General features: G+C 49.6%; 1 protein-coding gene and 1 long non-coding RNA gene across 5 annotated transcripts; both read right to left on the bottom strand.

Moving 5' to 3' along the window:
* Nucleotides 1-29,783: 29,783 nt before the first annotated feature.
* Nucleotides 29,784-59,043, bottom strand: LOC123593515 (arachidonate 5-lipoxygenase activating protein). Of its 4 annotated transcripts, XR_006710364.1 has the most exons (7): nt 58,886-59,040; nt 52,259-52,358; nt 43,106-43,280; nt 42,375-42,445; nt 38,029-38,110; nt 36,109-36,250; nt 31,061-31,162 (listed from the first exon to the last, which is right to left on the bottom strand). XR_006710364.1 is itself a non-coding variant. In XM_045469723.1 (6 exons), exons 1-6 carry the CDS (start codon nt 58,953-58,955, stop codon nt 30,376-30,378), a joined length of 588 nt encoding a protein of 195 aa, XP_045325679.1. In that variant the 5' UTR covers nt 58,956-59,043; the 3' UTR covers nt 29,784-30,375. The 4 variants fall into 4 exon arrangements, 3 of the variants coding, with proteins under 3 accessions (XP_045325679.1, XP_045325596.1, XP_045325517.1); XM_045469723.1 differs by lacking the exons at nt 31,061-31,162; nt 36,109-36,250 and adding an exon at nt 29,784-30,465 and having other exon boundaries at nt 58,886-59,043; XM_045469561.1 differs by lacking the exons at nt 31,061-31,162; nt 36,109-36,250 and adding an exon at nt 37,137-37,349 and having other exon boundaries at nt 58,886-59,039.
* Nucleotides 47,727-49,007, bottom strand: LOC123593631. Its single transcript, XR_006710423.1, has 2 exons — nt 48,467-49,007; nt 47,727-48,355 (listed from the first exon to the last, which is right to left on the bottom strand). It is a non-coding gene; the product is annotated as an uncharacterized LOC123593631 (long non-coding RNA).
* Nucleotides 59,044-61,575: the final 2,532 nt, after the last annotated feature.

The following is a 61,575-nucleotide window of genomic DNA, read 5'->3' as shown; positions in this document are numbered from 1 at the left end:
CGAATGAGTTAGCACAACCTAACCAACATGCAGGGGAGGAATGAATGAGTCCCCTGGGTCGGGCCTGGGGAGTTCCATTACCCGGGTCCTCGAGTGGGACTGACTGACTTTCAATGATGTGAGCGTTTGCGGAACTGGTGTTGCTGCGGTTTTCTTGAGGAGGAAGGGACTGGGCCAGAAAAGGCTGGTCTCTGGAAAAGGCAGCTTTGAAGGAGAAAGCCTTGGTGGACAAGGAAAGCTTTTTCCCTTCTCTCCCCCATCACCTCCCCTCCCTCAAGTGTTAGCAACTTGCCATGTGAATGCCAGCAATGAAACCCCACCGTCCTGATCCCACAGTCCCTTCTTTCCCTGGCTTACTTCTGAATGTCTGTCCTGAGAGGCTTTTTATTTTTTTCTTTCTTTTTTTTTTTTCTGAGAGGTTTTTCATTTCTGAAGGTGTTATGTCATTGGCCAGGCCTAAACATTTAAGAGAACAGAGAGGGTAATTAGTCTGTGGGTTTGGGCTGGGTAAACAACCGATTTCTCTAATTCGGGTCAAAAGGTGGATGTACCGAGGACGCACATTTTTACCGAAAAAATTCATTTACATGAGAAAATTCCACCGGTTGGTCTTTTTTCGACTCCGCAGACGCGTCTCATTCTCTCTGGCTCCTGCTTCTTTTGGTTTTACTTTGACTCCTTTTTTTTAGGACTCTGAAACATCCCAGTGTTGTGGGGCCGGGCTTTACAAGAAGCAGACAGTGCTTGGTGAAGGGGGGGCCTCTCAGCAAGCTGGAAACATTTACTTCCCTAACCAGCTTCCCTCCCTGCCAAGGAATCCGCGAGCCTGGGGAAATGCTTTCCCTACTATGTTTACAAAGCACTAAATTTTCGAAGTCATTAATTCCCTTCATAAAGAAAGGGCCTAATGGAGTTTTCTATTAGTCATTGAGAGAGCGGTTATAACCCTGAAAGATCCAGAAAGCAATAAGGAGCCTAAAGTGAAGCGGGTGTGAGGTGGGGGAGGGGGGGCAGCAAAATCAGTTCTCTTTTTTCGCCGTCAGATTTCTCCGGCTCTAGAGGGAAATATTTTGAATGTCTTCATCGCTACCTCACACGTTTGTTTATTTTGTTTTCCTTTTCAGAACATTGGGAAGTGTTGTTGTGTAGACACAGACCTCGTCCCCCTCCAAGCGTGTGTTTCTCAAAGGAAGCTTCTTTGTCCCGAGGGTTCTGGCTAACTGTGTCCGGAACGGAGCACCCCGCATGGGGGAAGGGAGAAGGGGGGAGGCTCAGGGTCTCAGCCCCGAGGGGCAGGCACCAGAACAGAGGTGCTGGCTGGTGTGCCCAGGGGGCCAGCAGAAAGGCCCAGTGCTCCGACTCTCCTTGGAATCCAGGCTTCTGGGGAGACCGTTAACCCTTTCAGGGCCTTAACCCTGCAGGGACGCCCTCCTGTTCCAAGCCCCTGCTTGGCCATCTCTGGGTGGGTTCTGGGGGAAGGAGAGGGGATGTTATTCTTGGTCAGGGCACTGCTCCCTGCACAGCCCAGCCCCCAGGGCCTTAGCAGGGCCCCCCATAACTCCCCGATGATGAGTCCGGTAAAGATTCCTACGGACTTCGGCATAGATTTGTTTTCTAGAGAATGTCCTGAGACTCCAAATGGCTCTCAGAAGTGTCACTGTGGCCAGAGAATCCACCGGAAGCTGTGTCGGCGGGGAAAGCGGGAGTTTTCAAAACAGGGCCCACAGACTTCCCACATCAAAATCACCGGCAAAGCTTGTTAAAAATACAGACTCTCCACCACCGCGACCACCACCAGCACTGCCCGCTACAAACTCAGAATTTCTCCGGAGGGTAGGGGAATGGCAGGAAAGACCAGGAAGGGTTCCTGCACCTGCCTCTGAGCCCCTGAGGCATGCAGGCCTCTTGGCCTCCTGTGATGGTCCCCGAAGGCTTTCTCTCCAGATATAGAAATACTGGGCTCCCATGGGAGAGGGCATGCCCAAAGGCCACAGGGGACCCCCAAGGCACGCTGTCCCCATGGAGCAGTCAGCAGGCTGTGCCTGCCAGCCTTCTGGACTCTGAATCTTCTTGCGCACATTGGTGTCTTCACCTCAATGCTCCTGGGTAGAATCCAAGAGAGTATTAGAGTCTCTCCAGAAAGTGCTTACGAGTGTGGATTTCAGTTACCCTGGAGATGGCCTTTGTCCCCCCGGGGCTGCCTGTTTGGCATATGGGCCTGGCCCTATCCTATTTACATTCCTAGAGAGACACTGCGGGAGCCATATTGGGTGGAAGAAATTTACAGACAGGCACGGGGATCAGGGATCCTGTAGCAAAAAGAATTCCCAACCTCTGACTATCGGACGCACCCGGGGCATGTTGGCCGCTGTAGCACCCACGTGGGACCCACCTCCTCGGGAGGCTTTCAAAGATGCTGGGATTTTCTTCTTGTATTCGTCTTTCCTCTGTGCCAAGCCTTTAGAGGCAAGGAGCCAGGAGCCAGATCCTGGCCCTGCCTTTTATAGATATGCGATCTTGGGTACATTAGTCTCCTCCTCTGAGCCACAGATGGCCTTACCTGCAAAACAGAAAAAATAATAATAGTCATGATGTTCCTGCGGCATCAATGAGATGAAATCTCATACCAAGTGCTTGGCTGGTGCTTCAGCGGATCTATTCCTCCCCTGCCTGCCGGCAGGATCCTTGCTGGGTGTCCACACCAGGAACTTGGGCGTGTACCTGCACACTCAGAGAAAGGGGGTCAGGGAACCATTCGAACTGCCTAAGTTCCACCAGTGATCTGTCGTGCCCTGATAGTTAGTTGCTCCTGATGTTGAGCGGAGATAATTATCGCTCGATTCTCAAAGCAACAAGTTGCCCGGTCTGTCGATGAGACCTCCCATCGAGACATATGATCCCCCAAGCTGGGGGTGGAGGTTGCCCCACCCCTTTCTTCTGAGCCCCCCCATGCTGGGGGTGGCTCTGGGCGCGGTAAATATTTATGCACATGTCTTGTGTAACTATCATGGATCTGGGTGCATCAGGAGCCATGGAGAAACACGCTGGCACCTAAGGGTCCCAGCTTCGAGAGACAGCGTTGAGGCCAAAGATGGGGAGTCTGTTGGCTACCGATGGCTGTCAGGTAGCAGAATCCTGCGGTCTGTTCATTGTCTTGGAAACAAAGTCTTGAATTGGGAGGAAGAGAAAGCAATGGTAATTAAAGCTTTCCTTGGGCAGAGCTTCCCAGTGAAGGGAATTGGCACATTTCTTGCGTGCCCATTAAGCTCCAGGCGCTAGGCTAAGAACTTCGCATACATTGAATGTTTTAATCCTTACAACAGCCAGAGAAGGGACTGTGGTTGTCACCAAGAAACAGAGGTCAGAGAGGTTAAATAGCGTCCTCAGAGTTTTACAGCTACTCAGCACCGGAACCAGGAGACGAAGCCAGGGTTGGGCCCTGTACCAAGGGAGAAAGGGAACCAGTCCTGCTCTTTTTAACCCTGAAGCCTTGCCGGTGACATGCTCTCAGAGACTGGCTATCCTTGAGACCAGGGAGAAGGCTCCTGTCTCCAGGGAATGCCTCCGAGCTTCCCGACTGGGTCGATGCTAAACCCCTTCCTGATGCCTCGTGGATGCCCACTGGGAAAATATGTTCCGTGCTATCTCAAAAGATGTATATATTAAGACTCAAGGGAATGGAAAGACATCAGAGACAAAAGAAAAGAGAGAGAGGAAGCCCAGTCTACCTTCATCTTCAAGCCCCGCCCATTTGCAGGCACTGTCCCTCCGCTTCTCACACAGACCTCGGGATCCACCGGCCACCGCAGGCCCTTCCGCCTTCTGTTCCCTGGATCGCTGGCAGCCACATTTACTTCTGGAAGTTCCTCCTTACATGGGTCGGCGCCTCGGCTCTTCAGATGCAGCCAGACTGGCACAGCCTGCTTCTTCTCACCCGGTCCTACGCCTTCTGGACGACCTCATAATTGCACGTGTAGACACTCGTCCCTTCTGCGAACGGTGAGCTCCGCCGAGGCGCTCCAAGGGTTGTTGTCCAAGCGTTGGCCCACGGAAGGCACGCAACAAATGCTAAATGGCAGACTGAAGGAAGGGATGGCGGCCTGGGAATAGAAACTTCGTGCCTCCGATCACATTCCCAGACAGAAGGATCTGTCCGGTCATTGTTTTCGTTGCAGCCGGAATGCAATACTTTCTTATTCAGAGATAGTCAGGACGACCTTGTTCCCTGAGATGGTAAACAAGGTTACACCGCCTCGTGGAGAGCTCCTAGGGAATAACCAGTAACTAAGCAGTGGTCGAATGTTCACAGGATCATTGAAAAATGAGAAGAAGAGGGCCTCTAGAATTCAAAGACAATAAACAACGCTGGAAAACTATTTTTTAGATTTCCAAGCAAGTATTTCAGTAGCTCCTGGGACAATTCACTTCACTTTGTAAGAGTCACTTCGGTAACTCAAAAGCATTCACTGAGCACCTCCCGAGTGCTTGAAGCTACAGGGGAAATTAAGATCTTCTACATAGAAAGTGCTTTATGGCCCTCAGCACATGTCGCGGAACGCTTCTGTGTTTCTCGGCGTCTTCACGAGGTGGGCAGAACGGCGGCTGCAGAAGGTGGCCTTGTCCTAACACCTGCAGTGAATGTGTGACCTCACATGGTCAAAGGGACCTTGCAGATGTGATTACACGGAGGGTCCTGAGGTGGGGAGAACACCCTGCCTTATCTGGGTGGACTCAGTGTCATCACCAGGGTCCTTATAAGGGGGAGAGAGGAGGGTCAGGGTCAGTCGTAGGGGATGAGACAAGAGAAGCCCATGGTTGGGAGGTTGGAGCCATGTGGCCAGGAACCGAGGACAATGGGCAGCTTCCAGAAACTGAAAAGGGCGAGGAAAGGATTCTCTCCCAGAACATCCGGAAGGAGTATAGTCTTGCTGATACGTCCATTTTAGACTTTTAGGTTTGTGTCATTTATTACACGCATCTTTACAACAGAGATAAGGATAGTCCTTACCTCGTGGGCTCTGCCGTTAGATGATACGTGACAGAGGTCCAGAACAGCGCCAGGCACGTGGCCATTTAGTCAGCTGTCATTATGATAGAATTCTTATTTTATTGCTCTTTATTTGGGAGATCTTCTGCTGCGGGGTAGGCAGACCCCCTTCGTATTCATAAAACGAACCAGTATTAAGTCCTCGCCAGACCCCAGGTCCTCAGTAACCCTGGGGACCGGAGAGAAATTGAATGGTCTTTCTGACCTCAGGGGCTCCTGGCAGGCAGGGAAGGCAGGCAGCTTAACATGAAGGCCAGCACGGGGTGACAAGACTCAGTTAGGGGCATGCCCAGGATTGGGAGTCCAGAGGGAGGATCTCTGGTGGGAAGCAGGGTGACTGGGGAAGTCCCTCTAATGAAGGAAGCCTTGAGCCAAGAACTGTAGACAGCAGAGGCTGCCGGGCCGGCAGGCGGAGGGACCAGAGGGAACCGTGCGCGGAGTCAGCCCTCCAGAGAAGAAGGGTTGGACAGCTGCCCAAGATCCCGCAACCGAGACTCAAACCCAGACCTTCTGCCTTAGCCCTGTCTGCTGCCCTGGGGATACTCTGCATGCACGTGACCTAGCTGCTGGCAGGCCTCAAGGACAGCATGGTTTACCCAGAGACGACTGGGTACAGGATAAGGACACAAGGTAAAACAACCATATTTGAGAAAGCTTAAGAATAAATGGTGGCCAAATTCCACCAGGAAGGTGTAAAAGGACCAGATTTGGGAAGATTTAAAGAGGGAAGAACATGAGTCGGACCCTACGGGTGGGTAGGATATGGACAGTCGGGGGCGGTGGGTGAGGGAAGTACCTTCTCAGCATCATGGAGGCCAGTCCTCCCCGAGGCAGGCCACTGGGCGAGCGTGGGGACTAGCCACAGGAGCCCAGAAGGCAAGGATGACGGGCTAGCTGTAGAAAGTCATGTGGGGCCTTGAAAGCTCGTCCCAGACAACACTTTATTCGGAGCGTATTTGGGGAGTCTGCTGAAGGGTCCTTTGAGTAGTAGGAAGCGATCAGTGTATCAGACACACTAACGGGTCTGCCTCCAAGACGGGACTTACCTTTCTGTCTCCAGCATGGTACGTGCTCCTCCCTTATTTGTTGACCTGAATGGAGATTTGTAGGATGGATAGGAAGGCAGGGGGGAAATCTGGTTTCTGATCTAAATGCTACTTATAACTGAGTATAACTGACTATTGACTCAGTTGTTGAAACAGGAGCTGAAAACGGGATTTCGGCACCGGATTCTGATGGTAAGACGCAACGCCTTCTCTGTCTTCTGAGCCTTAGCACAGTATGATTCCTGCCCACGCCAACCCCGCACGCGGGGAGTTGCCGAGCAAAATGGGTGCTTGGCTGCCAAAAGGTGCCCAAAACTGTGCACCAGAAATAATGGTAACAATAGGACATGTAGAATGCTAAGAAACTGCTGGCAAGTAGAATGAATAGCAGGGACCACAACTTGAACTTGGGTGAAACGAGGCGCGCTTCGATTCAGACAACCGAATGACGGCGAGGCACCCTAGCCTCGGGAACGGCTGGAGCAGGGACCCAAATTCAGACAGAACCTTCCAGCCACTTCTGCCACATGCTTCTCTCTGCATGTTAGCTTCACTGTCACCAAAAGGTAGTGGATCTTTTCCTCCAGGACGTGGGGGACACGAGCACCAGCGACGTCCAGGCTCTTCTCTCCCTCCCAGTGAGGACCCCTCTCCTCCACCAGCTGCAGTTCCGATAAATGTCAGGGAGGGACCGTCTCCAACGTTCCTCCCCTCAAGGGGACTGAGGCCAGGGAGGCAGAGTCACAGAAAGGGATGACAGCCCCATTTCGGTCCAAGTGGCTGGCGTCGGGGGACACAACAGGTAGTTTCATCAAAGAAGGGCTTGGGTAGCGAAAACACTAAGGCACTATTCCGGGCCGGCAAGCCAGCTTCAGGATTCGCACAACAGCTTGTGGCAAAGCTAGGCCTGGAAGGGTTCTGTTCTCTTTCGGGCATCACAGCCTGTGTTCCCAGGTCATCCCGTCTGGCCTCTGATTCCTGGCGAATCCAGGAGAACTCACTTATCCCTTCACTGGAGTCAGTCTCGGCTCTCTCCCCAACTTCCCTCTGCATGGGGTCCTCTGAAGTTCCCGGTGCCTGCAGTTCAAAATTCAACTTTGGGGGCGCCTGGGTGGCTCAGCCGGTTAAGCGGCCGGCTTTGGCTCAGGTCATGACCTCACGGTTCAGGAGTTCGAGCCCCGCGTCAGGCTCTGTGCTGACAGCTCAGAGCCTGGAGCCTGCTTCGGATTCTGTGTCTCCCCCTCTCTCTGCCCCTCCCCGACTTGTGTGCATGCTCTCTCTCTCTCTCTCTCTCTCTCTCTTTCTGTCAAAAATAAATAAATAAACAGTTTTTAAAAATTCAGCTTTACCATCAGGTTAACATTATGTCAGGTAGGCACAGCAGTGAGAGAGACATATCACAGCCTAACATTCTTGTCAAAGACTCACGAGATCCTACAGCTTAAAGATATAAGGTGTGTGTGGGTGAAATCAGATTAGGTTGCCCTCAACTGTTCATCAGAAGTTGACAGACACCGGCCCTAATGACTACGAATTTTACATCCACGGTGACCGATCGGGTCATCGGTCATTGCCCTGACAGGTGGTGAAACCTTAGCCGTGGGCGAGCTCACTTGTTGAGAAAAAGGCCTTGCGATGGGTGAAATGTTGACTTAATTTAGGGATAGTGCAATTGTATCTGCACATCCTGCCTTCAGCTGTTGTTAAGACCAGAGGCCGCCCGACTGGTTACATTTTTGTTTCAAATCCTCCCCCACCACTGATCCTGAGTTGACCCCAGCCAGATTCTGGAGCATCAGAATCTAGCCCCCACTTGTTTGTCACTGGCCCCCACGGCCAGCGCTGGCTTTTCTGCGCTGTGTCATCTGCTGTGATACCCTGAGCTCAGCCTCGAAGGCCACCCTCTAACTGTGGGTCAGCCAAGCCCACAGCCTCCTTGGGGGACTCAGCAACGACAGAACCTGCCTGTGGCTAAAGTGTGCTATGTTTTTCTTAAGGGAGGCTATTTAAAACAGAAGCCTTAATTTTCTGGTTAGCTGGCCAATAGAAGTTCCATCCGTCCTTGATTGTCAGATAGCTGGCTGCTATTGCCCGGGCAGGTTATCACTTAGAGAAACGGAGAAGGTGGGTTCATTGCACCCGGAGACAAACTCTGTCCCTTGGCCCCCGCGGTACATCCTGGGCCTTAGCCAGCCGGCTTGGAAAGTCTCAGGTGGGTTCATTGCACCCGGAGACAAACTCTGTCCCTTGGCCCCCGGGGTACATCCTGGGCCTCCGCCCGGCGGAGAGCAGAGCTCATCCACTTCCCCTGCCCCCGAGTGTCATCCTGATGTGCAGAGGAGAGTGAGTTCATGCATTGAGAACCCACCCCTGCGTGTAAGAGCAAACCAGTCGGCTCTGGTGGAGCAGGCTGGGGGTCCGGGAAGCTGCACTGGTGTGGGGCTTCAAGCGGCAATCTGGCCAAAGGTCCCCTGGTGGCCTGAAGGAGACTGCATGTAAGTAAGCCCTGCACTGAAAACAACAGAGCCTTGAGGCCGGTGGTTTATTGGGTGTTTCCAGTAAAGATGCAGAGCCCGAGGCCTCCCAGCGGAATCCCTGGCACAGTAACCCGGCACACATTTATCTGGCCACATTTGCACTTTCAAGCACTTGGGGATATCCAGAAAAGGGGCCGGTGTGCCTTTCCAAGCACCATGGCCGCCTGCCTCGGAAATCAAAGCTCATGGTCAGATTCAGATGGGAGGAGCCACAGTACTCAGCCAGAAGCATTAAGGCTCGGAACGGAACGGCTCCTCAGCTGCAGGCAAAAGTGTGCTTTTTCTTAAACCACGAACCTGGAATGTGCCCTCTGATGATGATTGCAGGCCAAATCAACACCCAAGTGATGGAAACCAGGCCCACGCTCTGCTCGCGGTGTCCAGACCGGGACAGCTGCGTCCTAATGGGATCCAGAAGCCCTACCCTGCTCGCTAGCAGGCCCTCGGGGGAGGGGGCACCCAGGCGCTGTTCTGAAGGGCTGCTTGCCAGCGCGGGGGCTCAGCAGGTGTGCACCAGAGTCAGCCCCATCCCGCACAGGGACGCCTTGCAGGGTGACAGGAAGGGGCTGTGGTGCTGGGGTCAGCCCACCTGGACAGAGCTCTTCCCCCCGCAGCTCAAACCGTGACCTATCTGCCTGCAAATCTCTCATAGCCACAAAACTACACCTGGAAAGGCAGGGAAAGCTTGCTCTCTTTGCACTTGGTGGAAAGGATGTTTCTATATGATACGTAAGGAGGCCCCATGATAAGGCACTCACGACAACAGAAGATCGAATGAACAGACAGAGAAGGTGATGGACTCCTGCCCTCTATGCCCACCTCCCCTGGCCATTCCGCCTAACTCATTACAGCACGCGCCCACCTTTTATGGGACTGAGCTCCGGGGGCCCCACTTGGGAATTTACTCTATTTAGTAACGCAAATCATGCATAGAAAAATGCCAAGCATACAGAAGTCCCTCCACTTGCTGCCAGGGCCACTTTGGTGAAATAAAGCCCTGGTGAGATGCTGCTGCACAGACATTTATACCTTAAGGAGCTTACATTAAAAAAAATTTTTTTTTTAATGTTTATTTTTGACAGAGAGAGAAAGACAGAGCATGAGTAGGGGAGGGGCAGAGAGATTGGGAGACACAGAATGGGAAGCAGGCTCCAGGCTCTGAGCTGACAGCACAGAGCCTGACGCGGGGCTCGAACTCACGGACCGTGAGATCATGACCTGAGCCGAAGTCGGACGCTCAACCGACTGAGCCACCCAGGCGCCCCAGGAGCTTACATTTTAAATGCCCAGGGGTCACTGTCACCTATCAGTGGTCCCCCAAGTAGAGGCTCAACAGTTAAAGGTGTGCATGGGGTCCTGGTAATGATGTTTGGTCCCTCACAGAGCTGAAGGGTACAGAGATGGTTTAAGAGAGAAGTCAGGACAGAACATGTGCTCGGGTCCCCCACAGGACAGCAGACCCAGACTTGGCCTTGTTAATAAGCTGCCGCCTCACACAGCTCTGGGGAGGGTATGCGGCTGATGCTTAATTGTCCACCATTTTGGATGGCATCTGAGGCAAAGGCACGAGGTCCAGCTGTTCCTTCCAGCTCCATGTTCCCTATCACCATTACTGGAACCATTGGTCCTAAGAAATGAAGCATTCTTGGAAGGTTGGATTCTTGAGAGGCTGGAGACGTGCTCATCCCTAATCTTGCTACATGTTATTGTCAACGACATTCTCGGGTGTCACGGAGCTACAATTCCTGAACAAGAAAGAATGGTATCTTCGCAACAGCTTCAGCCCAGAAGATGAACTTGAAGAGGAGACATCCAAGTATGGAGGGGGTGGGGGGGAGGTACCAATTTTCCACATTTAATATTATTCGGGCTTTCCAGGAAAGAAATCGTGGTACAGGTGAGACCTGGCTACACTCTCAGAGGAAGCTTTCATCACTACCTAGAGCCCTGGTCTCTTTAAAGGGGCAGAACTCTCCAGATGTTACTACAAGGCTGCTGTGATCTTCCTCGGGTCACCCCACAAGCAGACAAGTCAACAAACCCACTCCTCACAAACATAATTGTGTGAACTTCACCCTGCCCTCTGGCTTCACCCACGGGAAGTGCACTCCAGAATATACTGGAACATTCCAGAACTTCCTGAGAATTCTAGAATACCTGTGCTCTCCCACTAGGCCTGCCCAGTTCTCTGCTCCAGAGCATGTGCAGGTTTTACACTCTCCCACTTACAGGTTCTTCCCCTACATGAACTGAACTGGAGTTAGGAGACTGCTTGTACTTGGTGTCTATTAGCTCACTCCTCAAATTTTGTTTGCTATTCAGTATGTTCTCACTATTTTGCATTTCCTTTTTCTCGAATTTTTAATCACAGTCCACAGTGGGTGTGTGAGAGGCAGAAGAGTCACATCTGGGAGTTTTGTCAGGTGGTAGCAATTGAAGGACTTCTCTGACCCCCAGAGGCAGTTCTACTCCTTTGTATCCTCAACCTTCAGTATAAAAGCTCAACACGCTTTTTCACATTATATGGTGACTGTTGATATGCCTTCCCTTAGAAAATAACACCATTTACTGAGCACTTCCTACGTGACAGTGTTTAACGTACATTATTTCCATTCCCTTAAGATACGTATTCTTGGGGCGCCTGGGTGGCTCAGTCGGTTAAGCATCCGACTTCAGCTCAGGTCACAATCTCACAGTCCATGAGTTCGAGCCCCGCGTCGGGCTCTGGGATGATGGCTCAGAGCCTGGAGCCTGCTTCTGATTCTGTGTCTCCTTCTCTCTCTGCCCCTCCCCCATTCATGCTCTGTCTCTCTCTGCCTCAAAAATAAATAAAAACGTTAAAAAAATTTTTTTAAAAAAAGATATGTATTCTTTTTTCCCCTATAACAGATGAGAAGCTAGTGTTCAAAAAGGTAAAGTAACTTCTCCAACATCACACAGAAAAAGATTGGGCAGAGAAATCAAGCTTCCGTTGGGCAGGCCTGGCTCCAAAGCCAACTCCCTCTCCGTTCCTCACCTGCCAGTCAACATCCTATAAACCTGAGGTCTGGGCTCAGACTTTCCTCTCTGGCCTGAAGGTTAACGCTGGGACTGAGACGTTTCGTGGGACGTGGGACTTTTGGTACTAAAACCGGGACAGTTGGTCATCGAGGGAGGGTGGACATCTGGACCTTAAGGTGGGCCTCAGGTTGGAGTGCAGATGCCAGGGGGTGAAGAGCCAAGAGAAAGAATATCCACTATGCACAGAGACGCCCCCTGCAGGACAGACCCTGCAAGGACAAGTCTTCCAACTTTGCAGAGGGTTACCACTTAAGTCTCCAGGCCAAAGCACGGTCATGATCATTTGGATAGTGGACGTGGGTTTTGTCAGTGGGTAAGATGTGCCAAACATTAGAGAAACATCCCTAAGATTTTCTTCCCTTTATGTGAATTCAAGGAATCTAAAACTAGATAAAATTTTTGAAAATATTCATGGATCCACTGGACTCACCCTCCTCGAATGCTCATCTTTAAGAAGGCTTCTGGGCCCACATGACCCAAGGTCCTTAGGGTGCTCCAGATCCGATGCCTGCCCACAGCTCCCACGCCATCCCCCTGCGTGCGCACACACACACACACACACTCCCCCCCCACATGACCTCGTCAAAGTGTCCTTGCAGCTTCACTCCATGCTTCTGCACATGCCGTGGCCATGGGTTAGACCAAAGCTCTCCTCCCAGAGCCTCCCGACTACCTGTCCCCTGCCTGGGTCACATGGCACTGTCATTCTCTGTTGTGGATGTGTGTTTATCTCACCCCTCGAGGCTGGCACACCAGGGCTGTGTCTTATTCCTGGGTTCTCAGGATCCACCGCGGTGTTTGGGAAGCAGATGATCAATAGGTATTTGTTTCAATGACATGGACGCAGGGCTGCAGCGGGCGTGCTGGTAATGAACGACCCCAGCTGGAAGGGCGCCTTGCTCCGGGTTGCAGCCACAGGCAGCTCCAGGCTTACAAGCCTACTGTTAGCTTCTACCCAGGGCTACTCAGTTCCCGGTAGCTGTGGAGGCCACCCCATGGTTGCCATGGGAACCAGCCACTCACAAAGCCTCTGGGGCCCCGAACTCCACCCGTGCTCCCTGCTGCAGAGCCTTCTCAGATGCTACCGTGGGAACGGCCTGGGTGCCAGCGGCTCTCTCCAGCCCACCCCTTAGAGTTGCCTCGGGCCAGAAGATAGAGGCCGGGCCCTGGCCGTGATCCCCGTACAGCTGCTTTTATGGAGGAGTGCACTCCAAGTTGCAAAGTTCCAGTAAGCGAACTCCTGGAACACAACCTGTGAGATAAAGTGGCTTGGCTCTAGGCAGCTGGTCTGAGAAGGGTGAGAACCAAGAAGCAGGCAGTTGGGCAAATGGAAGAGGGATCGGACCTCCTTTATCTCCAGACTGGGGGTGGGAAGTCCGATGCTGGCAAATCGGGGAGTTGGGGAACGTTGTCAGACCTGCCGGTGGTGGGTCCCAGCCGTCACTTTACCAACTGGCAATCAGTGGAGTATTTCGCAGATGAGGGAACTGAGGCTCAGAGAAGTTAGCCGAGTCCGTGTTGGTTTCTTCTTCCTGGGCACACGTTGCATGGCCTCCCTTGCAACTAGGAGCGGCCGTGTGGCTGTCCAAGGGATCTGAGAGGAAACAATGTGGGCCCCTTCCAGGCTTGGTCAAATCTCCCACGCACGCCTCCACGCCCTGACCCTCTTATGGCCGGCTGGGCTGATGATGACCCCCAGGCAACCTTGGAAATGATCAGTGACCTGGTGAAGGTAGCAGAGCCTCCACCGGTTCAAGTCCATGAATGAGTGTGCTGAGCGGGTTCCCCCACAAATCTCTGTACCTGCCCAGAAGTATTACTTGAACAGAAAATAAACTGCTAGTGTGATTATACATGTCGAAGTCTGTTTGTTACAAGTAGCCTTCCCTAACGGATAGGACAAGACAGTCCTATATGGCTTTCAGCTTCGCTGTGCCACGTCTCACAGGCCAGGGCTAGTTCCAGGGCAACTCGTGGCATCCGAGATATATAGGCTCAGTTGGACAAGTCCAGAGATGCTGGGATCAGAGCTGTTTTGTTCATTGCAACAGCTGCTTCTTATGCTCTGGAGGCCTTCCAAGAAGCTGGCTCCAAGACAGAGCATGAATTGTCCACATGACATGTTCCCAGGGAGATTATGGATTTTCTGCCTGGTCTCTGGTACTTAAAAGGTGTTCTATAAATACTTATTGGATGGATGGATGGATGGATGGATGGATGGAAAATAGCTTCTACTATAGGGTTCCTACTATAGGGAGAGGAAAGAATGTCCTAAATTATAGGGCTGAGAGTCTAATTGAGACACCAGAAGGTAGGTAAAGAGAGCTGGTCACTCCAGTGACAATACCCATTTGCAATCCAGCTGGGTTGAGGGCAGTAGGTGACCAGAGATGGACAGGCCCAACGAGGCAGCCAATGTGTGGCATTAAGTGGCCCCTACTGCTGGAAATGCTTCACACCCATCCCCAACCAGGGCTGGGCTTGCCACTTCCTCAAATAAAAGCACAGGATGTCCAGTTAAGTTTGAATTTCAAATAAACAACTACTATCTGTCCCTATAAAACTTGGGACATACTGGTACTAAACAATTATTCATCTTCTAAAATCTTATCTTCAAATTTAACTGCATGTCCCGTAATTTCATCTGGCAACCCTAAAGCAGGCTGCCCAGTAATTGATCTAGTCTGGACAAATGGAGGAGGGAGCTGACATGGGCTGATCAAAGACCATTGTTTCAGGGACTCAGTCTCACTGTCAGGGCGGTTTGCCTCGTGTGGATAACCAGGAGGCATAAGACCTGTAGCAACTTCATTTGGCCTCTTTCCTGCATTCTGGAAAGTATGCTAAGTATGGAAAATGGTAGGTCTATAAATAGTGGTGTGCATTAGAATGGGGGAAAAAAAAAACAACTTTGGCCTTCAGTCCATTAGATCCAGAAAAGAAATCCTTCCAAGCCAGTGACTGTTTATTAAATGTGAAACATACAACCTCATTCATAACAGAATTTATGGAACGGGGGTACAAGGGGCCTTGCTGTTTTCAACCTTTAGAAGAACTCTCTGTGTTTTTTTTTCAAGATTCTCAAAACAAATATCATTCACATATAGCTACTGTCGTTGTCCAAAAGCTGATATTTAATAAATAGTCCGCTGTCGGCACAGAATTTTTGGTGGGTCTTTACTTAGACACTGTTGTTCTCTCCCTTTAGATTCGACACAATTTTAGCTTATCTTAATATTCCTAGGAGCCATGGGAGAAAGTTCTAGAGGCAAAAGGAATCTAACCTCACCCCTTTTCCCCCACACTGATCACATGACAAGTTTACAGTAAAATCTCCTAGAGAAAAGGCAAGAGGGCTGAAGGGGTAAGGCAATCACCATCCTGGGTCGGGAGGTTTGGTCTGAGACAGCTAACACCACATGCTGGCTGGTGTTATGATGTCTCGTGTTAGCAACAAGATTCGGAGCTGCATCTCAGCATCACATTGTGCCAGAACCTCCATCATAATCACCCTCATTGGCCACGTGTTTTACTGGTGTCCTTATTTTAAGGCTTGCCTCACGGCAGGCCATGCTCAACCCAGCAGCAGCCAGAGGGATCTTTGTAAAATGTCATTCTCCCATTTTAAGCCTTCCCACGATTCCCAGCCCTCTAAAAAATATATCCACACCCCTTGGTGCGGGCTACAATGCTCATGACTCGACCTCTCTGACCTCACTTTCTTCTCCTACTCTCCCCAACGGCATTCACCCCACCCTACCAACACTGGCCCGCCTTCTTCTCCTCAAACACACCAAGCCTGATCCCTGCTCAAGGCTCTGCATGAACTGGTTACTGTGTTTGAAAAATTCTTGCCCTTGGTGTTTGGCTGGCTGCTGCCTTTTGTCATTCAGGTAACAGCTTAAAATTGCCTTGGAGAGCAGCTTTTCGAGATCATGTAACCTAAAGTAATTCCCTCCCCCATCCCTCCCCCTCTCCTCACCCTATTTTATTTTATTTTTATCATCACACTTACCACTAGCTCATAATTTGTTATTTATCTGTTTATTGTCTGTATCCTCAAAATAAAATGTAAATTCCAGGAGGACAGAGATCTTATTTGTCCTACTCAACCCATATCCCCAGTGCCCAGAACGGCATGTGGGCTGTCACTATATGAGTCTTGCAGAAACTTTTTCAAAGCTTTGTCGTATCACCAGGCACCAGATCCTTCTGAAGGCAGCATCATGAAGAAATCCTCATGAAGACAACATATACACAGACTGATAATGCTAGTGAATATTGATCCAGAGCTTACCACATGCCTAAGCACTTGACATGTATAATTAATTCCCCTAATTCTCACCATAGCTCTAGGAATTCTGTTATACACTATCCCATTTTACAGACAAAAGCCTGGAGCGCAGGCGGGAAAAGTAACTTGCCCATGACCACACCGGGGTAAGGAGTTGCCTGGATGTACCCAGGAAGTCCACCTCCAAACTGTAGGAACCGTTCACTGAGCTGTGCTGCTAACCCCAAATAAACCCAAATCCTGGGACATAAATGGGGCGGAGTCCAAGCTAGTTTCTGAAAGATATTCCCCGTGAGGCTTTTGGTTGTCTATGCTGGTTTGTTTCATCTGTAGAGTTTCGGTCATATATTCAACGTTAGGAAGAAGGAGAACCAATCGTGATTTGGCAAGAATTACAAGAGAGCCAAAGACAGAAGAGGACGAAGGCCATGAAGGCCTCAATAAACCAGTGTCTTCTGCGTCTCACCCATCCATCCATTTGTCTCTGACTCAACACACGTGTTTTGACCACCTAACCACTGCCGGGCGCTATTCTAGGCACATTTGTCCATCAAGAGGCAGTAAGGTCGAGAAATATGGAGCACCCAGGAATAGAACCATGCTGCTTTATAGGTCCATGAGGGGTCTGGGAGCAGGGTATTCGAGGCAGTGGGGGCAGCAAGTGTAGAGGCCCTCAGGCAGGAACACGCCTGGCGTATCTGGAAGACGAGGAAAGAGTGGATTTGAGACGGAGAGAGCGGTGGTGACGGACGAGGTCAGAGGAGAAGAGAGAGGCCTTACGGGTGCTGTAAGGTATTTGAATTTTACTCTGAGTGGATGGGAAGCAATGATTTGACTCATCGTGTTTCAAGAATCACTCCAGCTGCTCAGACACCATGGGGTCCCCGCAGAAAGCAGAAGACCAGCTATGGTGGTGGTTCTGCCCCCTAGTGGACATTTGACAACGTCTGGAGACATTTTTGGCTGCCACTAACTTGAGGCGGAAGGGGCGAGTGCAACTGGAATCCAGTGGGGAGAGGCCAGGGATGCATGCTGGCCTCCTACAGCGCACCCAAAGCCCCCACAACAGAATTACCCAGCCCAGAACGTCAGTAGCGCCGAGGTTGGGAAATCCAGAGTCGGGGAATTACTACAATAATCTAGGCAAGAACGAAGCACCTACGATGTGCCAGGCAACGCGCCGGGAACTGAAGATACCACAACGAACAAAACAGACGAGGTGGGCACCCTCACAGAGCTCCCCTTGAAGTGATGGTGGAAGCTGAGAACAGAGCAGAGATTGGCAGGGGGGTAAGGACGGTCAGATTTTTTTTTTTTTTTTTTTTGAATGTCTGTTGAAGGTAACACTGACAGAGTTTGCTCAGAACTGGATGTGCAGAAAGCAGAGTCAGACTGGACTCCAAGGCTTTGTCCCAAGCAATTGGTACGGATCTGCCATGGGTTGAAATGACGACCCCTGGAGGAGAAAGTGATTTGGGGGCTGGAGCAAGGGGGGGGTTCTGTTTCGGATGTACGACGTAGACAAGTGGGCAACGGGATATTTTAGTCTGGAGGTTTGAAAACAAACAAAAGGCCTGGAGATGAAAAAAAATAAGAGAGAGAATCTTAGAAATTGGCAAATGTAAAGAAGAATACTCAGGGATTCGGTTTAAATGTAAGAACACATCCGAGAGATCCTCGCCCCCCAAGCCCAAACTCTCCGCCGTGGGGGAGCTTGGGGAGGAGCCAGCAAAGAAGGTGGAGTTAGGAAGATAAGCAGGCATGCAGAGTCCTGTCAGAAGCCAAAGGGAGAAAGTGTTTCAGGAGAAGAGAGTGGTCAAACCATGCGAGGTAAGGGGTCCCATGCAAGGAAGGAAATCTAAATACCACCCATTGACATTTTCTAACACTATGAATTGTTCTGGTGAGGCCATCACGAAACTTGGCCCGCCCATCCATTGCCTTATCTGTTCAGTCTCTTCCAGGATAATTACTGAGCGTGTATCCTGACCGATAAATTAAACCGGATCTCACATAAGACGCAAAAATGATAAATACATAGTTTCTGTCCTCATCAAGCTTTCTGCTAGAGAAAACACAACATCCCCCAAAATTTCTGCCACATCAAAAGAAGGAATTAATCCATCCGTACTCATTGGGTATCTACTAAACTCAGCACTCTCCTTATGGTTAAAAATATACAAGGGAGGAAAAATAAATAAATAAATAAATAAATAAAATTAAAAAAATAAATAAATAAAAATATACAAAGGAGGGGCGCCCGGGTGGCTCAGTCAGTTTAAGCATCCGACTTCAGCTCAGGTCCTGAGCTCACGGTCTGTGAGTTCGAGCCCCACGTCGGGCTCTGTGCTGACAGCTCAGAGCCTGGAGCCTACTTCTGATTCTGTGTCTCCCATCTCTCTGCCCTTCCCCTGCTCATGCTCTGTCTCTCTCGAAAATAAAAATAAAATAAAATAAAATAAAATATATACAAGAGAAGGGAGCCTGGGTGGCTCACTTGGTTAAGCACCCAACTCTTGATTTCGGCTCAGGTCATGATCTCGTATTTGATGGTTTCAAGCCTTGCATCAGGCGAGGGCTCTGTGCTGACAGTGAGGAGCCTGCTTCGGATTCTCTCCCTCTCTTTCTGCCCTTCCCCCACTTGCATGTGCTCTCTCCAAATAAATAAATAAACTCTCTCTCTCTCTCTATATATATATATATATGCACACATATATATGAGTGTGTGTGTATATGTGTATATATATATATATATATATACACACTTATATATGAGAAATGTACAACAAAGGCATTTGTCTCACGGAATTTATAGTGCAGTAGAGCAAACTGGGACCGGGGTAAACACAAATGAAATATTTAGAGAAGAAATAACGGCAAATGCCCTAGGTGTCTGAGGAAGGAGGAAACCATTCATATTAAAAAACCTCTCTTCCTGAGCTCCAGCCTGAAATGCTTCCCCTTTGCGGAGGTTCACATAGGCGTGGGGGATGGGAGTGGCACGGAAGGCGGCCATCAGGCAAGAAGATGTAAATAAATCAGCATCTGACCATGACAGCCTCTGAGAAAGTGGCCCCAAAGCACACCGGCCACCCGCTGCCAGTCAGAGGAGACTTTTTCTAGGTGCTCAGCCTCATGATTAAGCATCTGCTGGGACTGGTGGTGTGAGTGGAATCGGGGCCAACCAACGCGGAGCTATCTTGGTGTCTCTTCCCATTCATTAGCTCCCAGCTGTTACTTCCCCAGAAGTAACCAGATAAAAGAGGTTTTGCATTTGAAATGTCGAGGCTTTGGAAAAATCAATTTCCACACCAATTTCTCCCTCAGTCTGATATAGTAACCCAAAATACTTCTCAATTTTGCATACCCAAACATTACAGTGGGAAGTTCATGAATTTCTGCGTAATATAACCCAATCCTCATATTAGACTGAGCCGAGCTTCGGTGCTCCCTGGAACTTTTTGTGTAAGGGGCAGATGAGCCTCAAAGGACAATCAAGGATTTGCCTCTTTTAGCCTCATTTCTGGAGTACGGACGGGCTGGGCGGTAGAGCAGCGGATTGCTGGGCGAGTGTAAGCAGAATATGCTTCAAGTTACTGTACAAGTTATATGCCTTTTTCTATATCAATTCAAACAATTTTTAAGATAACTGTGTATGACCAGAGTAGAGAAGGGATAAGAGAAACCGTATATTCTCTTTTTGTACGAATTCCTGAAATACTATTTCACTACAGCTCAAAATAGCTCAGAAGGAAGATTGAAGGACAAATTGTTTCAAGAAAATATCTACTTCCTCTATCTCCCCCCGCCTCTTTTTTTTCAAGTCAGTTTGCCTTAGCAACAGTAAGATATTTCAATTATCCGTTCTGTCAACACCCCACCAAAGCCAAAGGAAACATGATCATTTCGCTTTGGTCCAGATAAATACGGGGAGTAGATTATCTTTTCAAACAGCAAAGGACTATAGAGTTAGAAATCACCTATAAAGTCTGGAAGGCTTGTAAGGCCATTATCAGGAAAATGCCTTAAAGTCTCTTGTCTTTAGCAGAGAAACAATTTTAAACAATTTTAAACATATTTTTATGTTTCAGTGTGGAGCCATCCTGTTCTCTTTGAGCCCAATCCTAAATTGGAAAATTCGGAAAAGTCAATTATAAATACAAAAGATCAATTGATTTCTTATGAACGTGATTTTTCTTACCTGACATGCTTTCCGTAAATTAGGATAGTGTGGCTGTGTTTTTAGATTCAAAGACCCGGTTCAGTATGTCTATCCGTGGAAGAGAAAATGAAACATCTACTTGGTGCATCCATTAGGAAGATGGACTTATGACAGGCAGCTGTCAGGCAAGGCGTCTGGATTCTGATGGTGCTGGTGTAGATCGTGGGGCTGAAAGTCGTCACGAATCCATTGAAAGTCATAGAAACTTACCACAGCCCTTCCCCACCCTCCATCCCCAGAAACATCATGCACGATATGGATGCCCACACATCCACAATCCTGACGATAATTTCAGGGTTTTTGAGCTTCCCCACCCCCAAGGTCCAGACCTGGATCCCACGTCCATGAGTTTCAAGCTGTCTGACCTGGGTCAAATGACTTGTTCTCTTTAAGGTTCACTTTCGCTTTCCCCCTTTGTACAATTGGCATGGAATAATGACACCTGCCTCATTGGTTTGTTCCGAAGGTTAAATGAGTAGATACATCTGAAGCCCTTGGCACAGTCTCGCCCATCATGACAGCTGGTTATTATGTGTTATTTTCATGCTTGGGCCATGAGGTCAAAATTTCCTGGTCAAAAAGAATAATAGAGGTGCTTTACAGTTTATTGCTACCATTTTTAAAAAATCCATATGACAGTTTTATGGAATAACAAACGGTTCAACGTATGGGTTTATTTTACAATGTTCCTAATTTACTTTAAAATAGTTGGACATTGGGGCGCCTGGGTGGCGCAGTCGGTTAAGCGTCCGACTTCAGCCAGGTCACGATCTCGTGGTCCGTGGGTTCGAGCCCCGCGTCGGGCTCTGGGCTGATGGCTCAGAGCCTGGAGCCTGTTTCTGATTCTGTGTCTCCCTCTCTCTCTGCCCCTCCCCCGTTCATGCTCTGTCTCTCTCTGTCCCAAAAATAAATAAACGTTGAAAAAAAAAATTTAATAAAAAAAAAAAATAGTTGGACATTGAGCATGAGAACATGAGTTTGTATTACTGGAAGTCTCAACTCTAAGGGCATTTAGTAGCCCTTAGAAATTCAGGGGCGGGTGGCGCGCCTGGATGGCTCAGTCGATTAAGCGTCCGACTTCAGCTCAGGTCATAATCTCATGGTTCATGAATTGGAGCCCCGCAGCCGGCTCTGTGCTAACAGCTCGGAGCCTGGAACCTGCTTCAGATTCTTTGTCTCCTTCTGTCTGCCCCTCTCCCACTTGGGCTCTCTCTCTGTCTCTCAAAAATAAATACATGTAAAAAAAAAAAAAAGGAAAAGAAAAGAAAGAAATTCAGGGGCAATAGAGAAATTCAGCCTCGAAGCGTATTAATCAGAAAGCCATCAGCTCTTCTGATCTCAATCACCACTTGAGGCTTTAAAACTCAGAGTAGCGAGTATCAGAAGTGAGTTTCTTTAAGTGTTTATTTATTTTTTTTTAAATGTTTTTATTTATTTATTTTTGAGACAGAGAGAGAACATGAGCAGGAGAGGGGCAGAGAGGGAGGGAGACACAGAATCTGAAGCAGGCTCCAGGCTCTGAGCTGTCAGCACAGAGCCCGACGCGGGGCTGGAAACACGGAGTGTGAGATCATGACCTGAGCTGAAGTCGGACGCTCAACCGACTAAGCCACCCAGGTGCCCCTGTTTATTTATTTTTGAGACAGTGCAAGAGAGGGAGGAGCAGAGAGACAGGGGGAAAGAGGATACAAAACGGGCTCTGTGCTAAGAGCAGAGAGCCCGACATGGGGCTCAAACTCATGAACCATGAGATCAGGATCTGAGCCAAAGTTGGAGGCTTAACTGACTGAGCCGCCCAGGCGCCCCCATGAGAAGTGAGTTTCTGTTGGTGAAAAGAGAGGTTTGCTGGTTTACATGATGAATGTCAAAAATGGGCTCTCAGTGTTCAAATTAAACGTATTCATATTTTGAGGACTGGGTAAATATTGGGCAGGTGCTCCCCAGCCCAGGTGTGAACGGGCTGTAGGAATCCAGTGAGGCTTAAGACCATGTCCTTAGGGATGGCATCTGACTCAAAAGAAGCTTTTAGACGAGAGGAATCCCCAAGCTCGCAGTTATATGAACTGTCCCAGGCCTGCTTTCTAAAGGGAGGTTTGTTTAATAAAAGATCTATATTTGTGGCCAAATCTGGCCTGAGAATTGCTTCCTTGATAACAAGATAATGAGGCTGAGGACATAGCTAACTCTCACCCACCTTCAATGCCCCAGTGCCATTATATGCCCCAAATTACCCACGAGTCGTGGTTGGACCTTTTGGATAAGGTCAGTTCACAATGACCTTAAAAAGAGGTAGACTTAGGGGTGCCTGGGTGGCGCAGTCGGTTAAGCGTCCGACTTCAGCTAGGTCACCATCTCGCGGTCCATGAGTTCGAGCCCCGCGTCGGGCTCTGGGCTGATGGCTCAGAGCCTGGAGCCTGTTTCCCATTCTGTGTCTCCCTCTCTCTCTGCCCCTCCCCCGTTCGTGCTCTGTCTCTCTCTGTCCCAAAAATAAACGTTGGAAAAAAAAAAAAAAAAAAAAAGAGGTAGACTTAGAAGCCTGGGTGGCTCAGTCAGTTTGAACATCGATCTCTTGATTTCAGCTCAGGTCATGATCCCAGGGTCGTGGGATCGAGCCCCACGTTGGGCTCTGTGTTGAGCATGAAACTTGCTTAAAATTCTCTCTCTCTCTCTCTCTCCCTCTACCCCCTCCCCATGCTCTCTCTCTCTAAAATATAAATAAATAAATAAACAAATAAATAAATAAATAATAGACTTGAACTTGGATCCGGGATCTGCTCCTTGCCAGCTCTTTAACCTTGGGGCAAAAGTCCACAAGTGAGAAAGTAATAAAAGCATAGTCATGGCTATTATTAAGTGCTTAGCAATTCTTACTTCTCCTAATTATAAGTGGCTTTTCAGTGTCCCTTGATTTTCATTTTTCTTGATGTCTTACACAGATCTGCAAGTCAAAACTGTTCACTCTTATGCGTCTGCAACCTCTGTTGCTCTGGTCATTCCTCGACCTCTCTGGCTGCTTCCTGTCCCCTTAGAATAAATGTTCCTCAAGGGTGATCTTGTCTCTCTTTGTCACTGTCGATGCCCAGCCCCTAGCCCTAGGCCTGGGATATGGTAGGGGCACTCTGGGAATTTAATTACAGACTGATTCTCTTCTCACCCAGACTCAAAACCCAGAATTCTCTTTTACTCTCCTTCTCCTTTCCTTGCTTCCATGCAACCAGTCATGCTCCCTCTTATTTTTTTTTTTTAATTTTTTTTTTCAACGTTTATTTATTTTTGGGACAGAGAGAGACAGAGCATGAATGGCGGAGGGGCAGAGAGAGAGGGAGACACAGAATCGGAAACAGGCTCCAGGCTCTGAGCCATCAGCCCAGAGCCCGACGCGGGGCTCGAACTCACGGACCGCGAGATCGTGACCTGGCTGAAGTCGGACGCTTAACCGACTGCGCCACCCAGGCGCCCCTGCTCCCTCTTATTTATTCAAAATGTTACATCTTCTACTCGCTTCTCCATCTTAGGCCAGGCCCCATCTTGCATTTAAACCATTGAAATTTTCACCTACCAATGATCTCCAGCGCGTTCCTCCTCCCCCATCTAGATATTTCCTTTCCTTGGCTATCTTCAGTAAAGCTGCCAGGTTTTTCTATGAAACTCCTGCTTTGCACAAGGCATCATTCTCTTAAAAACAAAAACAAACACTTTCAACAACCCTCAACTGAGAGCATCCAAATCCCACAGGCTGGGCGGCACTGAAGAGTCCGCGACCTTAACCCGTGGACCTTCCTTTTGGGCGATCTTTCACTCCCGTCAAAATGGTTTACTCGCGATCTGCTGTTGATCCCTGTGTCCACTGTCCAGCATCTCTCAAACCTTCCTACCAGTCTCCCCAAATCACAGAGGAGGTTGACTCAAGTACACAGTGGGAGACGTGACTTTCAAGCCTGGTGTTTTATATGAAAAGCCATATCTATCTTGCATATATCTGTCAGTGGTAGGAGCTTTTCTGATGCGATGTTTTAAAATGCTTCCAACAGAGGGGCGCCTGGGTGGCTCTGTAGGTTAAGCGTCAGACTCTTGATTTCGGCTCAGGTCACGATCTCACAGCTTGTGAGTTCGAGTTCTGAGTCGGGCTCTGCGCTGGCAGTGCGGAGCCAGCCTGGGATTCTCTCCCTCTCCTTCTCTCTCTTCCCCTCCCCAGCTTCTGCTTGCTTTCTCTCTTAAAATAAATAAGTAAACTTGAAAAAAAGGAGGAATATAAGTAACAAGTAATGGCTACTTTTTAAATTAATTAATTCGTTAGCACTTTATCAAGGTCAGAGATTTATTTGACTTGTTTCACAGTAACACACTAGTGAAGAATCCCTCACTGAAGTAATGCGGAACATTCTAGAAGAGTACCCACGCAACTCTTGACTTTCTGGCGGCCCACTTCCTTTCTCTGCCTGGCCTCCCCCCCATTTAATTCCTCAATAACAGCCTCACAACAGGGAAGAGTGAAGGTAGTGATCTCAGGAAAGGAAGGGCTTTGAAACAAAGGATTATGATGAGAGTAGGTTCAGGCATTAACTGTTTTCTGTTGTCCTCATTAACCTAGGTGATTGAGAGACAGAGAGAAAGGATGTGTCAGCTGAATCACAAAATGTTATTGTGGGTTTTGTCCTCTCTGTAGGCGCGAACAAATCACACACACACACACACACACACACACACACGTACACACTTTCCCCAGCTCCCCAACCCCACTGCCAATAAGGCCTTTTGCTGATGGAAGTTACAAGAATCATCCCACTTCACGGTCAATTGCATCAGCTAGCATTCTTTTCACACCAGCTGAAGCATTGGTAAGTTTGAATATAATTGAGGTGAGGGAGGGAGGCTGTGTGCCCAGTGGGCGTGGCTCTTGGGCTCCAGGTGAGAATAGACGTTTCCAGACAGTTGCTGTGGCCGCGTTCTGGTTGCCATCGTGTTGACGTCGAGGAAGCAAACATACACGTAGGGAAGGAAGTCATCTTGCACCAAAGGTTCAGTCTTCTGCTGTCTTGTTCATTGGCTGAGAAGTCATTTATTAGTCTGAATTCTGCGAAGGCTTATATTTCATTTTGTTTATGCAGTGGCTTCTAGTCTATTAATAGCAAGTCCATTTTTGCAAGTCTTCAACTATGAAGGCCAATTTCCGTTAAAAATTGTTTCTAAAAATTATCATAAGAGAGACAGAGTGGTTGCTTTCCTATAGATAGACCTTCTGATATGCTTGAAGCCCGCGCTGACTTCTTTTAGGCAAGTTCGAGTGCGCCCATTTGCAGGGCTGCAGGAAATTCAAACGCGTGTGCTCCGTGCAGACCTTCTGCGCTCCCTATCAGCACGGCATCTAAGTGCTTAGGCAAGGATAACGAGAAGAAAAGGAGGCTAAACTTCTCCCGGGACTCTGGTCTATTGGTGTGCCCAGCCAAATTTTTAATTTGGAGAGCAATTCTGCAGAAAATGAACAGAAACTGCTATCTAAACATTTTAATAAGAATAAGCCCCCAAGCCAATATGCAATCGAGTGCACTGCTTTCTAGTAATTTCATTTATACAACAGCTCCCACAAGCTGTTTCTCTCTCCATATTCAGATAACCCTCGCCTCTAGGGTGACCGTAAAAATGATATTTTAATAATGTGCCACATCTGTGATCAGAAATACTTAATGAAACACTCTCGTGATCATATGGTAACAAGCTCCAAAGAACTATTTCCAGATTCAGACAGGACCAGTTTGCTTCTTGCGGTAACTTTCATCGGCACATTTTTCAATATTGTCTGCAAGAGATCATCCCTGAAGATAAGTGCGCAGGGTGGGGTCCAGCACTTATTTCAGCCGTGAGGCTTGCTGGCTCCCGTAGAACTTCTAGATCAATAGGAACATAATGTGAGCTGTATATGTAATTTAAAATTTCTAGTAGTCAGATTAAGAAAAGTACAAAGAAACAGGTGAAATTCATTCTAGTAATACATTTTGCTTAACACCTACAGCCACGAGAGTATCATTGCAACGTGTGATCCATACAAAAACATTATAAAGGAGATACTTTACATTTTTGGTATTAAATCTTTGAAATCTGGCGTGCACTCTACATTTACAGCACATCTCAGTTTAGAGGAGCCATCTTTCAAGGGCTAGTAGCCGCCATATTGGGTGGTACAGCTATAGAACGAAAAGCTTCTGGAAGAGTGGTCTTCAACTATCTGCATCAGGAAAATCCAGAGAATCTTAATAAGAATGTGAATTCCTGGGCCCAATCCCTAACCTACCAGATCATATCTCTGGGGGTGATGTGGAGGGATTTCCATTTTCTAATGGGTCCCCTACCTGGAGTTTGGCTTACTCAAATTTAAGATCATCTGTAAGGCTCCCTGTCCTGAATTTGCTCACAGCCCTTTAGCCATCACCACTGCAACCTACCTCCCAGTCACTTAAGCCAGTAGACACAATCATCCAACCCAGTCCATTCTTCCATTGACTCATTCAGTATGTCTGGAGCACTGATTATCTGCCTAGCACTGTTCTAGGCCATGGGAATAGAGGGATGAGCAACACAGACAAAATCCCTGCCCTTTGGAAGCTTCTATCCTAGGGCAGGAGACAGACAATGGACAAGTAGGGGACTAAATAAGTGATCTAACTTCAGGCGACAGAGAAGAAAAAGTAAAACGAGGGTAGGAGATGGTGGGTGGGGCAGAGGAGGAATCGCACTTCTACGTAGACTCCGCACTGGTCTTGGAGGGCTCTGTGAGGAGGTGACCACTGGCAGACTCTGAGCGCAAGGAGGGAGGGAGCCACAGAGCACCTGGGGGAGGAGCCCCGCATTACAGCCGGCAGCAGGAGGGCCAGCGGGGCTGACGCCCAGTGAGCCAAGGCGGGCAGCTCGAAGAGGAACACCGCCACCAACCGCACAGGCCCTGGAAAGCCACATCAAGGCACTTGGGGTTTATCCTAAGAGTGATAGAAATGCCCTGGCAGGTTTCAAGCGAGGGCATGTGATGTAACACCCAATGGAGGTGGCTATGGAAATGGTCCAGGAGAGACATAAGGTCGGCTCAGGCAACGGGGACAGCCAGTCGGGGACATTCTTATGAAAATAGCGTATTTTAGTCAAAATGGAAGGGGAGGGTGGGGTTCACGTCTTGTTTGTCTCAGCTTCATCTGTTCTATCACTGCACTGTTTCCCACAGGGGATAGAAAAGGTTATGAATGAAGCTTCCCTGCTCCTAAGGAGTTGGAAGAGACCCCAGCCTCCTTCCTAATAGAATTCTCACCCAAATGTTCACACGTGCACGAGCACACACACACACACACACACACTCCACCCTGCTTCTGCCCAGAAGACCCATAATCTCACCATCCATCCCTCTCCCTTTGGCTCCTCTGAGACTGGAAGGTAAGCTGGGTAGTCAGAATCCTAAAATGACTCACCCTTCTGTATCATCTGCCCCCCGCCTCGAGGGTGAGCAGGGCCTAGATTGTAATCTCACTAAGTTACATTATAAGGTAAAAGTGAAGGGGTTTTGCAATGTCAGTGTGGTGCCAAAGCAGTTGATTTTAAGTTCATCAAAGGTGAGCTTGACCTGGGTGGGCCTGGCCTAATCAGGAGAACCTTATAAAAGTGGGTCTAGAGGTCAGAGATGAAAAAGGCACCAATGTTGCTCTCCTGTTGGCCTTAAAGAGGTAAAAATGCCATGTTGTGCAGAAGCCCATGTGTCAGGGAAGGGGCTACCAGGAGCTGAGGGCTTTTCTTCTGGAGTGGCAAAGAACCGAGTTCTGCCTACAACCAGTGAGCCTGAAGAGAATGCCAAGCCTCCGCGGAGATTGCATCCCAGGCCGACATGTTGATTATGGCCTGCTGAGACCCTGAACAGAGGACCCAGCTCAAGCATATGACCTCTGACCCAATGAAACGGTGAGGTGGCAACGTATGGGGTGATAATCCACTAAGGTTGTGGGAGTTTCTTATGCAGCAATAGAAAATGAATCAAACAACATAACGATAATAAATATAATAAGTATAGCAATACCAGATGATAATATTCAGCACGTATTATATGCTAAAATTTTTCAATTGCTTTCTCTCTTTATAGCAACCCCATATTTTGAGGCTATTATTATCCCAATTTAATAAATGCAAAACTGGAGGCTAGGGGGGACGTCACAGAATGGAGGAGGTGACAGGGCAAGGGTTGAGCCCAGGCCTGGAACTCTGAAGACAGAGTTTGACCACTAGGCAGGGTCGCCTCTGACCAGACAGCAGGAGTTCTGCCCCGAGACCCTCTTCTTCATAACAGTCAAGTCTCCTCTGCACCTCAACCCCTGAGTGCCATCAGTCGTGGACTCTCCACCCAAACCAGAGTCCGCAGAGCCTCTGATGGGCCATGACATCATTTCCTGTCTTTGCCCTCTGGAGGTCCCATGGTCAGTTCGGACGGTGCGGCCTCTGGGAGCTAAGGGGTCCCCAGGCTCCCCCGAGCATATCCTGGCCCAGCTCGCCCTCAGAGCAACCCACTCATCTTGGTTTTCCCAGGACTGTCCCAGTTTTCAAACCGAAAGCGTCTCCTCCCAGGAAATCTCTTAGTCCCAGACAAACATGGATGCCTGGTCACTTTGTTGCCCTCCACACCAAGCCAGGCTGAGGTGGCCCCTGGAGCCCCCTCCACCTTGCAATCTGCGAAGCCTTTTCCTTCCCACTGCCCACCAGGACATTTGGGTCCTGGTCTCTACAGAGGGCTAAGAGCGGAAGCAACTCTGCTGGAGCCATGGGCACGGAGAAGCTTCTGCCGGTTGGGGTTTGGCCAGAAGACCCCAAGCGGGGCTTTAGTCTGGACCACCAGATAGGCCTAGGAAACCATGCCCACATGGGGGTTTTCCCGCGAACTGAGAAATCTGCTTGCCTTGGGCATCGCACGCGAAGCAGACGTCACACGGGCCGGATTCCATGTTTCATCCCCTCCACGCCCCAAGCAGGCAACTCCGAGAAAAGTGGGGAGCTGTGGCCCCTGGATTTGTCTCATTCTGCCTAAGACGGTGACCATCATGAGACTCAGCGGGGGTAGCAGGGACTCATCCATCGCTGTTCGCCTCAGCCGAGAGCTCAGTCCTCAGGAGTTGCGGGCTTCTCTCTGTCGGGAGTCCTGGACTCTTGACCACACCCAGCTATTATCTAAATTGTGACAAGGGACACCGTGTGTGTGTGTGTGTGTGTGTGTGTGTGTGACAGTTGGTTGCACCACCGTGAATCCATCCGCAATATGGGAAATGGCTCGCTCTACAGACGTATTTTATTAAATACTGCTAGCCAGTGATTTATAAACTCATTCATTCATTACTTCATTTGTTCAACCAATACCTGGGGGCCCCACAATGGGTCATTTGTTCAACCAATACCTGGGGGCCCCACAATGGGCCCGGCATTATCCTAGGCTCTGACACTGAGTTATGGCATGTTTCGTTTTGTTTTGTTTTAAATGTTTATTTCCGAAAGAGAGCACACAAGCAAGGGAGGGGCAGAGAGACAGGGGGACAGAGGATCTGAAGTGGGCTCCCTCGCTGACAGCGGTGAGCCCGATACGGGGCTCGAATTTACAAACCGCAAGATCATGACCCGACGCTCAACCTACTGAGCCACCCGGGCGCCCCACAGCACATTTTAAACTGAGATGATACGATGGGCGCTGGGCACGATGCTAGCACATAAAGATACCAACCTAATCTTCATGGGGTGTGTGAAGGATTCTTAAGGAAGTCAACAAAAGATCCTTCAGGAAGTCTGTCTAAGGAAGGATAGTGTGGGGGGCCGGGGGCTTGTTTTCGTTTTTGCTTTTGCATTTCTCCACAATTAATCCCATTAAAACATCGAAAGAAAACATCTTAATCTCCTAAAACACCCCACTGTCCCCTACCATATATCACTTTGCAGGACGCCTGTTTGAGTTCCGAAATAGCTTGAGGCAGGATGCCTGCGATGTGACAGTCTCCGAGCTTGGCACAGGAAAAGCAAAATAGGTGGGACATCAGGGATATCCAAGAGCTAATGATTTAGTGGGGCGGGGCGACATGCGCTAATAAACATCTTTCCATTGTAATATGGATTTGCTGCGGTTGAGATGTCGAGAGGGTGCTGTGGGAGGTCAGAGGGCAACACTAGACCAACCGGGAGATGGGAAAGGCTTCCCAGAAAGGCCACGCTCTGGCTGTGTCTCTTCTGGTTCTGTGCTGAGTGCCATTTATTTGCTGCAAATAATACATGAAAATATAAACACAGAGTAAAACCCACCCCCAAATCGCTTCAGCCCAAGATAATCCTAATTGACATTTTGGTGAATGCCTTCCAGGCACGCCTGCGTGCAAGGACAGTGTATTTTCTATTATCGTCGTCGAGGTTGAGGAAAACCGACTAGGTGTTCAAATGTAGCAAGAAACCCCCAAAAAAACTCGACCCCGGGCTGAAACATGTCTGCGCTTTATTTGAGGAAAACATAAATGTGGTCACAAAACATCTTCGGGAAGTGGGGTAACTCAGGAAACCTACAGAACTACCGAACGGGTCTGAGTAAGAGATACGGGGCCACTGCCATTCTCAAGGGCGGGGGAGCGGACACTAAGTTATTTTCTTCCGGGGAAAGCAAGGTTAACTCAAGCTGCGGGGCCCAGATGGTCATTCGATTTACAGCTGTCTAAAGAGGAGCTGTATCTTTCCAAGGGCTGAGTTATGATGACTTTAGGTATCGATCAGATGGAAATGCCGACCCTGTATTCGGCGGAGAGTCAGGGGATGAGGAGCAGAGGGGAGATGGTGGTGGTTACTGTCTTTATGTAGTTTTCGAAGTCACTTCCGAAAAAGAAGATGAGATAATAGTTGAAGATTCCGGCAAGGGACATGAGGAACAGGAACAGTATGATTCGCTTCCCAAATATGTAGCCCGGTGTGCTGGAAAAGAGAGAAAACGGCAGAAGCAGCAACTGAGATGGGCTTAACAAAGAACGTCACCAATTTGAGACACAAGGGGTTTCGATTATAGTTCCTTTTACTCAGGAATGCTCCACTGACTTCCTATGAAGAATGGAAGGGTCTCTGCTACTATTAGTCACTGAACGTATTTCAGAACCAAGCTACGAGAGCCGAGACCCCAAACCCCATCATCGTTAGGGCTCTGCTCTACAGCTTCTCTGCGTTCCCCCAGTGTCCTTCTGAACCCCGATGGCGTGAAGGCAGTGGGTGCTGTCGGTCGGTCGTCAGGCATTCTGATCCGGGATTAGGAACCCCAGTGACTCGTTCCGACCCTTTCTGCAGCCGCTCTGCTCTAGGAGTGCCTGCGAAGCCGTGCTGGCCGCTGTGTCTCACCCAGGACTGAAGTGCCTCTCCGAGGCAGGGGCTGGTTTCACGAACCAGTGAGGCTGATGGAATCTAAAAGGTGCTTCAGGATCCGAGGGTTCAATCTATTCTCCTGAGGCTGCTTGGGAATGAGCCATGTTCACACGAATGAAAGCTGGACCCCTAGCAGCGGAAGACAGGCTCTTACATTTTAAGTGAATGGAGGTGGGACAGAGATGTTTTAGTACATTCATATTCTTCTCTCAAAGGCTCTAAATCCTACGCTGCTTAGGCAAATCATCAGCTGGGGTCAGGAGGCAGCCCCCCAGTGATAGGTGACCACCTAATTGTGCACAGCGGCTGCCCTGGCTTCCCTCTGAACGATCCTTTTGTGACCGCCGTGGCCGGATCCAACCCGGGTAGCGCTAGCGCGTTTGCAAAATCCAGCCAAATGGCTCGTTAAGGCTGTTAACCACGACCCAGTGAGGGGACCCTTTGGCAATCATGGCTGCTCAACGAGAACAGCCAACTCAGCTAAACAGGTGCGTCAGTGCTACTGAGCATTATGGTTTTTGACATAATCAAGAGAGAGAGCAGAATTTGGCATCCCCAGGCTCGACGTTAGAAATTTTATCTTTTTGCAATGGACCCCAAAGCTTCATCACGGAACTCCTAACTTCCCTATGTCAAGAGTCTGACAAACGTTCAGCGGTGCGACTATTTCCTTGCTACTCAAAGTGTGGGCCGCGGACCAGCAGCGTTGGTGTCCACCGGGGGCTTGTTAAGAAATGCAGAATCGCAGGTCCCTCTCTGGATTCAGCACATCCAAATCTGCGTTTTGACAAGTCCCTCCGTGACTCACAGGCCATCAAAGTTTGAGAAACATGGCTGGCCGACATTGTCCCTGCTCCTTGGCCCGCTGTGTTCTTCTGCCCCGTTCTGACCTGTTCTTCTTTCCTCGGTTCCCTGTTTACAGTCATGCTCATGAAGTGAGACCTCCTGTTTCTTTATTGGGGAGAAAAATAATATGCTCTCTAAAGAGAGCATGATGGGCTAAATTGTGTCCTCCCCTCCCCCCCCCCATTCATATGTTGAAGTCCTAACCCCAATTCCTCAGGACACGACCGTGTTTAGAGACAGAATCTTTAAAGAGATAATTAAGGTAAAAATGTTATCACCAGGGTGGACCCTGGCTCAATATGGCTGGTGTCCTTTAAGAAGAGAAGATCTGAACACAGACCCACACAGAAGGAAGACACAGGGGAAAGATGGCCACCCGTGAGCCAAGGAGGGAGGTGTCAGAAGAAACAAGGCAGCCGACACCTTGATCTCAGATTTCTACCCTCCGGAGACAATCTCTGTGGTCTGAGCCACGCCGTCTACGGTACTTGATTACAGTGGCCCTGGCGGACAAATGCAGTCACCTGCTAATGCTGATGAGAAAGTAACAGAATCTAAGGAAGGGCTATCTTTCAGCCAGAGAATAGAGGGCTCAGAGAAATTAACTTGTGAAAAGTCAAATATTGTGGTGGCTCAGATTTATCACAGGAATGAGGCCACCATATGTTCATTACAGAAACAAGAAAAAGCGATCTGCGAAGCTGTTTCAGAATGTGCTCGAGATAAATCTGCGGTGAAGGATGAAATGGCAGCGCCTGCTGCTGAAATAGTGGTGTTCTCGACTTGGGGGCAGCATTTTTCAAAGGTCTCAAGGCATCCCGCCCCCGAGGAGACGGCTGTGTGGTGCCTTAACTCTTCCCGGACCGTGCGAAGGGCGTGGAAGGCAAGGGTTCAGCAGGGCTGAGTGTGAATGGGGGTCCCCACCTCGGGCACTTCGGGAGCCTCGGTTTGAAATCTGTCCAGCCTGGCGGTGGGCGCGGTGGGGGCAGAAGGAAGGGCCGGGGTGGGGGGCCCGCGGGACCCGTCCTGCATAATTAGACTGAAACCCAAGGCATCTCTATGATTGTCTCTGGAAGCTGATGCACAGTTCTCTCTAAATGGGGCGGGGAAGGTCAGAATTAAACGAAGCATCTGAGGGACTGGCATTTTACATCTGTGACTTTGTGAGGTATTGGTAACCCATTATCCAGGTGGGGAAACTGAGAAGAGGCAGGTTGAATGATGTGCCTCAGGGCACACAGCCAGGAAGAGGCAAAGTGGGAATTCAAACCTGTCTGGGTGAGGCCAGAGTCCTGCTCTGTCTACCTTCCCGAGGGCTCCTTTGGAGACTAGGATTTTGTTGTTACGTTTCGAAATAAATGTATCCCCCCTCTCTTACACACACACACAGCATCAAACCTACGTGAAAACATCAAAAAGGCATTATGACAGGGGCGCCCGGGTGGCTCAGTCGGTTGAGCCCCCAACTTCCGCCCAGGTCACGATCTCTCACCATTTGTGAGTTCGAGCCCCGTGTCGGGCTCTGTGCCGACGGCTCGGAGCCTGGAACCTGTTTCGGATTCTGTGTCTCCTTCTCTCTCTGCGCCCCTGCCCCCCAACTTGTGCTCTGTCTCTCCCTGTCAAAAATAAATAAAATAAAATAAAAAATTCCAAAAGGCATTATGACAGACAATTCCCATCTCGAATGTGCCTAAAACTTCGAGGAGGAGAAGGTGTGGTGTGAGGTGTAGCTGGGGCCAGGCACCAGGACCCCTGAGCTCCAGCCCCCCCTCCCTGCTGTGTGGCCTTGGGCAAGTCGCTGACCCTCCCCCGCCTCACATAAAAATATATACAAAATGTGGGTGGAAAAAAGAAAACTGCATGGTCCCATCTGGCCTTAAAATTCTGTTCTTTTCAGAAAGGAAATACCACTTTAAACCCGGTAACTTCTAAAGGGAATAAAAATTGTAAGGCCCACGAGAACAAGATATTGTTCCTCTGCTCACCCACATATCTCCAATAAATCAGGCCCTCCAGAGATTCTTGTCAAATGAATCATTCTTAGAAAAGAGGCATGAACAGCCTTCAGTGATTCCCACACTGTGTGCAGAAGTTGTTAAAATGCATGCTCCCAGGCTCCCACCCTAGAGATTCTGATTCAGTACGTTCAGGGTGAGGCCCAGGAATGTCTATTTTCAACAAGCACCCCCAGGCAATTCTTGGTGCACTTGGTTGTTGGTTGGTGGGTTGCACTTTAGAAACACCAGCCTTGAGGGGCGCCTGGGTGGCTCAGTCGGTTAAGCGGCTGACTTCGGCTCAGGTCACGATCTCGCGGTCCGTGAGTTCGAGCCCCGCGTCGGGCTCTGTGCTGACCGCTCAGAGCCTGGAGTCTATGTCTCTTTCTCTCTCTGCCCTTCCCCTGTTCATGCTCTCTCTTTCTCTCTTTCTCTCTCTGTCTCTTTCAAAAATAAATAAACATTTTTTTTAAAAAGTCAAGTAAAGGTAGATGATAAAAGACAAGTAGTCTTGTAACATAATGCCAATTGCCACTGAGTTTGGGTCCCAATAGTAGCTTAGAATGAAAGGGGAAGAAACTAAATTCATTTTTTTTTTAAGAGTCAGACAGTGAGCGGGGGAGGGGCAGAGAGACAGAGGGAAAGAGAATCTCTGACAGGCTGCATGCTGTCAGGACAGAACCCAACACAGGGCTCGATCTCACGGCCCTGAGATCTGAGATCTGAGACCTGAGCTGAAATCAAGAGTCGGACGCTTAACCTACTGAGCTACCCAGGTGCCCCTGAAACTCACGTGGTTTGAGATGCTACAAACTACCTAATTAAAACAGGGAGAAAAGTGTCAGGGAGGGCTGAGAATGAGAGCCATAAGCTTCTAGGGGGGACAAAGGTGGGGGCTCCAAAATTCCAGAAGGAAGAAGCTTCGGTGGGGGAGACACATCAAGGAATGTCATGCCCACCCACTGCACCCAAAATGACACTAGAACTTCTGATGTGGATAGGGCCAAAGCAACTTCTGGGGAGGAGCAAAGATAATTGACAGCCCCCCGGGAGAAATTCCTGGAAGGGTCTCCCTGAGCAGCATCTTCCTCTATGGTGAGCCCAAGAACTAAAGCAGATCCCGAAGACATTTGGCCATTAGAGCATCTGCAGAGAACAAGTGTGACACGGCCCAGGGACGGAAGTGGGGATCCGAAAGAGGGGGTCCACGGCGGAAGAGGGTATTAGCACATAGTTTCCAGAAGGCAGAACTGAAAATCCTCTGGGACCTAGCCATGGAGTTTCTCGGAGCTGCATCTACCTCAAACTATATGTCGGTCTAGGTTAGGATTAGACATTTCATCCCATAGATGTCGTTTCTCCTGATGCCAATAGCTCCGAACTCTGTGTTCAGAAGTATTGTGAGGCCGTGTTCGGTCTCAGCAGGAGGGAGCACCATGATGGATGAGTAATGAAGGCTGTGGGTGCGGGACAGGTGAGAAGGCTCTGAAGGCACCACAGACAGTGGTAAAGGGGCCGGTGGGATCTCACGGGGGAGACTAGGACAGGATTTAAGAGGTTAGGCCAATTACATTTTAATGAGGTCCAGGGAAGTCTAGTATTTTTAAGATTTTCAGTCTAGATCTTATTATTTTTTGCCACCTCGGTTCATTCCCTAGCAGTGATTACCTTTAAAATGCAGAGAGCCTAACGGGCAAATCCACAAATGTTGTCATGCTCCACGGATTGCCTTAGAATTAAAGCAACTTTAAGATCTCAGGCGAGAGGTGACAGGCGAAGAGAACAGTGGCTGGGCCAGACCCCGGAGACTCTGCGGAGGAAGACAGGGATGCACGGGGAGGCAGCCCAAGAGAGCAGAACCCCCTTATTTTACTGATAGACACCCCACCACCCCTCGCTTCTTGACAACAGGTGCTCTCCCGGGAAAAGGTGGAATAGAGGCTTTCCAGAGTGGAAGAGAATGAGGAATATCATTTATGAGAGTGTTGATAAGGGTAAGAGAGATAATGGAACTGTGGTTTTCAAGGGTAAATAAGAACCCCACCAGAGAGGAATGAATAGCAGACGAGCCCAGGAAAGAATCTCTGAGAGACGAGTCATTCTTCTCTTGGCTGCAGCTCGCCATCACCCCCCGGCCCCCAGCCATTTAGTTTCACAAGCTCCCAAGGTCCCCAGACAGAATGCTTTCACCTGCTGACCTCCCAGGATGTCAATGCCTTTGTCACTGCTGCAGATGTTATCTAAACGGAGAGCCCATTAACCGCGAAAAGAGGGTGCTATCGTAAGAGACGGGGGGGTGGGGGGGGGGACGTGAAACTAGACAAGGGAGAAAAATGGAGGGGAGGGCTGGAGTCACCACTCGGGCAGGCGGCAGCCTCCCAGAACACACGCCTGGCTCCCGGAGCCCTGCTGGTACATTAAGAATTCGAAAGAAGTGGGAGCGCCTGGGTGGCTCAGTCAGTTAAGTGTCCGACTCTTGATTTCAGCTCAGGTCACGATCTCACGGTTCACGAGTTCAAGCCCCACATCGGGCTCTGTGCTGGCCACGCGGAGCCTGCTTGGGGTTCTCTCTCGCCCTCTCCCTCTCTCTCTCTGCCCCTCTGCTGCTCACTCTCTCTTTCTCCCAAAAAATAAATAAATAAATAAAATTCTAACAAGAATTCGGAGGAACTGGTGGCAGACTATAACACGTCTCCTGTAAGTATCCTCATTTATTTTATGGAAATCCGGATTTCCCAAACCGGGTGTAGCCAAAGTTATAGCTGCTGCTCTGGGGCTTTCCGTCTGGCAGCCTCCATCAGCAATGCAACGGGGACTCTATTCACGGGCTCCGTCCTCTGAGTGTTCGTGCGTCCTATTTTTGCAACATTCTTCCTGCTGGTCCCTGGAAAATCTGTTACTCAAGAGAACTGATCACAAGGTGCACGTTTTAGTTCTCATTTCTTTTTTTTTTATTATTATTATTTTTTTTTAACTTTTTTTTTTCAATGTTTATTTATTTTTGGGACAGAGAGAGACAGAGCATGAACGGGGGAGGGGCAGAGAGAGAGGGAGACACAGAATCGGAAACAGGCTCCAGGCTCCGAGCCATCAGCCCAGAGCCCGACGCGGGGCTCGAACTCACGGACCGCGAGATCGTGACCCGGCTGAAGTCGGACGCTTAACCGACTGCGCCACCCAGGCGCCCCTAGTTCTCATTTCTTTAGGCAAACAATGAAATGCTTCACTCACCGGAGGCCTTGGGAAGCCAGGCCCAGAAAGTCAGACTCTGCAGGGTGGGAGTAGAACAGGGGGCAGAGGGGGTGCAAGAATGGGCAGCCTGCGGTGTTAAAGCATCCTTCGTGGGCCAGACGCCATGTGGAGGAACTTGTTACTGGGCATAGGAATCAAGTCCCCCAGCGGTATTTGCCGAGCCCGCAAGGTTCGGGGGGAGAAGGGGGAGGGATACTATAGCCCTCACCCTCCAGCCCCGAGTGACCCCCCGCCCAGAGCCTTAAATCTTGGGCAGAATATGGTGGTGAACGATCCCTCCTCTTGCTCAAAAAGCGTGGCTCACACACTGGTTCTCAAACAGTCCCAGTGGCCTACCTCTGAGTTCTCTCCCCCAGGTAGCCGACGAAGTATTTTTGCCTCACGAACAGGTACATCAGTCCAGCAAAGGCGGCAGGAACTAAGTGGAGAAAGGGAAACACCCGTGTGAGTTTCACAGATGCCAGAACATGCTAAGTTAGCATGGTATTAACCCAGTCATTATACAACGAATGTTGGTCACAAAATCGAGCAGAAGCCTCAAGTGCCGGCAGCTGGGGCTGAACTTCAGCAAATGCCCAGGGCTGGTAGAAACCTAGAACCTCGATGATAGTAATGTTACTTTCTACGGGCGTCGTGGTACAGTTTACAAAGTGTTTTCCTGCCCATCATGTAATCTGAATCCTTCGCACATGACCAATATCATCTTTGCTTATTCGAGATGTGAAAACTTGGGCTTCAGGGGTCAAAGGGCTTGTGTAAGACTGCCAGGTGGGATGGGTGGTGTGTGTGTTTGTGTGTATGTGTGCGTGTGTGTGTGTGTGATGTGGTCCGGGGCAGGGGATGGGGAACCAGACCCGGAACCCCAAGCCCAGCTCTAGGCTGGCTCTCTTAAAAGTATACCCTTCCCCTCTGGCCACCAGGCAGTGCAATGCTCAACCTTTTCTGAAAAATTGCTGCCAATTCAGAAAACATCTCTAGAGAAGGAGATTCCCTTTGCTTTCTAGTCCCCTGAGGAGCACCCGTGAGCATCGGGAGTCCTGAACCTTGGATTTGAGAGTGAGAAAACCCAACCCCACAAGAACCATTCGGATCAGGAGCTAATACTTAACTCATTCTACATCTGGACAAAGGGGTGATTGCAGCTTTCCTACCTCTCAGGAATAATTATGAGGGTGATATAAGTGATGGGTATAAAAGCACCCTGAAGACCTCCCAGCATTAGTCAAATGCCAAATTAATTGTGTCGACAGAGTGCTTTTTATATGTCAGGCACTGCCCCCAGGCACTTTGGGTACTTGGGTCTCCAATCCTCCCAGGCCCCTGGTAAAGAGCGTATCACTGTCGCCATTGGGCAGATGAGGAAATTTAGGCTCAAGGAAGTCAGTTTGCCCAGCTGCACTTACCAGACCAAAAGGCCCATGAGGACACACATTTTTGGCCAGCCATCATCTCTGTGCTTGGCATAGTGCCTGGCACATAGTGGCTCTCAAAAATTATTTGTTAACTGAATTAATAAACATCAAGTAAGCCAAAGAAAAGTGCTAAAAAGAAAACCACACACCCAAAATGGCATCAGTTAGGCCAAGTCCCCAAACCGGGCTTCCTATCTAACCTGATAGCAATTTCCATCTCCCTCCAAAATGCAGTCTCAATCTGTAGTCAGGAATTTTCTGATCCGAGCCAAGGCAGTCATGGGTTGCACGGGCCCTCTCCCACGTGGGGGATGGAAGGAAGGCGAGGTCTGCAGGATAAGGGCCCCTCCTCTCCTCTCTAAGGGAAAGAAACCTTGCTCGGAAAAATCCTTTTCTTTTGCTAACAACTTTCTTGCCTCACCCTCCTTCCTATAAAAACCTTCCATTTTGTACAACCCCTCTGCACCCCCTCTGCTTGCTAGATGGGATGCTGGATTGGTGAATCCTTTAATGAAGCCGATTAGGTCTTCAAATTTATTCGGTTGAGTTTTATTTTTTAACAAGGTGGAATCTGAAACCAAGTTTGTATAATTTTAAAGCCGTGTTACCACCACCAGTGCCATCAATAATCACATTTACTGGGCTTCTATTGTTAGGTTGAACTATATGAACTGCCACTTTTGTGGATCCTAAACTGTCAGGCATCAGCAGTTTTCTATGGTTCAATCTGATATATGCCATGCACTATGTCAGGGACTTTATGCACAGTCTCTCAAGCATCCTGGGAACTCAATTATTCCTGCTTTACAAATGGGGAAACTGAGGCTTAGGAAGGATGAGTGAAGAACAGCCCAGGGTCACACCACCAGCAATGAGTGTCCTCACAATAGTCTCTAGGGATGCCTGAGTATCCCTAGGCATCTCTAGGGATGCCTGAGTATTTGATTAAGTATCTGACTCTTGATTTTGGCTCAGGTCATGATCTCACAGTTCGTGTGTTAGAGCCCTCCCATCAGGCTTTGTGCTGACTGCACGGAGCCTGCTCGGGATTCTCTCTCTCCCTCTGTCTCTGCCCCTCCCCTGCTCATGCATGTGCGCTCTCTCTCTCTCCTTCTCTGTCCCTCTGTCTCTCAAAATAAAGAAAGAAAACACTTAAAAATTAAAAAAAAAAAAAAAAAAAAGAACTGTCTCCAGTCTGTCAGTCCCCAGACCCTCCCAAAATACTAGTGTTACGTGACAGGTAAGAAAACCAAAACACAAAAGAAACCACTTATGAAGTTCATGCTATTATCTGAAAGTCACGAAACTGTCACAATTCACAATCTGCCCTGAACAAAGTTTTTCCTGGTTTGTCCCATCTGGATGGCTCTGCTCTAACTTAACCAGCACATCTCTCTCTCAACAGGAGCTAAACTGAACATGAGCTCACAAGAGTCAGGGGTGGAAAATGGCTGTGCTCATGCCTCGTGGACCCACCAGGCCGCCTGGAACAGTAGGAAAGGCACAGTGGGTTCGAATCTGGACTCGAAAATTCTGAGGTTTGAGCAAACCGCTTGTCCCTCTGGGACTTGGGCTCCTGCTCCCGTAAAGTGAAGAATCTGGGCGAGAATGATCTCTGAAGTTCCTTTTGACTAAACAATCCAGTAATTTACTATAGAGCATAAGAAATGACGATTACCGAAGAGGGTTTACTGACACCTTTGACCCCTAGCAATGCCAACAACTGCTGGGCAGAAAATGCATAGTTCCGGGGCTCTGAAACACCTTCACACTCCCTTTGTATTTATCTAGCTAGAACAACTCTAGATCCACCTCTATCGAGTATCATCTAGGACCTAAAAGGAATCCTAACTCCTCGTATAAGCGTAGTTTGGCTTGATTTTTCAAGTGACGCCAGACACGTTTCTTATTTCACTCGGGATAGATAGTGGTAAATAAATAGTGAGTGATGACAGCCTTATGGAGCACAGGAGGAGGCCACATGCTGTCCCTGAAGGGGTTTCTGCTGCCATCCCTCACCTCTGTTCTCTGTCCCCGCGCCTGATTCCTTTCCTTCATGGCGCTTCTCACTCTCGGCAACAATGTATCCATTCGCTTTTTTTCCTGTGGTTCATCTCACCAAGTGCCATGTGCTCGGCCACTACATCTTGTTATTTATCACTGTGTATCTAAGCACAGGGCTCGTCACGTAGGAGGTGCTCAAGGTCTATGCATCACATACGTGGATAATGCAGAAAAGCCCTGGTGCAAAACCCAGGACTTAGCGCCAGAGACCCGGGCTCTGTTTCTGGCTCTGTTATTCACCAGCTGAGTAACCTTGAGCCCGACATCTCATCTCCCCGAACCAAAGTGTGCTCCAGGCGAATAGAGGGAGGGGCGCCTGGGTGGCTCCGCGGGGTTAAGCGTCTGGCTCTCGGTTTGGGTTCAGAGCCCGTGTGGGACTCTCCCTCTCCCTCTCTCTCTCTGCCCCTCCCCCACTCGCTCTCTCCACCACTCTCAAAAAGAAATAAAGAAACTTAACAAAAAGATAACAGAGGGAGATAATACGCCCTCTACCTACTCCCTCAAGTGGGAGAAGAGGTAAGGATTAAAGAGTCCCTCGGGGGACACTTGTGGCCTTTTCTTACACACCCCCGCGGGGGGCCACATTGTGGAAGCTGGCCAGGTCACGCCAGCCGCCCCCCCCCCACCCCCAGCCAGGCACAGTGCCGATCTCCAAAGGGGACCCGAAAAACACGACTCTGGTTTCCTGGTCCTTTTAAGTCAACTCTGGGAGTCAACCTGCTGAAGTCAAGACCGTGGGCGGCTGCTAACCCCGGAGAAGGCTGGGGACCTGGAATCCGGCCCGTGGCTCTGCAGACCCAGGCCCGACAGAGGACCTGCCACCCTGCAAGCTTATTAGCAGAAGAGCAGAGTGACGGCGGTCCCAGAATAGATCCCTCAGGCGCCCTCATTTATAATGCCCTTGTATCTGCGCTAACACTGCTTAAGGATTCTGAGTCACATTTAGCCTTAAACCACCCTTGTCGGCGCAGAAGCTCTCAACCAGCCACCGGGGAGCAAGCATTAGCAATGCATTATCGCACCCGCTCTGCACAGGCGCAGAGCATGCCTGAAACACGACCTCCCGAGGGTTCTCACCTCTCCGAGGGCTTCACGGGGATCGGAGCTGGAGGTCAAGCAAAGTCTTTTCAACAAAAGAGCCCGCGCTTGAACCTCCCCACGGCGCACGCTCCAGAAAGAGAGCACACAAGGAGAAGCCAGAGTTACCTTGGCTGCAGAGCAGCCCCGCGCTCCAGAGCACGACAAGGAACGTGGGGTACGCGTCCACACAGTTTTGGCTGTAGAATAAAAAAAAATAAGGAGAAGAAGCATCAGGAAACACGCTACCACGGCACCATCTGAAAATCACCTGAAACCCCAAGCCGATAATCACCATCACACATGAAGCACGAACCCCATTCATGACTCCACTTATATCTACCGGTAGGACCCGGCTGCCGCATGAGACATAGGCAGTGGCATAAAGCAAATACATGCTCAGAATCCATTTAGTCCCTTCCTCAGTGAAGCCAGTCGGAGACTCGGTTTCTTGATGGATTCGTTTTGGCAGGGTTCCTGCTCCTGGCTGTGCCAAAGTGCTTCTTGGAATTGAAAAGTGAGCAACACAGACAGCAGGGCTGTGGCAGCTGTCAGGATTGGGGGTGGGGGGTGGGGGGTGCAGGAGAGAGGAGCCCAACTGAGAAACCATTGTCAGACACACAAGTCAGCTCAGACCCACAGGCGAGGCTGGGGGAGGGGTGAGGGGTGGGGGTGGGGAGATGAGCTTCGAGCGTGAAAGAAACCAGGGTCGATTCGGAAAAGCTGACGCTCAGAAAGGTCTCGTGCTGGTGGTGCGATCGCCGTGTTCAGGGCTCAGTCTTCACTCTCGGGGAGGGGCTCTCCCCTCACACCGGCCACCATGCTGATATTTTACACCCTTTGTCCCCCCGGACACTCACCGCAGCCGTGTGAGCGCGCAGGGTGACTGCATGCGTTTTCTGCGGCTGCTGGAACAGGTCGCCCCAAACATCGGGGCTTAAAACAAGACAAATCATCTGGAGGTCAGAAGTCCAAATGGGTCTCACTGGGCCATGGTCAAGGTGGGTCAGCATGGCTGCAAGCCTGCTGGAGACCCTAGGGAAGAATCTGTTTTGCCTTGCCTTTCTCAGCTTCTAGAGATCACCTGCATTCCTTGGCTTGTGGCCCCCTTCCAACCTCAAAGGCAGCAGTGGCCGAGAGGGTCTTTCTGACACCCACTTCTCCGCCTCCTTCCTTCACAGTTAAAGAACCCTTGTTAGGGGTGCCTGGGTGGCTCAGTCGGCTAAGCATCTGACTTCCTCAAGGCATGATCTCGCAGTTCACGGGTTTGAGCCCCACGTCGGGCTCTGTGCTAACACCTGAGCCTGGAACCTGCTTCAGATTCTGTGTCTCCCTCTCTCTCTGCCCCTCCCCCACTCTCTCTCTCTCTCTCTCTCTCTCTCTCAAAAATAAATAAACATTAAAAAAAAATTACAAAGAAAAGAACCCTGGTGATCCCATTGGTTCCACCCAAATAATCCAGAGTAATCTCTTGATTTTAAGGTCAGGTGGTTAACAATCTGAATTCCTTCTTGCCATGTAACAGAACCTACTGGTTCCCGGGATTGGGATGTAAAGATGTTTCGGGGCTCTTTATTCAGTCTACCACAGTTACCCTCATCTTCACATGAGAAACTGAGGTTGGGAGAAGTTGACTAACTGCTGAGTGTCACTGAGCTACAAGGTGGTGGGGCCAGGATGCATGTCCTGGTCAGTCCAACTCTGTAACCATATCTGTTAGCTCTTCGACTACACTAAAAAAAATAGCAAATATCCTCTGGAAAAGTTGACAGTCTCGGTCAGGACCATCAATATGCACATCCACATTGATAAAAATCCCCAACAAAGTAGGGCCAGATGGAACATACTTCAACATCATAAAGGCCACATATGAAAACACCCACAGCTAATATCATACTCAATGGGGAAAAACTGAGAGTGTTCCCTCTGGGGTCGGGAACAAGACAGGGATGTCCACTCTCACCATTCACTATTTAGCATAGTACTAGAAGTCTTAGCCTCAGCGGACAACAAAAGGAAATAAAAGGCATCCAAATCGGCAAGAATGAAATCAAACTTTCATTATTTGCAAACAACATGATATTCTATGTAGAACACCGGAAAGACTCCACCAAAAAATTGCTAGAACTAATACGAATTCAGCAGAGTCGCAGGATGTGAAATCAATGTACAGAAATCTGTTGCATTTCTATATGCCAATCATGAAGCAGCAGAAAAAGAAATCAAAGAATTGATTCCATTTACAATCACACAAAAACAATAAGATACCTCGCAATAAACCTAGCCAAAGAGGTAAAATATCTGTACTCTGAAAACCGTAGAACAGTTATGGAATATCTTGAAGAAGACACAAAGAACTGGAAAAATATTCCATGCTTATGGACTGGAAGAACAACCATTGTTAAAATGTCTATACTACCCAAAGCAATCCATACATGTAATGCAATCCCTATCAAAATACCACCAGCATTTTTCACAGAGCTAGAACAGTCTTAAAATATGTATGGAACCACAGAACACTCTGAATAGCCAAAGCAATCCTGAAAAAGAAAAACAAAGCTAGAGGCATCACGATTCGGGACCTCTAGCTATATTACAAAGCTGTAGTCATCAAGACAGTATGGTACTGACACAAAAACAGGCACATAGATCAGTGGAACAGAATAGAAGATCCAGAAATGGACGTACCACTACATGGTCAACTCACCTTTGACAGAGCAGGAAAGAATACCCAATCGAAAAAAGACAGTCTCCTCAACAAATGGTGTTGGGAGAACTGAAGAACAAGGTGCAGAAGAATGAAACTGGACCACTTTCTTACAGCATACACAAAAATAAATTCAAAATGGATGAAAGACCTAAATGTGAGAAAGGAAACCATCAAAATCCTAGAGGAGAACCTGGCAGCAACTTCTCTGACCTCAGCGGTAGCAACGTCTTCCTAGACATGTCGCAAGAAGCAAAAATGAACTCCTGGAGCTTCATCAAGATGAAAAGCTTCTGCACAGTGAAGGAACCAAACAACAAAACTAAAAGGCAGCCTACAGAATGGGAGAAGATATTTGATAAAGCATTAGTATCCAAAATCTATAAAGAACTTATCAAACTCAACACCCCCCCCAAAAAAAAAGACCAGTTAAGAAATGGGCAGAAGGGGTGCCTGAGTGGCTCAGTAGGTTGAGTCGGTTAAGTCAGTCCAACTCTTGATGTTGGCTTAGGTAATAATCTCACGGTCATGAGATCGAGCCCCATGCCGGGCTCCTCACTGGTCACGGAAACTGCTTAAGATTCTCTCTCTTCCTCTGTCCTTCCCCATCCTCAAAAAGAAAGGAAAGAAAGAAAGAAAGAAAGAAAGAAAGAAAGAAAGAAAGAAAGAAAAAGAAAGGAAGGGAGGGAGGGAGGAAGGAAGGAAGGAAGGAAGGAAGAGGAAAAAATGAGCAGACGACATGAATAGATGTTTTTCCAAAGAAGACATCCAGATGGCTAACAGACATATGAAAAGATGTTCAACATCACTCATCATCAGGGAAATACAAATCAAAACCACAATGAGACACCACCTCACACCTCTCAGAATGGCTAAAATGAACAACTCTGGCAACAACAGATGTTGGCGAGGATGTGGAGAAAGGGGAACCCTTTCGCATTGTTGGTGGGAATGCAAACTGGTGCAGTCACTCTGGAGAACATATGGAGGTTCCTCAAAAAGTTAAAAATAGAACTACCCTACGACCCAGCGATTGCGCTCCTAAGTAGTTACCCAAAGGATACAAAACTACAGTTTCAAAGGCAGTGCATGTACCCCAAAGTTCACAGCAGCACTATCGACAATAGCCAAACTATGAAAAGAGCCCAAATGTCCATCAGCTGATGAATGGATAAAGAAGACGTGGTCTACATAAATACAATGGAGTATTACTCATGCTGTGTGCAATGACATGAATGGAGCCAGAGGATATGCTAAGCAAAATAAGTCAGGCAGAGAAAGACAAATACCCTATGATTTTACTCATATATGGAATTTGAGAAACAAAATAGATGTACATACGGGAAGGGGGGAAAAAAGAGAGAGGGAAACAAATCACAAGGGACTCTTTTACGATGAGAACAAACTGAGGGTTGAGGGAGGGAGGTGGGTAGGGGATGGGCTAGATGGGTGATGGGCATTCAGGGAGGGCACTTGTCACGTTGAGCACCGGGTGTTGTGTGTAAGTGATGAATCACTAAATTCTACTCCTGAAAACAATATTACACTATATTTTAACTAACTATACCTTGGATAAAACCTTGAAAAAAGAAAAAAAATACACGCACATCCGTGGAAAAACCACCTTACAAGACATGGAAGCGTGAATGGGGAAGGGCAGCGCGATGGAGTGGAAAAGGCACGTGACTAAGGTTTCGCCTCTGACCTGACGTTCACCGTCTGTTTGTCAATGGCAAAATAATCACTTTGGACGTAGTTTTCCCACCTGAAACACTAAGAGACTGATAGTAACTCTAAGATCCACGTAAGCTTTAAGAGTTGATGCGCTAGTGAGGTGGTCCTCAAAGTGTTGTCCCTGGATCAGCAGGCATCCGGAATACCTGGGAACTTGCTAAAACTGAAAGTGTTAATGCCCATCTGAGACCTACAGAATTAAACACTCCAGGGGTGGGGCCCCGCCATCTGTGTTTTAACAGGCTGACTGTTTTAACAGGCCCTGTAGGTGACTCTGAAGCACACTCAAGTTTGAAAACCACTGGTCTAATGTCACTCAAACTAACAGGCAAAGCAAAGATGCACTCTTCAAAGCGTATTTGGCCTTTTATCCGAATTCCTTCCTTGGATTCCTTCCTCTGGACCCTCCCTGATCTGGTTCTCATGACTTTCCTCCTAAATCGGCGACGGACCCTTATTCAGACTGATAGCGTCTCATGCCTCAGTGGTACCATTGAGGACTCTGGAATGGCCGAGCCCTGGTCCATCCCCCGGAGAGAACCCAGAGAGGATGTGCCGTGTCCCTGGCCACGGGAAGTTTCATGTCCCTCTGATGATCAAAAGATCCGCCACCGGAGAGGTCAATGAAATTAAAGGTAAGAAAGCAGCGTATCCTACCCTGGGATACAGGCACAGGGGAGAGAGCACAGCCCCGCTGGGCTTGCTGGGTACCCAGGGGTTTCACTGATCTAGCGGACACAGTAGTACTTAGGTAAGTACTTCTGTGTCTCATTCCCAAAGGTGGAGAAAAACAAAAGGGAAAACACGAGTCCTTTTCTCCACGAACACATTGATGGTGTGGTGCATCATACTGAACACGGCACAGTGACCTGTCCACAAACCCGGCAAGCGCCTCAGAATCAGACCCGGAGGAAGGGCAGGGGCCTTGAGCCAACTTATCATTTGGGGTGAAGTCCTCAGCGAACAAACAGGTCCCGTACGCAGCTATGGAGCGCCCCAACGCCACAGCTATTACGTATTAGAGGAACAAACCCACAGCCTTGGGACTGAGAATGTGACCCTAGAAAACTAGGTCACGTTATTATTTATTTAATTGAATAATGCTCTATGTCCAATGGGATCTAATACCTGAGGCTCCAACAATTTGACGATCTATTAATGCCAAAGATCGCCCCTACGTCCTCCTCATTCACATGCTTCCGGTTTTGTTTGTATTTGAGTACTGGTTTGGGCTGGGTGACGCAGTTTTTCAAAATGCTTAATTATCTAAGGAATTTGCTCATTAGAGAGAACGGTATAGTAATGTGACATTGGATCGGTCCTTCAATCATTCCTGCCTGTTGTCTCAAGTCACCCGGGTCCCTCATAAAACACGGTCTGTCTGGATTGGAATGAAACTCCCAACTCCTGTCCCTCGATCTAGCTCAAGCCAGTCTTTTTCCGATCCAGAGTCTCTGACCCGTCTTCGATCCACAGCTCCCCCCCACGCATATGTCCCTCCTTGGCAGAGAGCCACCGCCGGGCTGAAATCAAGTGGCATTGGTCAGTGACAGGGCCGTCCCTTGAGGTGGAGCCGGATGGATGTTCACACGCTCTTTAAAGGCACAAAGCCTGGGTCCGGTGCCTACTCTGCCGCTGCGTGAGTGCACTGAGCCTCAGTTTTCTTCATCTATAAGAGGTGAGTGGGGACGTAAGTAATTACCGCCCTGGCTTCTGAAAATAAAATGAGATAGAGCAGTGCCCAGCCCAGAACAAGCATTCCATAAACGGTGACTGTTACCTCTCCAATGTCTTCCTTCTTACAGTCCCCAGTGGAAATGCCTTTCCTGCGGACAAATTATTATTACTCCAAATTTTCTTTTGTGGAGGGTTTTGTGCCGTTCTTTCTACGAGACAAAATTGACAGACCCATCTTGGCTCTCTTCGTTTCCCCAGGTCTGATTCTGAGGCACTTGCCCGATTTGTCGACAAGTCACTCTGCTGTGTTCAATGTGATGCACGACACTCTGTGTGCTCATGGAGAAAAGGACTCGGATTTTCCCTTTTGCTTTTCTCCACCTTCGGGAATAAGTACAGGAGAACTTACTAAGGGTTTTGTTTAGGTTAACTTAAAGCAAGTAAATTATCACTAATAACGGTAATAGTAGCTATACTAATGGATGGAATCAATGCAGAACTATTAGCTTCAAGTTATTTACAAGTCCACCCTACTTAGAAGTGAGCCTAAAGCGGATTCTGAAGGGTGCCTGGGTGGCTCAGTCGGTGAAGCGTCCGACTTCAGCTCAGGCCGTGATCTTGCGGTTCGTGGTTCGTGGGTTCAAGCCCGGCGTTGGGTTCTGGGTTGACAACTCAGAGCCTGGAGCCGGCTTCGGATTCTGTGTCTCCCTCTCTCTCTGCCCCTCCCCCACTCTCTCTCTCTCTCTCTCTCTCTCTCTCTCAAAAATAGATAAATGTTAAAAAAGAAAGTGGATTTTGAGAGGTGCAGGGGAGAAGGGACATTAGGGTGGCATTTTCCAAAAAAATGCATTTTGTGAAGCACTAAACCCTGGATATGATCTGCCCAAAAAAAGGGATGGGGGGTGTATCTGTCCGTAAAAAAGACTTCCCCTTCTTGGAGAAACCAAGAATCATAGTGTTCCTCAGTACCTTAGAAGTTCTCAAAAGTCCTGTTTTACAGAACTTGCTCTCCTCTGTAATACCTGTTACCAGCCCAGGAACGTGTAATCTATGGGACATGTGTAGAAAATTACATTTCTCCAGAGACCCGTCACCTCTCTGCAGCCCGTGCTCACCAGCATCATGGGGAAGAATCTTGGGTCAGTTTAACTGAGATTTTTCTCCAGAAATCAAGCTCTGTTCTAGCTGTGCGCAGCATCTGGGAACAGGGCTTTGGACTACGCCTTGCACACGTGAACAGAGTCAAGGTCAAGATTCTTTTTATCTCTCAAACCCTGACTGGGCTCTACCCTCGTAGACCGTTAACCGGGGCCCCGTTGGAGCCGATGGGCCACACCCAGCCGCGATACCCGTTTATCAACGCCCCCCCCCCCGATCTCGAACCATCTGCATCACTCAGCAGTCATATTTGGTGCTGAAAAATCTGCATCAGGCGTTTCAATCCGCCAGCATCATTTATCCTTTATGCTAGTTTTTCTTTACAGCCATGGTCTGGAAACATTTATGATCTCACACCCCATCAACCAGAAGATCTGATCGTGCAACCCTGTGACGGGTATATATACACACAGCTCTCAACCTGTGTATTAAAACCAAGCAAAGCTTAATTTCTTATTTTTTTAGATAGCAAGATTAAATCCCTGTTCTTTTCTTGCTGCACATCCACGGCTCAGCTTGCACCCTCTTTGGTGCTTTGGGGGCCAGACGAGCTACGGCCAGAGAAGAGTGCCTATGACACAGGACCCCTTGGCAGGAACTTCCTGGCAGACGCACGCACACTGGCGCCTCTGGGTTCTGCCAGCACGTGGTGGCCCGTGGCCCTGATCTTTCAGCCCTTGGACAAACCACCACAGGCACACAGAGTGCCGTCAGCTGGGTCAGGGAGGAAGTGGTCTTTGTAACAGAACCACAGCAGCGTCTGGGCCGCCTCCCTCTTCCAGAAAATTCTCCGTTTCTTCCCCTTAGCTGCTCCCGCTCTGCAGCTCCCTCTCCTCCCAACTCTTGTGGCTCTCCTCCCACGGAGGTGAAGCACAGACGCATGGCTTTGGGGAGCTGGGCCACGCGCCCACACCGTGGGGACCCCCGGCGCAGCCGGGATGGGCCACCGCGGTCCTCCAGCGCCTTCTTCCCTCCGGAACCCCGCAGCCTTGCGGAACTTCCAAACCGCCCTCCCAAATGACGCAGCGCAGCGGCCACCAAAGGGCGACTTCTGCAATTTGGAGGCTGGCGCCCCGGGCCAGGTACGGGCCGAGCCACTCCTTAGGCGCAGAGCCAGCGCCCCCCCTGGGGGACGCGGCAAAACCCGGACGGCCTGGCCTCCTCCTCTTCGTCTCCTCTTCGTCTCCTCTTCGTCTTCGTTGCTGCCAAAACGGAAACTGAACTTCCGCACGAGGTGCGGGGAAACCACCGCAGGTCACCTGCGCCGCCCGGCTTCTCCGGAACGGAGCCACCCGATGCAACTGCTAATAACGCGGAGATCTGGGCAGAAAGAAGCTTCTCTTTCCCAAGTAGTCAAAAAGCGTCAGTGTGCCCTTCGGGGTTGTTTGCAGAGAGCGTTTCGGCTCGTCCCTGATCAAAGACACCTTCTTCGCGCCTCTCGCACGCGGGGTGTCTGAGAGGCGCTCTCACGGCTCCCCCTGCAAATAGCACAAAGACAGCGATGCGCCCTGCGTACGTTCCCTACGCTCCTTTAAGTGTCCGTGTCTAAAATGGCTTCAGACGCATCTTTAAACTTTTTCGACTGATTCTGAGAATTGATACCCCGAAGGTCCACATGTTAAAAGAGAAATATCCCCGTCGGTAGTTCCCTGAGACCAGACTGCTGGAATGACCCTACTGGGGACAGCAGAGTGTGAGCGAGGGGGGGCCCCACGCAGGTGGCGAGGGCCCGAGTGAAGGGGAGGTCTTGGAGGGGCTTCGAGCACTCGGGAGTGGCCTCAAGTCCCGAGCCCAAAAGGCAAAGGGCTCAGAAAGGGTGAAGGGACCTGTCATATCAGCCTATGACAATTTCCTTGGGTATCCACGACTGCCCCTTTGGAAAGATCTCTGCGGCCATCAGAGCCACCTCCGAGTTGAGACTGAAGGCCAGCTCCTTGGCCAGCTCCTCTCCGAAGCCTTTCCCCGTGACGGGCCCCTGGTCACAGGCACAGAGAAGCAGACAGGCCACTGCCTGAAACTGCTGTTCAAATACATTCTGCGTAAAGGAAAAACGCGTGTGTGAATAACGTCCATTCAGATTTGCATCCCGAGTAGCTCCCATCTCCTTCTCTGAGCTGCCCAGGTATTTTCAAACAGCTTTTTTATTCAAAAGTAAAGAATGGCGGGGGGAGGGGGGGGGATGGGGAGGAATTGCACAGCTCCCCTGTTCTTTCTGTTCTTGTTCTGGTTGCTCAAGGAGAGCGGGCGTTACGAAAGGTCCCGGCAAACCTCCAGAAGTCCCCCCAAGGGGGACGCAAGGGACAGTGAGCTGAAGGCGGTCACCACCGCGTCCCACCTGTTGCCTCCAAAGCCAGCCGATGAGTTTGCATGGCTGGTTTGCATGGTAGTCCCTTTGGACGAATTCCCCAGGAAGTCGGTAACGCTGTGGCTACGTGACTGGCTCAGAGGCTTCTGGAGCACGGGGGAGCTGCGGCGATCGCACCTCTCCCCACTCCCGCCCCCACTACCCCTAATTCCTTTCTTTAAACACTAGCCCTTATCAAGATGACCAAGGGTGCCCCCAACACCCCCCACCCAGGTGAGGTTCAATCGTCCCTGGGAGCTCTGCCTTCTTGGCACTCTGAAGGTCGACCCAGACAGACATGTAGCCTTGACGGTGGCCTTCACTCCAGTAGGAAGGCCCCCCCTTGCCCAGGGCCCCACTCTGTTAGTTTGCAGTATCAGGGTTTGAACTCACTTGGCAGTGTAGACGCGTTCAAAGGCAAGTGTTCCCGTCCTCTGGAAGCTCCGCCCATTCTGTGTCTTGCTTTCATGCTCCACCTTGTGGGCAAAGAACCCTGACAGAGGGAAAGGTTTGGATCTGGTTTACCATGGGCACGTTCATGAGCCTGTTGTCCCCTTATTTTACTAGAACATTAAATGTTTCCTCGGTGTGCCCTCCAAACAGCCCCGAATGTCTTCTGTCAAACGTCATTTGCCAGAAATTCACTCAGCAGCTATCTCTACTAACCTCTGCCTTGCCACGAGCCAGACACTTAGCTTGCATCCGAGAACAAAACACACAAAGGACGTTGGCCTGAGAAGCTCATGCTCTGGCGGGGGGGGCAGAGGAGGAGGCAGACCGTAAACCGCGAACAAAACACTTAGATGAAATTTATCCAGTGCGCCCAGCCGCGGATGGAGGGGAACGCAGAGCCTGGTGGGGGGCCACGTGCGGTGCCCACGGGGTGGACAGAGCGAGAAAGCACTAAGTGAGCCCAGGCCTGGAGAAGAGGATAGTTGAGGAACGCCTGCCGGATTTGGTGGCGTGACTGTGACCTTGCTGTGAGCCGCGGTAAGAAAATCAGAATTTGTGCCCATCTCATGAGCCACAAGGAGTCACTGGCAGGGATAAGCTGAGCGAGTGGTGGAAGCAGGAAGCCACTCCGTCTTCTGCATGGGGAGCGTCCAGAGGGGTCAGGACCGGGACAGCGGTAGATAGGGAGCCCGCTAAGGTGGGGCGGTGGGCTGGGGTGGGGGCGGGGGGGGAGTTGCCGAGAAGCCAGAATGCCAAGGGTCTGTCTATAGATTGGATGGAGCGGGGAGGGCTGAAGGTCTCTCTCCCTTCCCCTCGTCTTTTACTCCTCTGCTCCTATTTCCAGAATATCAGGGGTCCCTGTGGGATCCCTTTTCATCAGCTTGATATTAGCCTCCTCAAAAAGCTGTGAAATGGATGCCTTATCAACCGTGTATAGGAATAAAAGCCTTCTCTGGTTTCCTTTTGGGCAAAAGCACAGCCGTACCCTAGCAACGTGCCTGTCTGGGGCATAGCAGCTACGGGCCCGCTGGTAAGCAGGGGGCGTCACCCTCCAGCAGACACCTGACGTCTATTCCCTCGATGGGCCTTGTGCCCACTCCGTGGAGTGGGCCATGCTGTCTCCACTTTGTAGACAAGGCCCCAGTGACTCAGGGGGGTTGGGTGGCATTCTCAGAGCCACCCCACTGGGGAACAGTGAAGCTGGGGACTCAGATCCAAGGGGGCAGATGAGGATATTTTCTTCCTGTTGCTGTCACACTGCAGCTCCCCGCAGGGGACCCACCAGCCACACGGGGTTTAAGTACACAGCTGTCTGTTCTGAATGTCTCTTCTTAGCACAAAGGACAGCAGGAAGTCCTGCTCACTGGCTTTCCAGAACCTAAGGGTTCCGAACCTAAGGGTCCAGAACCTAAGAGGCCCTCGCCTCTGAACAGGTGGCAGAGATAGTATTAAGAAAGTCAGAGGTATGGGGCGCCTGGGTGGCGCAGTCGGTTAAGCGTCCGACTTCAGCCAGGTCACGATCTCGCGGTCCGTGAGTTCGAGCCCCGCGTCGGGCTCTGGGCTGATGGCTCGGAGCCTGGAGCCTGTTTCCGATTCTGTGTCTCCCTCTCTCTCTGCCCCTCCCCCATTCATGCTCTGTCTCTCTCTGTCCCAAAAATAAATAAACGTTGAAAAAAAAAAAATTAAAAAAAAAAAAAAAGAAAGTCAGAGGTGATTTCTGCAACCAGCAGCGCGACGTGGCTATAGTTCTCCGTGCCTGCCTGCCTTCTCTCTCTCCTTGCTCAGACAGACCCCTTCCTCGTTTGCAGGGCTTGCCCTCGACCTGTGACTTCCAGCCCATTCCTGCCGCCTCTCCGGGCCTTTGTCTCATCAGTGTTCTCCCCAATTCCTGAACCTTCCCTCTCTTTTTTCCTCCTTCTCTTGACCCTAGAAACATACTCGGATCTTTCCTACCCATTGAACAAAAAAGCAAGCTTGCCCCAGCCTACGAGGCTTTCCCTCTCCCTCCTTCTTAGCTACACTTGAACGAATTTGCCTTCCTTTGCCCACGCCTCGCCACCCATTCACACCCCACCCCCGTGTTATCTTCCGCCATGTTACAGAAACCTCGAGCGCAGAGACCATTGATAGGCTTATCTTGGCCAGCTGCTGACGGTGAGCCAAACCAGAGAGATAGCGCCAGAGTCAGAGACACAGAGAGAAAAGGCTGCCGACCACTAAAGAGCACACACACCGCATGCCGGGCACCGCAGGCTACTTTCCCTAGGTTGTTCCATTGCAGGGTGGCTTTGTTTGTTTGTTTGTTTTTTGGGTAGGCTTCATGCCCAGTGCGGGGCTTGAACTCACAACCCTGAGATCAAGACCTGAGCTGAGATCAAAGGTTGGACGCTTGACCGACTGGGTCACCCGGGCGCCTCTCCGTGCGATATATTCAACAGATATGCACGGAAGTCATCGTAGCCCCACTTGTCAGTTGAGGAAGCTGGGAGTCTGGGAAGGCAAACAGCTTTCTCAGGATCACATACAAAGATCTTGAGGACTTAGCTAGGCACAAAGTTAATACGAGCCAGCAGTGCGATAACAAGTGTTCAAAAGAATAATGCACCTGTGATTATCTTAATAGGATTGATGTCTGGATCTCAGGAAGAGTGAGTTTCCCTGTACAGGAAGCGTCTGTCTGCATCTTAGAAAGCTCAGGGCAAGATGGGTGGGAGGGTGTAACCCAATGACAAGGGACTCTGGAAACCAAGTCACAAAGGAAATGATACATTGATGACAGGATAGCTGACTCTGTAAACCTAGAAGCAGCAAGCTTTTCCAGACAATAGAAACAGGACCAGTGGATAGAAGTTACAGGGCAGTAGATTTCAGCACGTGTAAGAAAGCACTTCTTGAGTCGGGAGCGTTTGAATAAAAGAATTTGAGGCAATAAACGTAGCATAAGCGTCTACTTTTTGGAATTGGATTGAATCTCAGTCCAACCATTGTTCTAGCCTCTCCAAGCCCCACTTTGCTTATCTGTAAAATAGGATCGATCGATCGATCGATCGATAGATATAGATATAATTCACAGGCTGCAAGGATTCAGTGAAATAGTCTTATGCCCAGCCCAAAGCACCACGCTCGACACAAAGCAAACTCCCAATACACCTAACAAGGGAAAGGGGGAGTCCAGTAGCCGTGAGCTCTCTATCACGGGAGGGTCCAGGCCGGAGCTGTTGAGAATGCTGCAAATAAGATTTCTGCTTTGGGGGCGCCTCCTGAGTCCTGTTTCCACGGCCCATTTAACCCTACGTTGGGCCGTTGGGTCTTCCAATATGGTGCCCGTGAGATTCACTTCGAGTGTGTGTGGTGGGGGTGGGAGTACCAGGGATGGCACGGAAATGGAGGTGTTCCCCGCCAGCTCTCTAGCCCTCCTTGTCCTATGCTCACAAACCCCTGTGAGAGCAGGGCCACGATGTCTCCCTTCCTGGCTTCACGGTAAGAAGAGAGTTGAGGCGGGAGGATGATGCCAGCTCCCACCGCCTTTCCCCACAACCAGAAGGGCGGCCGGAACGGCTCTCCTGCTGGAGGACATCTCTTCTCTGCTGCCACTCAGGCTTCCGTGCATGGGCTCAGTGGCCCTTCCCCTCGGCTCACCCTCTCCTCTCAAGCTAACTAGTTGGGCTGCTTATGGAAATCACTTTCTCCAAATCCATGGGTATCGCCTGCGTGTTTCTGCATGTCAACGCTGCTGGCACCTCGGCAGGAGGGGTCGGAGGCCCTCTGGATGCTATTTATAGGAAATGCATCTATCTGCATTCCCTGGGAAACCAGCCTTTGGTGGTTCCGGCCCCGCTTTCTTGGAACGACGTATCTGAAACTTGCTCTGTGCTTCCAGATCTGTGTTTTGCTGGATCGAGCTGGAAGAGGGCCACAGGTTCAAAGATCTTGATGACTCAACAACGTTTCAGAGTCGGAGGGGGAAGTTCCAGCGGGCGGGCCGGGCTCTGGCCTCTTTCTGGGAAATGAGGTTCTCACACAGTGAACAGAGAGCACCAGACCCAGGACACCATCATGGACACATGCGGACCGGACCTCTCTGTCGTGGGGCAAAGACAACGTCTAGGGTGCCTGGCGACAACACGGAAGTATTTTTTAAAACTAAGGGGAAGGGTTTGAAGTGGCATTTGGCGGGGCAGGGAGAGAGAGGCACCGTTTTTGCATATTTTCTGAACTCTCTGAGGAGGACCCATGGTTGCAGCCTTGAGGTTAATTAGCATTGCAAAGAGAGGTTCGGGACAGGCACTTGAACCTTTGCGTTTGCCTGAAAGCCCAGGTGTAAGCGAGCACAGATATTCTCTTCCGGGTCGTTTGGATTTGTCTTGTTCCCCGACATGGGCACATTTGACGGTCACAAGTAAAAGGCCTCACCCAGCAGTCTCCACATCACACGGCAGTCCGGGTCTCGGCCTCAGAGGGAAAGCATGGCTTTCATGTGGCTTCAAAAAGAGCCTGAAAAAGTCTCCGGGCCCCAAACGGTGGCTCCACCCTGGTCCAGGTTTGCAGCTCCCCACCGGGCAGCCTTTATCCCGCATCAGCGGCTGGAGCTCTAGCAGCGAGGCCACTGTGTTGTGTCGCCATCTCTCTGAAATGGCCTGCCAAAAGTCAAGGCCCCCACGCCGCGGCTGTTAAGGCTCAGACGTTTGGCCGCCTATCATCTCCCCTTCCACACCGTACCAAGGAAGAAGACTTCATCTCATCTGCCAAAAATAATTAGGAACTTCGCCGTCCCCCTCAAGTCGGATCAGGGCTTGCTTTGCACTCGGGGAAAAGCCCGGGACCCACTCGACAGGCCCGGACCGGGTTCTGCATCTCGGGAGCGATGAAGAGACTCTATTCTCACAACAGGAGACCCTGCGGCCCCCCCCAGCTCAGCTCTGAACCGAGAGGCAGCAGTTCGGGGTGACCTACAGCCTTCCAGCTAGCTTAGCCCCATCCACACTGGCCAGTGACAAGGCACTGGCTCCCGGGTCCACCGGTATTTGTCAGTTACATTGCCATTTACAAGGGGGAGGGTGGGTGGGGAGACCCTACACAGCACTGGAAAAGCACTGCCCACTCACCCAACCAGAACGGTCTTTGAAGGCTTCCTACTGACCTTGCCTGGTCATCTCTTTTTGCTATCCTTTCTTTCCTGGGACACCCACCCCACAGCTATGTCCCCATAAAGCCAGGACTCTGACCACCACAAGGGCAGCGGGAGGGGGGGGGGTGTCCCTGGAGGTGTCTGCATGTTGAATAAATGAATCCCTTGCTGATTCGCAAAGCCAAGGGAGCTCCTGACGCCTGCAGAAAATAGCAATGGCTCGAGGAATGGCAGACTAAACAACTCACCTGTTCCCTCTCAGAGCTGCAACTTTATTGTGTGGATTTAGCATGAAAATGGTTGGGTCAAAAAGCAGCCAACTGTTGTTCCACAGAGGAAACATACAGGGGAAAGCGGGTCTCTCTGGTGTGGGGAGGTCTCAGGGAAGCCTTACTCAGGGCTCAGAAGGCTAATCCTCAGCCGCTGTCCAGGTTCAAGTTGGGGGGAAATAACAGAGGATCCCAAATTGGTGAAACATTCAAATTTCCAAAGTGTGACAACAGTGTGTGAACACGCAATAATTACCATTAAGTGGTAACAGCCGCCCTTGGTAGTTACTTTCCTTTTTCCTCTATCTTAATAAACTGCAAAACACAAAGCCACTGGAAATACTTAGAAAAAGAATCTGTGGCAGTCCTAACTCGGAACTTTAAAGAGAAAATGCTACACGGTCTTGTCTTTTTCAGGTCCCGGTACCTTGCGTATTTCTTTCTTCCTTGCTCGGTTTTCTTAAGTGATGGCGAGGTGGATGGAAATGCAAACCCCGCGCAAGAAAAAATGTTTCCTCTCTCTCTTTACATTAATAGTTAATACATAATGCGTATGAAAAATGCTTCAAAACTATACATCGCTAGGAAAAAAAAAAAAAAAAAAGCATTACAAAGAATCTCTTTCTTCCAAAGAAAAAAGAAGCAATACAGAGATAAATGATAATAAGGTGATTTCTTCCTCCCACTATCCAAATTCAATTTTTTTTTTTTTTCTTTTAGCCTACAGGTGACAGGTAACGTCAGTTTCACTGAAGTCAGCCCAGCTGCGCTTAACAAAAGCCCAGTGTCTTGAGACAACATGTATTTCACTTTCCCTTTCTAGGCTTCTTGCCTCCCACCCGGTCTCTGGCCACAGTAATTAATAGTTAAAACGCTGACTGCAGACACTTTAGTAAGGGTTTTTATAAAGCTTCTAGATCGCAGCCCCGGCTTTACAAACATGGTTAGTCACCAACATTGAAGTGCAAGAAATACCAGAAGGAAACCCCCAAAGTCATGCATAAATGCATATATCCTATACATTCAAAGCAAAAAGAAAACAAATACAAGTAAGGGGAAAGTGGGCAAAAGTGTGCACAGACACAGAGAACGGCGTGAGCCTCTGACTTTCAAGCGATTGACAAACAAAATCTGTTTTGTCTCCCCCTCTGAGTGAGGGCGCTCCCTTACCGTTCTGGACCACGCTGATGAGGGTGACAATGGCCAACAGGACAATATTGCCAACGGTTTCCTGATCCATGTTTGCTTCGGGCTCCCCGGCAAGGACTGCTCCTGTCTGGTGACACCCTGTGCTGCTCAGAAAGAGGAAGTGAGGGCCCTGCCTTTCATCACTAGAATTTCCAAAGGGCCCAGCACAGTTACACAGTGACTTCTTCTTTTTCTTCTTCTTCTTTTTTTTTTTTAACTAGCCACCAAAGTGTCCTGGCTCAGTGTGACCTTCCAGGAGAAGCAGGGCTTGGAAGCCGAGCAGGAAGGGAAGACAAAATAAAACTTATGTTTTAGGGGCACCTGGGTGGCTCAGCTGGTTAAGCGTCTGACCCCTGATTCCAGCTCAGGTCATGATCTCTCGGTTCATGGGATGGGGCCCCACGTCGGGCTCTGTGCTGACAACGTGGAATGTGCTTGGGTTCTCTCGCTCGCTCTCTAAAAATAAGTAAACTAAAAACAAAACTTGTGTTTTATTTAGAGAGCACCAAAAAGATCTGTGTTTTGAATGCTGTCACTGCTTTCTTGAATTCCCAGGAAAAAGCCCTGAATACATAACACATGGCAGGGTCCAGAGTAGCAGCCACAGAATAAGGCCTGGATGGGTGAATAAATGGATGAATGAGTAAGAGGGGGACAGCTGACATCTCTGTTTCCACAAGGGGAAAAAAAAAAAGGCAACAAGAGAATTAAAACTAAACCAAAGAATTTAGATAAGGAACAGAAATGAGGTTACAGATGACCCTTAAGGAAACCTTTGAACAGAAGTATTATTAAACACCGTGGCTTGACCCCTCAGAGCTCGTTGTTGAAACACCTTCCTGCAATGGCCTCGGTGTAATTAATGATAAGAGAGGAGAGAAGGTGTGAGAGTGAGCCCGCGGGGGCAGGTAGGTGGTGACCTGGCATTTTACGGGACAGTTTTCTCCGTGTAAATGGCAATCCCTCGGAAGCCACACAGAAAATGCGAGATTCCTGCGATCTTCGGCCCAGACCCAACAACTCTTTTTTTTTTTTTTTTTTAATTTTTTTTCAACGTTTATTTATTTTTGGGACAGAGAGAGACAGAGCATGAACGGGGGAGGGGCAGAGAGAGAGGGAGACACAGAATCGGAAACAGGCTCCAGGCTCTGAGCCATCAGCCCAGAGCCTGACGCGGGGCTCGAACTCACGGACCGCGAGATCGTGACCTGGCTGAAGTCGGACGCTTAACCGACTGCGCCACCCAGGCGCCCCAGACCCAACAACTCTTTAGCAGCGACGGAGTGGAGCTTTTATCAAAACCTCACTTTGAAAGAGAACGTTAGCCACTATACTCGGTGGCCGCAGGGGGCTGCACCGTAGTGTGGGAGAGACCGGCTTGAGTGTCCTCCGTTCAACTGAGAAGAGACAGACGTCCATGGAGGCGGTGTCCAGAGCTTGGACGCGTGGAGGCCAGTAGCTAGGGCAATCCAGATGTGGCCTTGACACTCTTGAGTACTCTCTGAGTGCCTGGGGAACTCTGCCAGGTGTGATATCACAAGACAGCTTAGGGGGCTCAGCACCAGCGAGATTTGTGTATTCACCTTAATGAGATCTGATTCGTATGGGAAGTTTGGTGAAGTTTCAGGAGCTGCTGAGGGCCGGGTAGATAAGGAGTCTGACCCTCATAAAGAGGTTGCCTTTCTAATGCTCATCATAACTTAGAGATAATGCATCAGAGGCGAAGGCCAGTCCCTTTTTAAAGTACTCCCTTTGCAAACAGTGGCAACTTAGCTCAAACTAGCGTGGGCAAAAAGAAAAGGGGGGAAATGATTGGCTCAAAAAATCCAAGGAACCAAGCAACCAAAAGTTAGAAAGAACAGAGAGGTGGTTGGGCCTTGGAGATCAGGCATTCTCTCTCTCTCTCTCTCTCTCTCTCTCTCTCTCTCAAATAGAGTTCTCTCTCTCTCTCTTTCAGTCGCTCTCTTCCTCTCTCAACTTTCTCTTGGTTTGTCAGCTTTATTCTCTCTGCAGATCACTTTTCCCCACACTCTAAAGGACTGACTTCTCTCATCTGAATTTTTAGAACGATCTCACGGGCTCTGGGTAGTCACATATCATTCCTCGGACAACCAGATGGCAGGAAAACGAAAGAACTGGTGGTTTCCATATCGTTCCCTAAAGAAAGATTGGGAGGGGTGGAGGCATGCCAGGTGTACGTAAATACTATCACACTGTGACTGTCCACTCCTTGTAATTCCAGATTGAAACACCCAGTTATCCAAGAAGTGTCTCTCTCATACCGCCTGGTGTCTTTAAGTCTCAGCCTAGTCTCCTTCCTGCTTGGGCGTTTGTGTTTCTGGCGTGTAAGTGTGTGTCCACAGGCACACAACAAACAGCATCGACAGAGTCCAACGATGTCTTTGAAAATCATCCCAGCCTGGGCTCCTGCCTTCCAAGAAGGGCAACCTCTCCTCTTGCTTCCCAAGCCTCCAGGGGCTCCACAACGTGGGAGTGGGGTGGGGTGGGGGGGTGGGGGTTGGCGGTGGGGGTGGGTAATGCCCAGCCATCTCCCCTTTAGAAGAGAAGGCCCTGGTAGGAGTTCAGGAGCTGCACCCCCCTCCCTCCCACGGGGGGCCAGCCACATCCGAGCTCCCCGGAGTCACCCTGGCAGCGTGAGCACGTGCCGATGG

Source organism: Leopardus geoffroyi, chromosome A1, assembly GCF_018350155.1.
Source record: "Leopardus geoffroyi isolate Oge1 chromosome A1, O.geoffroyi_Oge1_pat1.0, whole genome shotgun sequence".
NCBI classification, from domain to species: Eukaryota; Metazoa; Chordata; class Mammalia; order Carnivora; family Felidae; genus Leopardus; species Leopardus geoffroyi.
Note: the sequence above shows the minus strand (reverse complement) of the source record. Positions and strands in the feature narration are given on the sequence as shown.

What these genes read in the sequence shown, in the direction of transcription:
- LOC123593515 (XM_045469723.1), bottom strand. Translation starts at nt 58,955, where the DNA reads ATGGATCAGGAAACCGTTGGCAATATTGTCCTGTTGGCCATTGTCACC. An exon ending in CATCAGCGTGGTCCAGAACG is followed by an intron (nt 52,359 to 58,885) that starts GTAAGGGAGCGC and finishes TCCCTCTGTCAG; the next exon opens with GGTTCTTTGCCCACAAGGTG. An exon ending in GAACGCGTCTACACTGCCAA is followed by an intron (nt 43,281 to 52,258) that starts GTGAGTTCAAAC and finishes ATTCTTCCCTAG; the next exon opens with GGTCTCCAGCAGGCTTGCAG.